Genomic DNA, 72,089 nt, shown 5'->3' with positions numbered 1-72,089 from the left:
TTTTTCAAACATTCTAGTGTTTAAAAACTCACTTAGGTGTATCAAACTTTTGTTTCGTTTCAAATTTCAGTCCATTAAGATTTAACAGTAAATCATAACGGAAGAATGTGAAATTCTTAAAATACCCTAATTTTCTATTAAAAGATAATTTTTGTTGTTTTTTTTTAAAAAAACTCTTAATCCGTGGGTTCACTGATGGATCCAACCCACTCGTCTTATGGCCCACAGGTCATATTATTATTATTTTTTAAAAAAAAAAACCATCATGGGGACCCTCCATTGGTCACAAGGTGACCCACGGGGTTAGTGTGTTTGTTAAAGGGTTTTAGTTCGATATTATAGCAAAAATTGATTTATGTGAAAAAAAAAAAAAAAAAAAAGTAAGAACGTTAAAAAAGTAAGAATGTTTGGTATGGAATAATGAAATTTTTTTTGTTTTGTAGTGATTTTTTTATTTGAATAGTGATAAACGGAGTAGAGATTTTCGACTGCCAAGAGTCAGCCAAGTGAGATTTTTTTATTTTTTAGTTTTTAATTGAAGAGAAAAGAGGTTACAATGGAGATTATGGATGACTGAATTTGAGGCATTAGCATCAAATTTAAGGTATTAGCACCAAATTTAGGATGATCAAATCCCTTTAAAGTGATACTATCCCTAAAGAGTTAACATTCCACCTCTAAGTTTTAGTTTTGAATCCAAAAATGAGTTTTGAGGCATAAGAATTCAAATATTAGCTCATAGAAATTTTGCTAACAAAAAAAAAAAAAAAAAAAAAACAACAGAATTTTCATTTCATTTTTTTATTTTATTATTATTTTAGTTTTTAGAGGCAGCCACGTGTTGGACGACGCTTGGCTGCTTCAATTTGGCCACCGCATAAACAGACCCAATAAAAAGTGATTACTTTGAAACGCCTCCAAATTTAAAATCCTCATTTAAAAGAGATTACTTTAAATCATCATATCTCTTAGTAGAGAGAATTAGCAGACGTACGATTGATTGCTTAGAATTAATATCCTTGTACCACTCCTTATTTGCTTAAAAAAAAATAAATGTAGACGATTGATTATTTTAAGAGAATTATATGGATTATTTCACTTTTCTTCCCTTCCCATTTCTACAACACCTTGCCGACACCACCTTCTGATTCATTTTATTATTTTTATTTTATATTATTTTTTCCCTTTCCACCCCTCAAACAACGCACCTTTGTCATCTTTATATTTCTTTTACTCTCTTCTTATTATTTATTCTTTATCTCTTCATTTATTTCTCTACACTCTCTCTCTCTTCTCTCATTCTCCCTCCTCTCTTTGCACGGCAGCTCCCTTTAGAGGAAGAAGAGAAAAAAAAAAAGGTGAAGAGAAAAAGAAGAAGCAGCAGATTGAAGAAAAGCAGAAGAAGAAAAAGAAAAGGAGAAGAGAAGAAGAAGAGAAGCAAAAAAAAAAAAAAAAAGAGAAGAAGAAGAAGAGAAGATAAGAAGATTTTTTGGGTTTTTGAAGATTAATTTGTTGGGTTTAACCGTTTAAGTTTGGGTTTTTTATTTTTCAGGTTGATTTTTTTATTTGGGTTTTTGATTTTTTGAAGATTTTTTCGGTTTGAGTTTGAGTTTTTGAAGATGGAAAAAAGAAGAGAGAGGGAGTGAGAAAATGGAGAAAAGAGAGAGCAAGAGAAAAGAAGAGAGAGAGAGAGATTGAGTGAGAAAATGGAGAAAAGAAGAGAGGGAGAGCTAGAGCTAGAAACGAAAATGGAGAAAAGAAGAGAGAGTGAGAAAATGGAGAAAAGAAGAGAGGGAGCTACACAGCTCCCTCACGGCATGCCGTGCAGAGAAATTACAAAAAAAAAAAATTTAATTGAAAAATAATTTAAATTAATAAATTTTTTAATTGAAAAAAAAAAATTCAGAAATTTTTTTTTTTTTAAAAAAGAAAAATTATTATTTTTTTTTTAAAAAAGAAAAATTATTTTTTTTAATAATTTTTTAAAATTTGCTGACGTGTCAATTTTGACACGTCAGTAAATTTCTGACGTGTTATATTTTAACATGTCAAAATTGACACGTCAGTAAATTTTGACGTGTTAAACAGTAACACATCAATAAAAAAATTTTACTGACTCCTATGTTTATGACATTTAACACATGTCAGAAAACGCTACATCAAAAAAGTTTTCTAACGTATTAGACACCATGGCATGTCAGAAAACTCTAGTAAGAAAAAAAATGATTTTTTTTGTAGTGAAACATAAATATTTTTCGTTTAAGAATGGGTTAAGAGTGTTGGATGGAAGTTTCACACCGTCAATTCACTTTTATTTAAATTAAATATTTTACGTGTTGAGAATTACCTATTAAAAGAGAATTTAAGCCTATGTGTGAGGGGAAGTGTTAGTAATAATTGAGTGATTAATTTTACATTTTCTTATCAGTTTAAGCTTTTAGAATAACTGATAATTTAACAAGGTACTTTCCGTTTGGTTTGGGCTTTGAGGTGGTGGAGACAACATGAGTCGCTCACAAAAAAAAAAAAAAAAAAAAAAAGTCAAATTAAGCCATCGCATAACTACGCGTTCTTTCCACTACTGATCATAAAGGAGATGGTGATTTTGACGTATGTGCCCAACTACGTGGTTCCGAGATCGTTGAAGATCTGGAGAGTTGACCCATGGCATGGCATGGTGGGTAATTGATGTTTGAGTGTTAAGTTCATGTCATGGTCATGTCAAAATATGATAAACTTTAATTTAATTTATTTAATTAAATGAGATAGATTTTTAATTTCAATTCGTTAATTTCACATGGAATTTACAGCTCGTATAAAAAATTAACAACCTAAAAATTGCATGTAGAGTTTAAGCTTTATCGAGATTTAGGTACTAACTCACTAAATTCATGTTAAATTCAAGTTAATTCACGGGTCAAATCAAAAATCTAGTCCGCTGCTTTGCTGGGTTACTAGCTCAACATGAGTCATTAAGAAGATAAGCTAAGGCTTTACTAAATTCGATATCTAGGGGTGCTATCAAATTCTCATTTGTTTATAGATTTTGAATTGTGATCTTAATTTTGGGTTTTGGTGACTGTTCTAATGGAAGTCATGATTGTCCTTTGACATGTGAATTGTGAGTAGTATTGGTACTTTTTATCAGCATTTAATGCTTTTGTGTAAATAAAGTTGAAGAATTGCACAAAATTTTTATTGTCACGGCTGGAGAAGGAAAATCTTGCAAGGGATACAACGAAAAATTTCAAAATACTTGAAATTAAAATGAACTAAGAACATATGAAGAGCTTACTTGTAAAGTACTTCAACAGGTATAGCATGAAACCCTATAGAATTATAACAATGAAAATTGCAATTGTCTCCTAGTTCATGAATTAAGCGAAAAATGGATTTTGTATAACCTCAGTCATTCTGTTGTTGCTACCATAAACTAAAGCTCCGTTTGTTTTAATTTCAAATCAAAGCACTAATAAGAATAATCGAAAACGAAATAAGGAAAACTTTTATACATTACTACATTAGATTGAATTTCAAGCTCAATTTTCAGTAAGGCAAAAATATTCTTATAAATTCGAAAATAATAATAATAATTAAAAAAAAAAAAAAAGGCACGCCACCCCTTGGTTTTTCATTTTTCCTTTTTTTTTTTAATTCTTTTTAAAAAAAATTAGAAAAGATTTATTATATCATTATTTTATGATAATACTCCAACAAGGTAATATTGTGGCATACAAGTCACAGTATCTTATACTTTCTAAACTATGCCATAAACATTATACTTAATAATGTGGATAATTTTATCATTACATAAAAAAAATAAAGAAAAATATAGTATTGTGGCTTAGAGGTGCATGCCTTGTCCATCACAGAAATTGCATGGAAGTTTGATCCTCCAAGACTTACCCTTGCAAACGCTCCAACAACTCTAAGTCACCGAGCTTGTATTTTTGATATCGTTCTCCTTTAATCCTATAACTGAAACAGATAGTAGTTACTTTCTTGACTTTTCAATAATCCTTTCCTCCATTTGGCTGCATACCGCAGCATACGTAACACAAATTCTCCCTGCATTTCATAGAAGTTGAGAATCTTTAGGCTTTTCAGGTATTGGATTCTAAAGGGTACCTCCTCCATCTGTGGGCATGGACCAATCTCTAGTTGCTCAAGACTAGGTAGTGATCCCTTATCTATTTCTACCATCTTTAATTTTCTCATCTCTCTGAGTGTAAGCCTCTAGAGTTTTCAAAAATTGCCTTCATTAAAGTGCAGTTGCTCCCCATCATATGCATGATTGAGGGAAAGGGTAACTAGATTAGGCAAACCCTAGACACGCGATAGAGACTTGATGAAAGTTGAGAGAGAGAGAGAGAGAGAGATCACCTGGAGACGAGGTTATAGATGAAAGAATTAGGGTCACTAGATCTTAAAGACTTGATGAAAGACAACGTGTTCCCAAGAAAAACCCATGCATCCACTCAAAAAATTAAGCTACAACTATCAACCACACAAAATTCAATTCCATCTTCATCAATTTCCTCTCTTTCTCTCTCTCTCTCTCTCTTTTAATGAATAAGTGACTTTATTAAGAAACAAACCAATCAACAAAGTACAACAATTACAAGCCTTTTAAACAGGCTGAAAACATGACCTCACAAAGGCCTAATCAAACCAATTAAAAAAAACCGGAAAGAAGACCAAACTGCAGAATAGCATGGAGACAGCAAAAAACTACAAGCAAACCCAAACTACATCACCATCATTCCTCCCCAAAGGTCTAGAAACCCTCACATAGGACTAAACTCTATCCACAAACCAAACCAGGCACCACAAACTGCAGAACAGCTTACAATAGCAAATCTGCAGGTAAATTTCACAAAGAAGCTAAGGCCAAATTCTCTCTAGTCCTAGGAAATTTCTCCTTCCCAATTATTCTAGTTCTCACTTCCCAAAGAACTTTCTTCAAAATCTGCTCCTCAAAGCTAGGCTGACCAGAGTGCTTGATTTCATTCCTTTTAGGCCATAAATTGTAGATTACAGAACCTAAAACAAGGCGGTAGAGGAGACCTTTGAGAGCCTTATTTCCCCATTCGCTGATTCCTAGCTACAAGACCTCATCCCAGATAACAGGAGAATTGGTTACTTGACAACGATGCATACAAAATTTCCAAATTGGAAGTTTGATTATGACAAAAAAGGCACTTAACCTCAACTTTATATCCCTACTACTCAAACAATGCCCTGTGAGAAGCCTATCCTGCATAGCAAGCCACAAAATGAAAGCATGCTTGGGAATAGCATGTGGAAACCACACCAATTTCCACCAAACAGCCTCATCCTTCTTTTCTCTAAGAAAATCCCAAGTTTCTGAGCTAACATAGGTGCCTTTCCTAGAGACAATCCATAAAGGTTTATCATGAGGACCAAAACTTATCTCATGAACCCTAGCTTGAATCTCAACTAGAGCCTCAGACCTATCTGGTCTCCAAAACCAGTCTCCATCAAGAATGATAGAAAAGAGCTTAGCCCCCACACTACTATAGGCATCATAGACAGCCCTATGCCCAAAAACCTCAAACAAAATTCCAGAAGGATGCCAAGAATCCAGTCGAAGAAAAATATTCTCCTCATTACCAACCTCAAACTTCAAGATTCTTTTAGCAATATCCCTCAACTTTAGGATCTTCCTCCAACTCCAGCAACAATTTTGAGGAATACTCACACTCCAGAAACTCCTCCTTTTCAACAGATTTTCTTTCACCTAGTCTACCCATAAAGAGCCAGATCTAGCAAAAAGACTCCAAACATGTCTGAGCATAGAAGTTTGGTTCCAAACTTCCAATCTTTTCAGCCCCAAACCTCCTTCCTTCTTAGGAAGAATAAAAATGCCAGTCCAATAAACTTCCAGACTATATAGGACATATGACAACAATTGGAGCCTACCTGCATAGGAGAGATTCCTAGAAAGCCAAAAGTCAATGCGTCCAGTAATTCTATCCAACAAAGCTCCAGAATTTGCTGCTAAAAGTCTAGCAGATATAAGGCGAACCCCAAGATACCTAACTAGAAGATGACCTTCATTCATCTTTAATTCACCCATCAGTAAGTGTTTCATTCATTCTAAAATACCATAACAAAAGAAAGAACTCTTTGATGGATTAGCTTTTAGACCAGATAACTCTTCAAATTCAAGCAAAGCATCTTGCATGGTGTTTATAAACCTCAAACTGGCTTCAGAAAACATAAGGAGGTCATCTGCAAAACATAGATGAGTAAGTTTTTGTTTCAAACATTTAGGATGAAACTTGAAACCTGAACCACCGCCAGTACGATCAGCCATAATCCTAGAGAAAACCTCGGTGGCTAGAACAAACAAATAAGGAGATAAGGGATCCTATTGCCTCAGCCCCTTCTTTCCTTCAAAATAGCCAACCAAAGTACCATTTAGGCATATAGAAAACCTAGGAGATGTAATACGCTCCTTGATCTAGCTGAGGAACTTCACTGGGAAACCAAAGCAATGGAGGCATTGAATTATGAAATCTCAATTAACAGAATTATATACCTTCATAAGATCAATTTTTAATGTGCAACGAGGAACCCCTTTATCTTTGTGATAATTTCTAACAAGTTCCTGGGCTAGCAGAACATTTTCAGTGATACTTCTTAACAGAATAAAGGTTGACTGATTCAATCTAACTAGATCACTCAAAAGGGGGAGCATCCTATTAGAAATGATCTTAGTAATACACTTATAAATCATTTTACAGCAAGCTATAGGTTTGAAGTCCACCGTAGTAGATGGATTCACCTTCTTAGGAACCAAAGTGAGAATGGTAGCATTAACTTCTATGAGAAGCATACCAGAAGCAAAAAAACCCCTTAATAGCTGCCACCACCCCCTCTCCAACAATAGATCAAGAGGCCTTAAAAAACTCTGCAGAATAACCATCAAGACCAGGGGCCTTGTTGGCTGGCAATTTCCTCTCTTCCTCACTCACAATATGTAATCGTAATAGCTCCTCCCTATCTATCTGGCTAGGTTAATTGTACTTAGTCATTACAGGAATGGATTTATTAATGAAATCCAAAGCATGTTGGGGGTGGAAAACACGAATCGGGATTGCAGGGATCGTTCCAGAAAACGACACCATTTTTCGTTTATTAAAAGAATATAACTTGGTGTAGATAATCATGATTCATTCCTTATAGAAGTTAAACACGAGAAGAATTAACAATAATTAATGTGACGTTTCAACTAATTGTTTAAATTTGAAGAGAAAGAAAGAAGTCACCACCTCTCAATAATAAAACAAAAATTTGCAACAAATAGAACATAAAACCTCAATGGCCTCTTATTCCAGCCGCTTTGCTAGGTCACTAGCTTAGAATCCAACCCACATAACCCATTTATTTTCGAAGAACAAGTGAATAAGCAAGACTGAATAAAAATGTTGGTCTGAATCATTAAGAAGACTATCAAAGGCTTTATTGAATTCAGTATCTAGGTGCCATCAAATTCCCATTTCAAGCACCCAGCTCTTATTTTAATTCATTTGGTTAATTTTTTTTTTTTTTTTTTTTCCTTCGGATCTTGAATTGTTGTTATCTTAATTTCGGGTTTGATGACTATTCCAATGGAAGCCATGATTGTGCTTTGACATGTGAATTGTAAATATTGGTGCTTCTTATTAGCAGCATTTAATCACTCATTCTTTTGGGTTTTGGCTCAAAATTGCACAAAGTTTTTACAGTCCTTGTTAGAGAAGGAAAATCTTGCTAGGGATTCAAACAAAAAATTCAAAATGCTTAAAATGAACTAATTTACATATGAAGTGTTTACTTGTAAAGTACTTCAACAGGTATAGCATGAAACAACATAGAATTATAAAGTAAATTGCAATTGTTTATGGGTTCTTGAAATTAGCGAAACTGATTTTCTACAACACCATTGATTTGTTGTCAAAGCCAAGCCATGAACTGAAAGATTTGCTGTTGAAACAAAGCGCCAAGAAGAACAACTGCAAAAGACACAAGGAAAAACTATTGTACATGAGAATGCATTTCAAGCTCCTCACCTTGATTAAACATTGTCCACTCAAGATGACAATTTAGCCAAATATGCAACCCTTTTTTTTAAAAAGCATTTCAGTGTTGTTTTAACATTTTAGTCTTTGTAGTTATACTATAATGCAATGTTATTTTAAGGCAATTTTGTTCTATTATAATTAATGGTGCGAGTTAGAAGGTCTTGAATATTTCCAATTTATGGGAAAATACATCCAAAATATAACTCTTTTATGAAAATACTCCAACGTGGCATACAAGTAACAGTTTCTTATAAACTATCCATTATAACACATTGGTTTTGAAGCCCTTAAAACTGTTACATATGAGAATAAAAATAAAAAATAAATAAAAATTCATGGAAATCTTGTTGCTAATTAGAGGTGCATACCTTGTTTATCACTGAAACTACATGGCAGTTTGATCCTCCAAGGCTGACCCTTGCAGATGCTCCAATAAGTCTGAGTTACCAAGCTTGTATATTTGATATCGTTCTCCTTTAATCCTATACCTGAGATGGATAGTAGTTACCTTCTTGACTTTCCAATAATCTTCGCCTCCATTAGTCTACATACGTAGCACAAATTCTCTCTGCATTTCATAGAAGTCCATAATCTTTAGGCTTTCAAGGTGCTGGATTCCAGAGGGTACCTCCTTCATTTGCGGGCATGGCCCAATCTCTAGTTCCTCAAGACTGGGCAATGATCCCCTGTCTATTTCCATCATCTTTAATTTTTTTCATCTCTTTGAGGGTGAACCTCTTGAGTCTTCAAAAATCGCCTTTCTCAAAATACAGTTGCTCCCCATTATATGCATGATTGAGGGAAAGGGTAATTAGGTTTGACAAAGCCTGGACACATGGTAGTGGATCTTTCTGTAATGATGACATAAATAAGATTATTGTGACAAGATTTTGAAGCTCTGGAATCCATTCGAGCAGCTTCTCCAATCACCCCCTTAGAGAGAGATGCTCTATAAATAGAGGTGGTGATGAAATTGATTGCAAGTCTATAACTTTATCTTCTATGATTGAGCTTACAATCAAAATTTTAAGGTGGACCATGTTTTGTATGGCGGTACATAGGGCCCTCCCACGTTCTGCGATCATATTTGAAATGCCAGAATTAAGGTCAGACTTACCTAGGGTTGAATTGGGCACAAGTGACATACTTACCAAACGACCCACAATGTTGAAATACTTGTGTGTATATATATATATATAGGGTTTAGGTAATTTGAGGGAGTCTCAAATAGATCGCGCTACTTGGGATTAGGTAATTTGGCAGATTATTGAATATCTACTTGCTTTAGCCTTTACCTAATTACATGCTATTGACTTTCAGTGCGCAGCCAATGACTAAATAAACTATCCATTATAACACATTGGTTTCAAAGTCCTCAAAACTGTTACATATGAGAATAAGTCCCCCCAAAGAATTAATCTTTTAATTATAAAAGGTCATCTGTGTTGGCCCAAGTCTAATCACAACTGCTAGATCCTTGTCGTAACATAGATTAGTATCAAACTATTTTTAATGAGGACAAATTAAAATATCAAATTAGTAGAAGAACAAAAAACAAGGAACACAATTTAGAGAGCAAAAAGAGTTGGTAGCATTTCAAAATGTAGCTTAGGTGGGAATTCATCGTGCGACCAATGTAAGACTTTCTTAGTCAGCCACATACTATTAAGAATTTTATCATTATATATATATATGAAAAAAAAAAAAAATCATGAAAATCTTGTGGCTAATTAGAGGTGTATACCTTGTTCATCACTGAAATTCTACATGGCAGTTTGATTATCCAAGACTCACCCTTGCAGACGCTCCAATAAGTCCATGTCAACGAGGTAGTATATTTGATATCGTTCTCCTTTAATCCTATACCTGAGACAGATAGTAGTTACATTATGGACTTTCCAATAATCTTCGCCTCCATCAGGCTGCATACGTAGCACAAATTCTCTCTGCATTTCGTAGAAGTCGATAAGCTTTAGGCTTTCAAGGTGCTGGATTCCAGAAGGTACCTCCTTCAATAGCGGGCATGGCCCAATCTCTAGTTGCTCAAGACTGGGCAGTGATCCTCTGTCCATTTCCACCATGTTTAATTTTTTCATATCTCTAAGGGTGAGCCTCTTGAGCCTTTGAAAACTGCCTTTCTCAAAATGCAATTGCTCCCCATCATACGCATGATTGAGGGAAAGGGTAATTAGATTTGGCAAAGTTTGGACACGATAGTGGATATTTGTCTAATGATGAGGAAAATAAGATTAATGTGACCAGATTTTGAAGCTCTGGAATCCAATTCGACAACTTCTTCAATTGCCCTATTAGATAGATATGCTTTAAAAATGGAGGTGGGGAAGAAATTGATTCTAAGTCTACAATCTCATCGTCACTTATTGAGCCTACAATCAAAATTTTAAGGTGGACCCTGTTTTTTATGGTGGCACATAAGGCCCTGTCATGTTCTGCCGTCATATTTCAAATGCCCAATAGCCTTAATTGACTCAACTTTTCGAGCTCTTTAAATAGACTGACCCCATGATGGTTTGCCTTAATCAATGATAGCATCTGCAAGTCCTTTAAACATCCAACACCTTCATGTAATTTTACTCCTTTTAATGAATAAAGGCTACTTTTAATTTCGAACTCATGAGAATGAGCCAAGATATGTCTCAGCTTATAAAGCCTAAATATCTCAGTTGGTATCTCACACACTGCGGTTTCCACAACATTTAGTGTCTGATGGTTTTGTAGCCTACTCACCGACTTTGGAAGTATCTTCACTTTTGTTCTCTTGAAACTTAAGTGCTTCAAGTGGAATAAATTACCCACTTCTTGAGGAAGATAATCAATAGGAGCGTCTTCAAAATCCAATACTTTCAAAAGCTTGAACTTTTTAAACAATTTAACTATGAAAGACTTGAGCAATTTAGTAATGTTGAAGAGAAAAATAAAACGAACCCGTGAGTACTCACTTGACTCAAAAACATTTTCTGTAGCATCATGGATTGATAGGCATCGACTTTTTCATGAGAAGTTGTGTCATCTGCATCAAGAACTTGACACAAATTCAACTCTTGAGCCTTTGAAAGGATGATTTCATGTAAGAGATCTTGGATTCTGTATTTTTTGTGTATCTCATAATCAAGCTCCCCAAATGAAAGTTGAACCAAGTTTCTATGGATGAGCTCCAATAAAAATTCTTCCGCTACATCTTCCAATGGTTTTTCCTTCTTTCTTGTAATAAATCCCTCAGCAAAACTTGCCCCCAACATTCTTAATTTTTTTCATGCCAAACTTGCCCCTAAAGAAAAGAAACTTTTAATAAATGCTTTGCATTTCCATCGTATTCCAAATTATTCATTGGCAAGTGGCAAACCTATTCATTCAGCCAATGACAAGTTTTCTATTTCTTTTTACGAAAATTACACAAGTTCATTTTAGACATATCAACCAATGCCTTTTCAATCTCCTCAAATTAAAGCACATATAAGAAGAATTGGAAAAAAAGAAAAAGATCGAAAGATTGAAAACTTTTCTACCATAGAATGCATTTCAATCTCCTCAACTTAGTTAAACATTGTCCACTCAGAATGCTAACTAGCCAATGCATTTAATCCTTTCTCCAAAACATTTCAATATAGTTTTAATGTTTTAGTCTCTGCAGTTATATTATAATGTAATGTTGTTTTACGGTATATAATTATGTTCTAATATAATATAATTGGATGGTGGATGGTGCGAGTTCCGAATTCTAGATCAATATATCCAATTTATGGAGAAATATTAGTAATATTACTCTCTTATGAAAATACTCCAACAATGTTATACTGCAATAACAACACAGTTTCAAAGCCCTCAAAATTGTTATATATGAGAACAAAATGGCTGAAAGAATTAAGCTTTTAATTATAAAATTAAGATCCAATATCTGGCCGAAGTCTAATTACAATAGCTATATCCATGTTGCAACATCGATTAGTAACAAACTATTTACAGTGATGAAAATATTAAAATATCAAATAAACAGAAGTACAAGAAAAAATAGCACAGTTAAAAGTGTAAAGAGGTTGTGTTAACAATTCAACTTGTAGCTTAGGTTGGAATTCACAGGCCAATGCAAGTCTTATTAACCCTGAAAAATTTGATTATAAGTCAGACACAATGTGAAGAATTTTATCATTACATATAACAAAAGAAGAAAACTTTCATGGAAGTCTTATGGCTTAGAGGTGCATACCTTGTCCATCATTGAAACATGAAAGTTTGATCTTTTAAGACACACCTTGCAGACGCTCCAACAAGTCTGAGTCACCGAGCTTATAGTTTTGATATTGCTCTCCTTTAATCCTATACCTGAAACAGATAGTAGTTACTTTCTTATTAACCCTGAAAAATTTTGTTATAAGTCAACCACAATGTGAAGAATTTTATCATTACATATAACAAAACTACAAAACTTACATAGAAATCTTGTGGCTAATTAGAGGTGCATACCATGTTCATCACTGAAATTACATGGCAATTTGATCCTTCAAGAGTCACCCTTGCAAGCACTCCAAAAAGTCCAAGTTACTAAGCTTGTATATTTGATATCTTTCTCCTTTAATCCTATACCTGGGACGGATAGTAGTTACCTTCTTGACTTTCCAATAATCTTCGCCTCCATCAGGCTGCATATGTAGCACAAATTCTCTCTGCATTTCATAGAAGTCGATCGGTAATTGATAAGCGCCGAATGTTGCACATTCAAGCTCTCTAATTTGCATATGTTAATTCCTTAGCGTTGTTATTTGTTTGATTTTGTTTTGTTTTTATTGTTTTCAGGTTATAAATAAAGATGCACTTAATTCTATTGATTTTGGGCTTAAAAGCACACTTTGGGAAGGCCTAGAAGATATGATTAAGTTTAGCCAATCATAACAGAGGACCTAAGGGTGTAAATGAGCTGAGCTTGGGCAAGCTTTGGCTGTCCAGGCTCGGCTCGTTTATTTTCGGCTCAGGCTCGAGCCTAAGCATGTTGCTCGAGCTTAGCTCGATAGGGTTGGAACGCTGTTCGAGCTTGAGCTCGAGCTCGACTATTTTTTTGTAATTAAAAAAAAAAAAAAGCAACAACAAATCTAGAATCCAGAATGTCTTAAGAGTCACAAATCCAAAAATCCAATCTTTGCATGTAAAATTAAAATTAGAAAATCCTATCATGGCATGTAAAATCCAAACATTAATTTTTGGATTGCTGTAAAATTAAACTAAAAAAATCCAACCAGCAAGGAGAGACAGAGACCGGCCACAGAGACAGAGAGACAAATATCGGCGACGATCCAGACAGTGACAATCCAGATAGGACGAGTGCGAGCACAGCGACAAAAACATTAAACAGAGACAAAGACATCGAGCGCGAGGAGAGACGGTGAAGGAGACCGAGGACCAGTAAGGAAGGCGACAGAGACATACGGGCAACTTGTGAGGACTGGAAGGCGGCATAGACAATGAGACACGAGCGTTTGTGTTAGGTTTAGGGTTATATGAAAATGAAATGAAAGTGATGAATTTATACCCTTAGGGTCTTAACAAAACTATGTCGTTTTTGTTGTTTGTGTAAATAAAAATTGGTAAAAACAAATAGTTTTAAAAATGACTAAGAAATCAAAGGAAAAGTTTTTTTTTTTTAAAAAAAAAGAATTAAAAAATTGTATTATATATGTATAATTATAATTTATATGAAGTTATAATTTTATAACATAAATTTGTATTGTTAATCCAATGTCAATTATTTAATTTAATATTATACAAATCCCATTATCATTATATATGAATAATATTATTAAGTATTTAAATTGTCATTGAATCATATGATTAAGTATTGCTCTCATACATTTAATTATATTATTTAATCTGCATATATGTATAATTATAATTTATAACATATATAGACTTATAAGTTATAAGTGTTTAACATACATTGGAACTAACTCTCTATGTACTTAATTATTGTATTAGTATGAACTTGTATACTTATGAGTCTGTATCATTATCTAATTTATATGGGTAATGAGTCAATTTTAATTGTTATAACTTATATACTTATATTCTATGTTTTCATTATCACAATTCATGATATATGATTTAAATTCAAATTGTTAAGTTTTTACTTAAAGTAAATTGTAATTATAATGTATAAATTATAAGAAACACATTAGTTACTTAATTATTAATCATTTAATCTAATAGTAATACTCAAACTCTAAGTAATAAATTCATAATGATCTAATGGTCATACACTCATACTTAAATTTTATGATCATATTATCTCACAATTAATATTGATATTATCTTAGATCTAAAATCATGTGATATATCATATATGTAAAATATATAATTATAATGTATTGATTAAATAACACAATAACTTATGCAGATATACCATATGATTATATAATGATTAATGATTATGTGATATACCGTATACGATTCCAATTTTCAAAGTATAAACTATCTAATTATAATATTTATATTAAATGACACAATAACTTGTACGGTTGTACTATATGATTATATCATATGATAAAATGATTAATGATAATATCATATATTTCTTATTATTATTATATATATATATATATATATATATATATATATTTCTTATATGTGTTATATATATATATATATATATTTCTTATATGTGTTTGTATTAATATATACATATATATAATATATATACACACATGTGCATAAATAACAAAAAACAAAGGTATATTTTCCCTTCCCCAATTTCCCTTATTTGAATAGAAAAAAAAAAAAAAAAAAAAAAGGGTATATAATACATTTGTTATTATTGAGTAAATGAGTAATGTTGACTATATATTGTTATTTGTTACTTAATAAAAAATATATGAGCCGAGCCCTAGAATTTGTGTTTATGAAACGCTTCATTTAATATTCGAGTCGAGCACGAGCCAAGCTTATGCGAGTCAAGCCCGAGCTTGCTCACGAGACGCTTCTCTCACTTAACAGCCCTAAGAGGACCAATATATTGTGGTTAAGTTTAATCAAATAAAGAAAAGAATTAATTCGAAATTTCTCAAATTGGAGTCAAAATCGGATTTGATTCAAATTTGGATTATGCATATGTCTCGGTATTTTGGCCATAACTTTCAGCTCAAATATCCAATTGAGGTGGTTCAAGTGGCATTGGAAATATAACTCAAATTTCTACAAATCATTGTGAAATATCATTTTCCTAATTCAGAGTGACGCAATGCCAAAATCGCCACGCAATATAGGAACGCAATTTTGGGCGAATCCTATTCCGATTTGGACTTGGGTTTTCTTTATCCTAATTGGACTTGGACTTAAATCTCTGAAATTTCTAGGATTACTAGGGTGACTCTCCTAAGCCCTATAAATAGGCCTCTAAGCATTGAGAAAAAGGACACACCGCTTCCTAGTGCTAGAAATCATAAATTTATTTTTGGAGCTTAGAAGATCATGAACGGCTAAACCCCTTCGTGGGGTGTTGATGTAACCCTATCCAAACACAATGATTTGATTGTATTTAATTTTTAGATTTTAAATTTGTGCATGTTGATTGTATAACTATGAGAATTGCTACCTTTTGATTATGTTTTTAATTATTAAATGCAATTGTTCTTAAAATCCAAAATCAATATTTGCAAAATTCTTCTCTTGTCTTAGAAAGTATTTTACTTTTATTGATCTCAAATTATTCTTGTTTTCTGTGATTATGAGGATGATGGTTATACAATGGGTTTAATTGACATATGATCAATAGGATTTGATAGACAATGCCTAGGGAAGACGGATTGTACTACACCCTAGTTTAGTGTAATTTATGTGGACAGTCTGTGCCAACCGAAGATGTGTTACACTTATTCATTGATTCTATGTATCCTGTTAAAGAATTTGATAATTTATATTTAGGGAAGACGGGTCGTACCACATCTTAGTAGTTAGGTGGACGATCTGTACCAACCGAAGATATATTATGCTTATTCTTTAATAAGGTAGTTTCTTGTTTATTTATAACATGCATAGAATGAATTTCTAAGACTAATTATGATTAATCATTGTTGTGGGGATAAAGGTGAAGTCAATACCCTATACTCTCTCTTATTTCAAATCTCTTTTATTTTTATGTACTTTAGTTTTAAAGAAAATCAAATTAATTCTCTTTTTAATTAATTTAATTTTAATCTTTCGAATTTTGATAATAAAACTCCTGCAGTCCTTAAGGTTCGACACCCTCTCTATAGCCGTATCCTACAAAGATTCGTCCTATTGCGAGTGGTTATTTTTATAATTGATATTTTTTGTCACAAAAATACCACATCAGTAATCTTTAGGCTTTCAAGGTGCTGGATTCCAGACGGTACCTCTTTCATTTGTGGGCATGGCCTAATCTATATTTGCTCAAGACTGGGCAGTGATCCTAGTCTATTTCCACCATCTTTAATTGGTTCATCTCTCTGAGTTTGAGGCTCTTGAGTTTTCGAAAACCACCTTCAAAATGCAATTGCTCCCCATCATATGTATGATTGAGGGAAAGGGTAATTAGATTTGGCAAAGCTTGGACAGACGACAGTGGATATTCCTCTAATGATGAGAAAAATGAGATTAGTGTGACCAGATTTTGAAGCTTGAGAATCCAGTTCGGCAACTTGTTCAATCTCCCTCTTAAATAGATATGCTTTAGAAATGGAGGTGGGGAAGAAATTGATTCTTAGTCTATAATCTCATCTTCACTAATTAAGCCTACAACCAAAATGTTAAGGTGGACCATTTTTTGTATGGAGGTACATATGGCCCTCCCACATTCTACAGTCATATTTGAAATGCCCAATAGCCTCAATTGACTCAACTTTCCGAGCTCTTCAAATAAACCAACCCCATGATGATTTACCTTAAACATTGATAGTTCTTGCAATTCATTTAAACATCCAACCCCTTCATGTACTTTTACTCCTCACTCCGAATAAAGGCTACTTTAAATTTCAAAGTCATGAGAATGAGCAAAAATCTGTCTTAGCTTATAAAGCCTAAATATATCTCAACTGGAAGCTCTCGCACTAAGGTTTCTAGGACATTTAGTGTCTACAGATTATGTAGCCTACCCACTGACTTTGGAAGTATCTTCAATTCTGTTTTGCTCAAACTTAAGTGCTTCAAGTGGAATAAATTACCCACTTCTTGAGGAAGATAATCAATTGGAGCATCTTCAAAATCCAATACTTTCAAAAGCTTGAACTTTTTAAACAATTTAACTATGAAAGACTTGGGCAATTCAGTAATGTTGAAGAGAAAAATCGAGCGAACCCGAGAGTACTCACTTGACTCGAAAACATCTTCTGTAGCATCGTGGATTGAAAGGCATCGACTTTTTCCATGAGAAGTTGTGTCATCTGCATCAAGAACTTGACACAAATTCAACTCATGAACCTTTGATAGGATGATTTCATGTAGCAGATCATGGATTATGTACCTTTTGTATATCTCATAATCAAGCTCCCCAAACGAAACTTGAACGAAGTTTCTATGGATGAGCTCCATTAAAAATTCTTCCGCTACATCTTCCAATGGTTTTCCCTTCTTTCTTGTAATAAATCCTTCAGCAACCCATAGCCAAACTAATCTTGCACCACTATTTGAGTTGTCATCTGGAAAAATACCGAAGTACAAGTAGCAAAACTTTAGATAGCATGGAAGATCATGATAACTCAGAGCGATAATTTTTGTGACACTTGTAAGGTAGGGATTGCACTCTAGCTCATAACTGAGGCTATCAAGCAACTTTTTGCATTCTAATGGCACCTTCTCCTTTGTTGACAGAAGACCACCTATGGCAACAATTGCAAGTGGCAAGCCTTCAAATTTTTTGACAATTTCCATTGATAGTCTCATCAACTCACTGGGACAAAATCTCTGAAACTCGGTTTGGAATGCCTTTCTGCAAAACAATTCCCAAGCCTTTTCTTGAGGCAAAGGTTGTAGCTTGTGTACCATATCAATTAAAGATTCTTTACATGAAACACAGATGAGATCACTGCGTGTTGTGATGATAATCCTATAGCCTTTGTCATTGCATGGTAAAGAATGTTTCACAATTTTCTAGAACTCTTGCTTCCATACATCGTCAAAAATCTCAACATACCTCTTTTGTTGTAAACATTTCTTCAACTGGCTAATTAGTGTAATCTCATCCGTCATGTCTATTTGTCCTAGAACTATTATTTCTTCGTGGTAGATTTGATTTGCCATGGACATGAGTATCTTTTGGACATTGTATGACAGAGATACTGTGATCCAAACACGGTAGTCAAAATGTCTTTTCACTGATTCATTCTCATATACTTTCCTAACAAGAGTTGTCTTATCAATTTCGCCCATGCCTACCACTGAAATCACGGAGCGTTTAAATGCTCCCCCTCCAACCAGCTTATGAGTTCATCCCTTGTAGACTCAATGCCCACAACTTCACCTTCCTCAATGAAAAGTGAACCCATTCGAGGGTCATGCCATGTAACATTTGTTGCACTGCTACTTAATCCTTGCTCTAAGGAACTGAAACCATATCTTTCACTTCTTTCCTTGATTTCACGAACTGATAATTTGATATCTTGAATCTTGGTAGCTATGTCGTGTTGTGGTTTTATTTTCTTCAATAAACGGCCAATTTTATGGAGGAAAGCAATAAAACTTTGTTGATGATGACGACGTTGTGCCACATGAAGAACGTATTCATCTATTACATCTTCTATATGGTAGGCTACTTATCTCATTTGTTTCACCGACATTTTGACGCCATCTTGGAGGACTCCTTTATCTACATCTTTGAGTAAACACTGGATGCTTTCCAATTCATCTCTAATGTCTACAACTTCCCGATGGACACCCTTTAGCAGTTTTGATTCATGGATGATCAATTTAACCAGCTCATTGATGACAAGGGCCACAACGGTTTCTATCATGGTTTCTTTTATATATGATCTTCACCTAGTGAATGATACTGCCACAATTAGAATTGAATTTGGGTTAATTGTCACGTCCTAAGCCCAAAGCAAGACCCGAGGCTTGCTTAGAACTAATATATATATATATATATATATATATTTTATAAGAAATCAAAATATCATTAAAAAACGAAAACGCAACTCAGGTAAACATAAATTATACAAGAGAAACATCAAGCTAGAAGAAAACAAAAAAAAAAACAAAAAATCTTGAAAAACTAAGTAGATTAGGAAAGAGAAAGACAAGTGTCCAAAAGTAAAGAGTAATGAAAAACAAAGAATATTTATACTAAGGACTAACATTAAACCTAATTGAAACATTTCCTTAGAATTCTATTTTATCCAATAACCAACTATTTATACTACCAAATTGCTTATAAACCATCAATTAGAGATCTCTATATACATAATCCAACAAAACTTAAAAACAGAATACATTATCTCGTTGAAGTTCTCCTAACGGCCAAACACAATAAATCAAAAATCGCAAATCGTCTCTAATTAAGGCATACTCTCCCAGCAGCATAATATATATGGGCCCAATTTTGAAATTTTAAAAAACATAAAAACATGGAGACCTGGTATCATTGGAGGATTTTGACGGTACAATCCCGTCATCTCAGATGGAGTTTGAAAGAGTAGCCTTTTGGGTGCGCATGTTCAACTTACCTTTGGCATGCATGAGCAAGGAGATGGGAGAGCGTATAGGGGCGTCGGTCGATACAGTGGAAGATGTAGAAGTGGATGAAAATGGCGTCGGGTGGGGAGAATACCTTTGAGTTCGCATCATTCTGGATTTGTCAAAACCACTGTCAAGGGGAAGGTTTTTGAAGTTACGTGACAAATCTATATGGATACCGTTCCAATATGAAAAGATCCCGCGGTTCTGCTTTAACTGCGTAACCATTCGTCATGGTGTCAAAGGGTGCCAAAAACCAGGAGGAAGAAGAACAAAGGAGAATGGATCGGAACCAGAGTTTGGGCTATGTCTCCGGGTGCCTCCTCCAAGCAGCAGGATTGGAGGTGGTGGTGGACGTGGATGGGGGAGGTTTCATGGAGAAAGGACAGGCCACGCCAATTCCTCTAGTGCCTTTAATACGGCGCATTAAACCAAAGAGGAGAACGAGCAAGGGGACGGCAGTGCAGAGGAGGATACCGGAGATAGATTTACTGGTACTTCGCCGGCGCCGGTAAAGGGTCAGGACGGACCAACAGATCAGGGTAGCAGTCCGTCACTTTCCAAACAGAGCATCGCCATTCATGGGAGTCAAAAGGGGAAAGAATGGGAAGATTCTGCTAGGGGAGCCCAAAGGGTGAAAATCAGGGGAATGCCAATTATGGGGAGTAAGAATGAGGGAGATGGATCATTTAATACACGGATTATGGAGGAGGTCGTGCACAAAAATAGTAACGATAAGATCTTGGCCAACAAGGGAAAAAGCATTTATGTGGGTCAATGGGACACAATTAAGGAGAACATGATCTGGCAGGTCATGGGCAAGGAGGTTGACGTGGAGGATTTGAAAAAAAAAAAAGGGAAGTGGAGATCAATTCTCGGTGGGCCGCGCTCTAGGGGATGACCAAAATGTGGGTAGTGGTAGTAAAGGGGCCAGTAGTTAAAAAAAGAAGACCCAAGTGAAAAATAAAGGCTTGCCCGAAAATAAGGTTTGGAAAGAACTTACGGGGGGAGGAGAATTAACGGGCAAAAGGAAAGCTAACAGTGTCTCCTTTGATAACGCCCGCGAAGAAGGAAAACGAAACAAATATGGAGATGAGGTGCAGGAGTATTGGAGTGACGATTCGGCGGAGGCTATTCAACAACCCCACCATCACCAATGAGCTTTTTAAGTTGGAACTGCCGAGGGCTTGGGAACCCTCGGGCAGTTAGACATCTCCACCAGCTGGTGCGAGAAAAGAGACCCGACTTGGTCTTCCTTATGGAAACCAAGATACATAATAAGAATTTAGATTTTCTGCGAATAAAGTTGAGGTATGATAACATGTTTGTGGTGGACAGTGTTGGAAAAAGCAGAGGTCTTTTACTACTGTGGAGAGAAGATGTTCGGGTAGTTATTCAAAATTATAGTCGTCACCACATTAATGTTCTAATCAGTGTTGGAAGGGAAGGGGCGGACTGGAAATTCTCTGGCTTTTATGGACATCCAGAGATAGCCAAAAGAAAAGAATCCGGGGCTTACTTCGCCATTTGGCTGCTATGGCACCAACCCCAGGGTTGTGCTTGGGAGATTTTAATGAGATACTTACTTTACCCGAAAAGTGGGGAGTTGCTACGCGGGCGAATGGTCAAATGAAGGCTTTTAGAAGAACCCTAGAAGGCTGCCAGTTATGTGACTTGGGGTTTAAAGGACCCAAGTTTACTTGGAACAATAAGCGAGATGGTAGGGCTTTTACCAAGGAGCGGCTGGATAGAGCCTGTGCTAATACAAAATGGAGATCCCTCTTCGTAAATATGGAGGTTCAAGTTTTGGCAAGCCGCAGCTCTGACCACAATCCCATTCTTGTAGTGCTTAATGATAGGAGGATTGGCAGAAGGAGAGATGTAAGGCTGTTTTGTATAGAGGACAGTTGGTCGGTTAAAGCAGATTTCAAAGAAGCGGTGCACAAGGTATGGAAAGAAAAAACGAGAAGGGGAAATCACTAGGAAACGATCCAAGGTAAACTGAAGTCATGTAAAAAAGTGATTCAGATATGGGTGAAAAAGAATACAAAAGTAACCCATAGGCTCATCAATGCAAAGACCAAGGAGCTGGAGGCTATTCAAAGGGAACAAGGATCCGGCGGAAGTGCACAAGAGAAAGTCCTTAAAGAGGATATTGCTGAATTGTTGGAACAAGAAGAATTATCTTGGAAACAAAGGGCGAAAGCAGAATGGTTACGGCATGGGGACAGAAATACCAGGTATTTTCACGCATGTGCCACACAACGAAGGAAACAAAATTCTATTGATCAAATTCAAGATGCCGAGGGGAAGATGTGCACCATGGTCACTGAAATTGAAGAAGCTTTTGTGGGGTATTATAAGACGCTGTTCACAACGGCTGGTCCAATTAATATTGAGGCATGTACTGCAGCCCTTGGCAGGAAGGTGAATGCGGATATGAATGCACTTTTGTTGGCTGATTTCACTTCGGAAGAGGTCAAACAAGCTTTGGATCAAATGGCTCCTTCCAAAGCTCCCGAACCGGATGGGTTTACGGCGGGGTTTTATCAAAAATATTGGGACACGGTGGGTCCCGAGGTATGTGATGCCGCTTTATATTTTTTTAATTCTGCATGTATGAATGGTATGATTAATGCTACCAATATTGCTTTGATTCCTAAGAGTAATAATCCGATCACTGTGGCCGACTTTAGGCCTATTAGCCTCTGTAATGTGTTGTACAAGATTATTTCTAAAGTGTTGGCAAACAGGCTTAAAGTTGTAATGCCTATGATTATTTCCCCAAACCAGAGCGCTTTCCTTTCAGGGAGGCTAATTACTGACAACATCCTAGCAGCCTACGAAACCATGCATTCCATGCAAACAAGAATGTGGAGCAAGGTGGGGTTCATGGGGATCAAGCTGGATATGAGTAAGGCATACGATAGGGTGGAGTGGCGGTTTTTGGAAGAGGCAATGAAGAAAATGGGCTTTGACGTTGGATGGATTAAACTGATCATGGCCTGCATTAGCTCAGTCACCTACTCCATTGTAGTGAATGGGCAACCGGTGGGCAATATTATCCCGACAAGAGGATTGCGACAGGGAGACCCCCTCTCTCCCTATTTATTCCTCCTATGTGCCGAGGGATTGAGTGCTATGCTCACCCACGTGGAGACCACATGAGTTATCACAGGGGTTCCAACGTCGAAGAAAGGGCCATGATTGAGCCATCTCTTTTTTGCCGACGATAGCCTGCTCTTTTGCAAGGCTAACTCGGTGGAATGGAGACGCCTCACCAAGATCTTGGATAAATATGAGACAGCTTTCGGCCAGAAATTAAACAAGGATAAGACTCGATCTTTTTCTCCTACAACACTGACAGGGCCAAAAGAGAGGAGATTACTCGGTTGTCTGGATTACAAGCAACAGATAAATATGAAAAGTACCTGGGACTCCCAACTCTAATTGGGAGGTCGAGGAACAAAGCTTTCCATGGTATTAAGGAAAAAGTGTGGAAACGACTCAATGATTGGAAGGTTAATTTCCTATCACAAGCCGGAAAGGAAATTCTGATCAAGGCGGTGGTCCAAGCGATTCCGGCATACTGTATGAGTGTGTTCTTACTCCCCAAATCTTTGTGCAAAGAATTAAATAGTCTTATGCAACGTTTTTGGTGGGGAAACAAGGACAACACCTCCAGTAACCATTGGATGAGCTGGGAAAAAATGGGGGTCTCGAAAGCAAAGGGTGGCATGGGGTTTAGAGATTTGACAATGTTTAATCAAGCACTTTTGGCGAAACAGCTATGGCGCATAATGCAAAATCCGGACTCCTTGGTGGCCCGAATTATAAAAGCCAAGTATTTCCCACAGACTAAGATTTTCGATGCAAAGTTTGGAACGCGGCCCTCATATGCATGGAGGAGTCTCCTCTCTTCGAAGGTGATTTTACAGCGAGGTGCTATATGGAGGGTTGGGGATGGGAAGGATATAAGCATCTGGGGGGATTGTTGGTTGCCTACACCAACGAATTACAGGGTTCAATCACCGAAAACTCCCCTGCTGGAAAATATGCGGGTCTGTGATCTCATAGATCAAGAGCTGAAATCGTGGCGGAGACACATATTAGAGGACCATTTTCTCAGCACAGAAGTTTCAACAATTCTTAATATACCAATTAGTCCTCTACTCCCTCGTGATAAGCTGATCTGGAGGTGCACCAAAAATGGAGATTTCTCTGTTAAGAGTGCATATCACTTGGGGCTAGAAATGAAGGAGAGTCAATTACCGAGCAGCTCAGTGAAGGAAAAAGAGGATGAAGTATGGAAGATGTGTTGGGGTATGATGGTTCCTCCAGCAGTCAAGATGCATATCTAGAGAGCTTGCCACAATCTCCTTCCTACGAAGGAAAATCTATTTCGCAGAGGAGTGTGTGCTGACCAGATTTGCCCGTTATGTTTGCAGGATACTGAAACAGTGATGCATATCACTTGGGAATGCCCTTCTGCGAATGACGTGCGGGGCGGTAGTATTGTTAAGTTGCAAAAATGCAGCACAAGCGTAGGGTCTTTCAGGCAACTTTTCTCGGAAGTCATTAGACGGTGTGAGAAGAGGGAGGTTGAATTGTTTTCTGTTATTGCGAGAAAGATTTGGATGCGCAGGAACACAGTAGTGCACGGGGGTTCATTCCAACACCCCAACCAAGTTTTGAAAGAAGCGGAGATCGGGCTTGAGGATTTTCGGAGACTTAATGTTCCCACCAGTCATCAAGAAGACCACTCTGCTGAGGCAGACGAAGCGAGATGGCAGCCACCGCCTCTTAACACAGTTAAAATCAACTGGGATGCTGCGGTGGACCCTTATAATAAGAGTAAAGGTTTAGGTGTTATTGCAAGGGACAAGAGGGGAAAATTCCTAGTAGCTTACAGCAAACACCAGCGGATTGACGTAGAACCAATGATAGCGGAAGCACTTGCTGCTCTACATGCAATTATTCTATGTCAGGAGGAGAATTTCCAGAATGTGGTTTTCGAAGGCGACTCATTGCAGGTAGTGCAAGCAATTAATTCGGACTCCCAGTGTAATAACAAGTACGGGCACCTGATAGAAGACATTAAAAAAGGCACCAGGAGTTTAGCTTCTTCGATCTTCACCCACGTCAAAAGATCGGCCAACGAGGCTGCGAATGCTCTAGCTGCTATGGCTAGGACCCATGTCACGGATACTGTTAGATGGGATTTTATCCCACACAGTATTGGTGGTATTGTAAGCAAGGAGGAACTTAGTTCCACCTCTTGATTGTTGCTCAATTGAGCTTTAACGAAGATTTCTGAATACATTCCTCAAAAATAATTGTTCTTATTCCTTAGTTTAATGACGACACACATGTTTTAAGTGAAATTGAATCAAAATTACTAAAAGATCATCACTATTCCTTTTTTTTTTCTTTTTTTTTACTTTTTCAACTTAATTAAAAATATATATAAAATTAAATGGGTAGCCGACCACCCACTCATCAGCGGGTGGTCGCACCACCCCTAGCCTCTTTAATTTGTCCACACCAATTTTTTTTTTATTTTTCTTTTGTAAGTTTGAAATAAAAAGAAAAAAAATAGGGGTATTATTTTGAAAAATGGAGCCTATTCTTCGGCGTAAGTGATTAGTTATTCTCACGGAAATAACTATTTCTAAGAATAGGTCCTTACTAAATAAAAGAATGATAATTTCATAAAAATAGACATTCAATTCCAAAAATTTATTCTGCAAACCAAACTCCAAAGAAACGTCAGAAGCTCTTACTCAAATCCCAGAGAAGCATACGTCGATCGCTTTGACCATTTTATTCAACTATTTTTCGCTATTTCACGAATATTACTATTATGCCACTCATATTTCCTTCTTCCAACTACTTCTCATAAACGTAAACACCCACAATCTAAATCTTCCCCTCTGAAGCAAACCCAATGAAAACAAGAACACCCACAAACCAAAACCAGAAAAACCCACATAAAAATCCAACCTTTAAAGCAAAAGAGAAGAACATCCAAAACAGAAGAGTCACGTTCAGAAAGAACATTGCAGAAACTAGCTAGGGGAATTTGAAGCTTTTACTTTGAAATATTGAGTATGGCTGCATTGAGCTTGACAAAAATGTTGCCAGAGGAAGGTAGCTTACGGGTGGCGAGATGGCTGGCTGCTGGCTGTTGTTTTTAACTTGTGTTGTAAGGTAGCCCAAACGATGGAGAAATTAGCTTCGATCAGTTTCAGTGTTTTATTTTTGTTTTCCTGAGCAGTTTCAGTTTTTGGGTTAAAAGAATGGAAAAGTTAGAGGCATATTGGCTTCTGATTTGCTTCTGATTTATAACTATATGGTGGTGAGTAGTTATGCTTCTGATTTACCTTCTACTGGCTCAACTATAGTTTTATTTTTCCATATTTTCATATGATTCTTTGGAGGAATTTCTGTCCAAAAAGTATTTCTCCTTGGAAAGTCCATTTGACCATTCCTAAGTACGTCACTACAAAAATTATGCAAAATAGTGACACATGCATCATTTGTGAAACGACTCATCTTCCTAAGTAGAGTAATTTGAAAGGAATCGTTTTACTGTTCAAACGACTCCTCCTTCTAAAAATAGTCGTTTTACTATTAAAAAGACGTATGATAAAGATAGTTTTGTTAAAACAACCCTATACCAAGCCGCCCTAACACGTGTGTTTTTGTAGAATGTAGGAGAAGTTAGTCAGCACACAAGTAAATTGAAAAAGGATACACGCAATTAATGTACACCACAAAAAAAACAAGGTTTAGCAACATGGTTATTTGGGGCATTTTTTGCCAAAAAACCGTCCCTATTGATTTCGCAACGCTTGATTAGAGACACTTGAGACACGTCGGTTTTTATGGCGACTAGAATTTAAGTTTGAGACGTTTTTTTACTAAAAAGCGCCTTAAAAAGGGGACATTTGGAATAAAGCGCCCCCTTTTTTAAAAGGGGGCGCTTAGTGGTGAAAAACGCCCCCTTTTAAAAAAGGGGGCACTTTGTTGAAAAATGCCCCCATTTAAAAAAGGTGACGCTTCCTAGGCAAGCGCCCCCTTTTTTAAATGGGGGCACTTCCTAGGCAAGTGCCCCCTTTTTTAAATGGGGGCACTTCCTAAAAAAGGGGGCGCTTGCCAGGTAAGCACCCCCATTTAAAAAAGGGGGCACTTCCTAATCAAGCACCCCCTTTTGAAAATGAGGGCGCTTCCTAGGCAAGCGTCCCCTTTTTTAAAAGGGATCGATTGCCTAGGAAGCGCCCCCTTTTTTAAAAGGGGGCGCTTGCCTAGGAAGCGCCCTCATTCTAAAAAGGGGGCGCTCAGGTGGGCAAGTGCCCCCTTTCATAAAAAGGGGCGCTTGCGTGTAAAGCGCCCCTGTTTCTATATGGGAGCGCTTGCATGGTGCGAAACGCATCCAATAATTAATATATAGAAAAAATATTTTTCCCATGCAATCCATATATATTTTTTATTTTCTCCTGATATACAATACGCAATACAATATTGTATTGCGTATTTTCTCCATAAATATTGGATTAATCCATAAATATTTTCTCCATTCATCAATCTCATACAATCTTATATATATATATATATATACATCTCACAATACATATCTATTCCATATATACAATCTCGTATCTCATAAGACATTTTTAAATTCAAAATGACGATATCATAAACACAAAGTGTACCACATCTTAAAGAGTTAACAAAAATTGTACCATACATATGAAATAAAATATCCAAAACGATATCATAAACATAAAGTGTACCACCTCTTAAAAGAGTGTACAAAAATTGTATATTGCATATGAAATAAAATAGATCAACGAGTTCGCTTAGCATTTGGCGTCAAATACATACCCAACCAAAAAGGTCAAGTATACATACGTCACTTAACGATTACCTGCAAATGATAAAACCAAAAAAAAAAAATTAAATTACAAACCTATATCTAACTATTTTAAAAGTGCAAACCTATATATAATTAGATTATATTACAAGTGACTAAGATATGAAGATCTACTACACATACTTTGTGATGATCCACAATGGTCGCCTTCTGCATCAGCTGCATGCTCATCTTCATTTGTTAATTCATTCTCACCTATATATAAATAAATGCAAATGTATATTATGCAATCATATATATGTTCTTTAGTAACATTTTTAATCATGAAAATGTAAATATAACTAATATAATGTAATTAAGGTTAATTAATTACCCGATCGATTACCAACTGATGATCCTGCTCTCACAACACCGGGACACTCGGTGTCATGTGGAGTACACATGTTTATGTTGCTCGTTCTTTGGCTCGCAAAACAATTTTCCATAAATTTCTTGACGTCGACATAGGCAGATGTTAACATGGCAATTTGTTCGTTTTGTTTGGAAATCTGTTGCTTTTGTTCATTTATGCGCTCAAGTAGTGCGGGGACTTATACAGCTGAGATCGATGATTTATTTGCATGTGTGCTGCTTTTGACTGGTAGATGCCCAGGTCCCATTCCTCGTAAACGACCAGTATATTCTGCATTCTCCATGACCTTGGCATAAGCGTCGTCAGTTGCCCAATTTATTGATCCCTATGTCAAGCTTGAGCTTACTGCAGTGTCCTGTGAACTTAGAGCCCTCATCTTCTCCTATATTTATATAGAATATGGAAAAATGTTACGCACCAACTAATCGACTCATAAAGACTTACCATATTACAGTGTTTTTGAAAAAATAAACACAATGGTACACAAATTAAATATACAAGTTAATCACATACAACTTTGTCCTCAATGTCTGCATTGAGGAAACTACCATCCTTTCTCGTGTGGGTTACATCGTAAACGACCGCCCTCGTAGGAGTTTTCCCTTTTTTCCTCTTAAAAAAATAAAAAAAATAAAAAAATACATAAAATTTATTAGTGTTGCTGATATATACACTAATACAATTATATATATTGAAAATAACATACAATCTCGTGTGCAATATAGGCAAAGCTCCTCGAGCCAGCCGAGTGTGGCATATTGTACTTGTCTCGTATTTCCTTGTTCTTTTTAGCCATATCCTACATAAATTACATTATGATTATGTTAGTCTTCATACGATTGCATCAGTATGATAAGTGACTCAAACATGACATACCTGATTCTTCTGAGTCATCCATATGCTGACGGCGCTTTCCAATTCCGCTGGGTTGACTTGTCCAAAGTGTTGCGTCGACTGTAGAACGCTTTCCTTCGTATCGTCGTCTTTGAGTTTAAGAGATTTCTTCACCACATGCTTGTAATTTCTCAACTTTTTTCCGAAGTCCATGAATGCGCACCGTTTAATATCATCCATTTGTAGATGAGGCGGTACATATAATTTCATCTACAACAAGCAGAGACGCAACAGGTAGAAACATGCAAAAAATAAATAAAAAACAACACAAAACAACAATAAATTACATCAAAGACATACCATCAACATGTTCCAAATTTCTTCCTTTCTGTCATTTGGAACCTGCTTCCAAGTAGGTGCACCTATGCCCACAATACCACCGTTACGAACATAATATCCAGCGCACCTACGTAATTTCTGACCGCTAACACCTACGGGCTGACCCACACTATTAAATTCAACGACAATCCTCTCCCCCTTTGAGATACTCCACATATTAAGCGGACCACTTAGAATCCGCACATGAAATTTTCCTTCTTCATCTGTATTTGTGTAACATATGAATCACGTTTAAGATTATATATAATGTATATAACATATGAACGACATCATTAGAAGATTTTATAACATAAATAAATACGAAACATATACATACCTACTGTTCGGACCTCATTATGGGCTAACAGAGGATCATCTGGCTCCTGTGTGTCATCTGTATCATGATCTTGCCCATCCGGCTCCTGTGTGGCATTGCACTCATGATCCCACCCATGTGTGGAGTGAGGCCTATTCTCATCATCACCATCGAACGGATTGAATTGTGGATCGATTAACCTTTCTATGTTAGTATGTACATGATGATCACTAGCCCATTCACCATCATCATGAACCTGATCCTGAGGTGGTATAGGTCGGTATAGTCCGGCTTGCAAGCCCTGTGTATCATTGTCGGCGTACAAAGCCGATTGTTGTGACGGCGGTATTATTGCCGAAATTTGATCTCGTACTGGTAACTTTGACCATGCTCTTTTTCTTGACATGTTTTTCACCTACAAGATAAATAAGGAAGGTGATATCACATTCAAATATATATATATATATATTGTAATTATAAACAATTATAATAATCTTGAAGAGAAAGAGTTTTTGGAGTGTAGGCATTTCTCAGAACTGTTCTTGGAGTTGGAGGAAAATCTTGAAGCTGAGAGATATTGCCAAAAGATTCTTAAAGTTTGAAGTTGGGAATGGGGATAATATTCATATGTGGCTGGATTTGTGGCATCCTGCAGGGATATTAATTGAGCAATATGGCTTTAGGGTTGTTTATGATGCTCAAAGTAATATTGAAGCTAAACTGTCTTCTGTCATTTGCAATGGAGATTGGTTTTGGAGACCTGCGAGATCAGAAGCTTTAGTTGACATTCAAGCTAGACTTTCTGAAGTTTGCTTGGGCCAGTTTGATAAGCCTATTTGGCTTGGTTCTAAGAAGGGTGTCTATGTTAGTGCAGAAACTTGGGAAGCTCTTAGAGAGAAGAATGCAGAGGTTATTTGGTGGAAATTGATTTGGTTCCCCCTTGCTATCCCTAAACAGGCCTTTATCTTGTGGCTTGCAATGAAAAATAGGCTTCTTACAGGTGAAAGGTTACTTAAATGGGGTTATAAGGGTGATATTCAATGCTGTTTTTGTCATAGTCAAATTGAAACTCGTGATCACATCTTCTTTGAATGTAGTTTTAGTTCTAGAATATGGAAATATTGCATGGTTCGTTGCAGGGTGGATAGGCCTCCTATTATTTGGGATCATCTTGTGCAGTTAGGATGTAATTGCTGGGGCAATAAATCTCTTAATTGCTTGTTATGTCGGGTGGTTTTTGGTTCTGTGGTTTATAACCTTTGGCGTACCAGAAATGAGATTAAACATGATGGTGTTCCCAAAACTGAAGAGCAATTGTTGAAGCAAGTTTTTTGGGAAGTCAGGTCAAGGATTGCTGTGAAAAGAGGTTTTCCTAGATCTAAGGAAAACCTTTTGTTGTGCTCTTTGTGGAATCTACCTGCTACTATTCTTTGTAATTTTGATTTGTAGGTTGTTTCCCCTGTTTTTTGCTTTGTGAGAGGTTGTTTCCTTTGTTTTCTTTGTAAGGGGTTGTGTCCCTTGTCTTTGGAAGAAGTTGTATATGTGCTATGGAGTTGCTCTATTTTGAGCTTTGGTTTAATGAAATACTTATTCATCTAAAAAAAAAAAAAAACAATTATAATAATCTGAAGAAAAAAAAACGCATACCCATGTCGTTTGGAGGTAGGTCGTTTGGAAGTAGGTCGTTTGGAGGGTATGGGTAGGTCGGCTGGAGGTAGGTCGTTTCGGCAACATTCAACGACAATGTTCGGATCATGAGTAATGTTCAAGTTTAACGGCTCACTCTCATGGTAGTTGGTATATGAATCATCATTGCCTTCGCCCTCACCAATGTCGTACACGTTTCGAGGTTTAGTCCTTATAATGCAAGACCAATCTGGGTGCCTTTCATCAGTGACGTAAAATACTTGTGATACTTGCGAAGATAACACATACGGCTCATCAGTAATTTGTTCTCCCATGTGTATCAGGTTTTTAAAATTCACAAGCGTGAACCCATATTGGTCCTCCTTGTAGCCCCTACCCCTTCTTATGTCAGCCCAATCACACTTCAACAACACATATCTAGTGGTGTCGTAGTACTCTACCTCGATTATTCTAGTCAACTTCCCATAATATGTATAGCCATCAATGGTTGGCACGCACACGCTACTGTTTTGAGTCTTTTTACCTTCATCGTGGGCCAAAGTACGAAACAATGAACCGTTAACTACGTAGCGGTTATATTCTAGAGCATTTTGAATAGGCTCTTTAGAATGGCATACAAGCTTCACTCCCAGTTCAGTGCGACATGTTGCATCCATTCGATTAACCTGCGATTTAGTATTAATAATAAAAATATTTAATATATTATTGAAACTTTTAATTTAAGTTATTATTTGGACCAAAAGTCTAGTCAATTATTTTTTCTTCAAAAGCAAAATAAGCATAAAACCTCTTCTTTTCCTTGGACCAACCAAAAGTCTAGTCAATTATTCAGTAGACCGCCAAACAAGGAAAAACAATATTGTCAGCTAAATAAGGTAAGTTTCCATTTCAGCTTTGATGCGATCGAGTCAAGAACATAACAAGAGTCGTCAAAAAGTCAACGCATTAACGACGCGTTCTTTACCCAGAAATCCGAAGCACACACGTCAAGATACAGTAACGTAGAAAAACCTATAAACTATTGGGATTGAAAAAAATGCACTAGATTTTTGCAATTTGAGTGAACCTAGTTGTATAGCAGCAATATATATATATATAGAAAGCCCGACCATCCGAGAGTTTTCCAATCCATCTCAAAACTGCTTGGAAATGTACATGTTTATATTGGTTTTCATAGGTTGTCTTTTAAAAGTTTGTTAAAGCACTTAGAGTAGCTTTCTTTAGCTTTTCTTTAAATTTATGAAATTAGGATAGTTTTGTTTCTCTATTCAAATAAACTAGATAAGAGCTTCTCTTATCATTTGCCTATATCATTTAAATATTCATTCAAATCTATGTTATAAGAAAGAGATCTCTAGAGATAAAAAAAGATGAAAGAGAAAGCAGATGTTCTTTCAAATCTTTTTTTTTTTTTTTTAAAGTGCTACCGAAGATCGCTTCAAGAACACCAAAAGAGTTGGTTGCAAGTGAGTTTTACGAGTTTTCTTTACATTTAGGAAATATATTAAAATTTAAATAGTCTATTGCTAGTGCTCTAGCAATTTTACCATTGGACATGTATATGAAGAGGCGCAATTCAATGATAGTTTTTCAAGAAGAGCTAATTTATAAAGTGATGGTTGTAAGAAATTCTGACAACTCAACTTCTAAAAGTGACGTTTTTTTTAACATGTATAAGAAACACATTTTTTTAATAGTATATAACTCTCATATGTTTTTTAATAGCATTAATAAGAGATTATGTGCTTCTTACATGTTTAAAGACACATGCTAATTTTTTAGAAGTGGAGTAAAAAAAAAAAAGTTTGTAAGAATTTTTTGTCCTTTTTCTAAATTAGGTGGCACTATGTACACAATGTTCTGGGAATGTAGAGTAGGTAGGGAAAAAAAAATCTGAGATTAGGTGAATTAATAGCAAAGATGTGATGTATTACAAACATTTGCCATTTGAGGTTGCATTATCAAAGCTTGGGTGCAACGGTGTTCAACTAGCTTGAATTGCCCACAAGTCACAATCTTACCAATTAAACCACCCACATTGTTGAAATACTTGTATATATAGTAGAAAAGATATTAGAAAGCCAGCTTTTATACATATATATAAGGAGAAAGGGAAAAAGGGGTTAGCTTTTTTATATTATTATAGGGCCACTTGCGTGGATATTTAGGCTCTGTTTGATAATCAATATAATTTTATTTTTTTTCTAAAAATTAACTTCAAAGCATTCTTACTTTTTATATTATACCAATAACTTTTTACTATTATTTAAACAAAAAATTAACTACAAAATATAATTTTTTTGCTTTTCCTGAAAAAAAATCAAAACTTCTCTTTACACTATATCACATCAATTATTTCTTATTACCATTCAAACAAAAAAATTACTACACAATCATTTACCAAATCGAGCTTATGTTTGCGAATAGGGAATTTGGCTGATCATTTAATGTCTATTTGCTTTACCTAACCTGCTATTGACTTCCGTTGCACAGCCAATGACTAAATGGCCTGGTACTATTCTTCGAAAAAGACCAAAAGACCTAGGTTTTGCTTTGGAAGAACCCATGGTCTGTTTGGCAAAAGACCAAATGGCCCAGTACTATTCTTAAAAAAAATTCAACTTCTAAATATTATTATTTTTTATATTACATAAATTACTTTTTACTATTATTTAAATAAAAAAATCTATACAAAACAGATTTCTTTTTCATTTTTTCATACAAAACATTCTTACCTTTTTTTTTCCTTTTTTTTTTTTTTTCACATAAAACGTTTTGAGAACCTACGAGAATCCTAATCCTTCTTTCCTGTGGTCGTAAAGGAGCCATGGATCTTGATTTGTGTACCCGAGTACGTGGTGTAAGAATAAAATTGAAGTAACATTCTATAACTTCCAAGATCTTAATTATCATGAATTTTATAATAAATTATTAAAAGAAACATACTCAAATCCATTGCTTCTTTGAAGGCCTAAACATTAGAAATCGGTTTTCTCTTACTTGACCTACTTAAGATACACAAAGCTTACGAAAATTGCATATACTTATAGGGTAAAGAGATGACCGGTTTCCTTAATTTTGGAATGTAAATGAGCCGAGCTTGGATGAACTTTCATTGTCAAGGCTTGGCTTATTTAAGATTGTGTCAAGCTCAAGCTCAAGCTCGACAAGATCCTAAAAAGAGTGTTCGAGCTCAACTCGTTTAATTATATGTCGAGCTCGAGTAGTTTGGCCCAGATCAACCACTCAATAACAAAACCCATTGATACCCATTGAACACCCATAAAGGGAAATCCAAACCAAAACTCAACCTTAAACAAAATCTTGCAATTGACATAACAGGACTTATAACATTACTTGTTTAAGTCACCTAATCATTTTGAACTTCAATATATATTCAACATTCTTCTTTTCTAACCACAAATATATATATATATATATATATATATATATATATATATATATATATATAGTCCCACCAATTAGAATATTGAGATTGTGAAGGGGACGTACGTGTAGGTTTAAATAAAATAAAATAAAATAATGAAAGTAAAGGATCAATAAGGCTCATGATGCATGCAAATGAATAAAGGTCAGAAACCCACGTGTTTTTTGTGTTTGTTTTTTTTTTTTTCTTTCTAAATAAGCTTTCCAAGGCTTGGGTTCAAATAGGTTGAATTGGGCACAAGTGACATACTTTCCAAACCACCCACAATGTTGAAATAGAGGGAGTCTCAAATAGATCAAGATGTCTGGGATTAGGTACTTAGTTTGGCCGATTATATATTGAATATCTATTTGCTTTAGCCTTTACCTAATTACATGCTATTGACTTCCAGTGTGCAGCCAATGACTATTTTTGGTTTGGTAGATATATGCATTTCATTATCTTCATTCCTCCATTCTGATTTGCTAATCCTTTCACTTTCAAATCTCAGCAATTTTCACGACAAACATAGTAGTATTTAACTAATTAGCAAATTTTCAAATATTTGCTTTATTTTGTTGAAGATTAATTAGGAGACTAGTGTCGGTGTTGCTTTGTCCATGCTCACTCCTTGTAGTCAATAATATCGAGCGAGTCCTTGGTGTGGCAACACACATTAACATGTTGAGATAGTACTTTTAGAGCTTTTTTATGATTGCATTTGAAAAATAAAGCTTTTTAAGTCAAAAATAAAATAACTTCTATACGGGTGTGGCACTAACTGACCCCTTTGTGCCCACCAATGATAAGTTGATGCCTCAGCATGTAGCATATTAGAAAGAGTGCTGATGCTATATGGTCAAGGAAAAAAACTCAAGTTTTCTGCCTTCCACTCAAATGTTGCCACCTCATATTATTTCAACATACAAAATAAGCTTGGTTTCACAGGATAATAACCCAAACAACAAACTTCACCTGATAATATTCCTAACAAAAGCTTACCAAATTGTCTGAACCTAAAAAATTTCTCAAACTCCACTGCCCAGACCACATCGCCCCCTCCCCGCTGACATTTTTGGCAATTATGATGCCCATCATGGCAATATTTTTCAAATTACATACAAATTCATCCATTGCAAAGCCAACATCAATGCAAATTCATCCACTGAACAAATCGACCCGCTGCAAAGCCAACATCAATCCACTGCAACTATACTAATTCATCGCATTTTTGCACCACAAATGATGTAAAAGCAACAAAATAACCTAAAGAAAGAGACTAAAAATATGAGAAATCTATGTGGATTTGCTACCTATAATCACTGAACAAATCAATCCACAACATCAATTCACTGCAATTATACAAATTCCATCACATGCACTACAAGTTGATGTAAAAGCAACTAAATAACCAGAAGAAAAAAAAAATCAAAAATCATCGAAGCGATTTCAAGTAAGAACCTTCCAACATAGGATCAAACAAGCGATTTCAGGCTGGGCGGTGGGCTGGGCAGCCTGCTGGTGCTGGGCAGTGGGTAGCCGGATCGAAGGGGGGATCAGCCTGCTGGGCAGTGTTGGATTTTCGAAGTCGATATTAGGCAATTTTCGAAGCCTATTGCAAGTGATTTTAGGCGATTTCGAACAAGCGATTTCTACTTCAGGCGATTTTGATTTCAGGCGATTTCGACTTCCAACAGTGGGTTAGGCAACCTGCTGGGCGGTGGGCAGCTGGCTGGACGTGGGGATCGGCCTGGGCGTGGGTGCCGGCCTGTTTCGTCTGGCTGGTCGAGGGCGGTGGGAGCGACGTGCTGGGCGATGGGCAGCCAGTGGGCAAGGGTTTTTTGTAAGAGAGCTAGTGTGTTTTTGGGTTACATTTTGTAAAGATGATTTTCATTTTAAGAGCAGGTGGGGTGGTATATTATGGTGTGGGTAAGTACATTTTGTAAGTTAAAATAAGCTGATTTGTCATCTTCTGGTTGGTGGGCGTAAATTGGGTCATTTACGCTAGGACCAAACGGAAGATATTTCCTATTGGAAATATAGACCCAAAACAACTGATTATATACTACAAAAAAAAAAATAATAATAATAATAAAGTTTACTAACGCTTGGAATGAGGCGCTTTAATAAAACATCCTCATATAAGGACGTTTTATTGTGTAAACGACACAAAATAAAATTAGCAACGCCTGCACAGAAAAATGTCCCTTTAATTTAGGGCATTCCAATATGGCATGCCCCAATTTAGTTAATTAAGTGCGCCTAGCTGGTAAGCACCCTTAATTCAGGACGCCTGCTATCCAGGCACCCTTAGTTAGGAGCGCCTACCAGCCAAGCACCCTTAATTAGGGGCACCTACCAGGCGCACTTAATTAAGGGCGCCTAGCTAGCAAGCGCCCTTAATTAAGGGCACCCGGCTGGCAAGCGTCCCTAATTAAGGGCATCTGGCTGGCAAGCACCCTTAATTAGGGGCGCCTGTCAGCTAGGCACCCTTAAATAAGGGCCCCTGGATAGTAGGCGCACTGAAATTATTTTTGTTAGCGCGAATTAAGCTCGCCTATGATTCCTTAGCTCTCGCCTAGTACTTTCCCCCTCAATATTTTCCCTCTCCCCATACAGTATCTTTAATTCAACTAAATCTTATGAAATTTTTCGTTAATTCTAACCCAACGTCCACCCACTGACCACCGAATCCCTACCTATGAACTAGTCGCACGTACGTGATGGCCGGTTGATCCTGTTCGACTAAACCTTGACTGACAGAATGTGAGATTTGGTAACGAAATGGTAGTTTAATTTGATGGGGTCATAATGTAAAGTTAGTAGTTGATGGGGGTATATGATAATCGAGTGGTCGTAGTTCATTGATGGGAAATGATAATTACCCCTAAAATTTACAATTTTTATTTTTTTATTTATTTTTTATTTTTTTAAATTTGGTTTGGTTGCCAGTTGTAGGGCTGGCAATTTTGACACGACCCGACAACTCGACACGAACACGACACGAAATTAGCAGGTTTGGGTTTATATTAAACGGGTTTGGGTCATAAACGGGTCGACCCGTTTATGAGTGCCTGGCGGGTCGTGTCACGGGTCGACCCGCGGGTGTCCCGCCAGACCCGTTTGTTTGTTTGTTTGTTTGTTTTTGTTTTTAACCTAAAAGAATTAAAGAAAAAATGAAAAAGTAAAACACCACAGAGCGTCAAAGCCACAGATCGTGAAGCCTCCAGTCCAAATCTAGAATTATAAACAAAAACCCATTCGGCCATTCCTCCCTCTCGGCCTCACCGAACCTCACGCCACGCCACTGCCCATGCCACGGCCACGCCACCACCGCTCCTCCACTGCCGGTCTCTCTCTCTCGCCGCTCCTCCACTCGTCAACCCTCACGCAGCCACGTCCCACGCCACGCCACGCCACCGCCGCTCCTCGCCTCCTCTACTACCGCTCTCTCTCTTCCGCCGATGTCGCTTCCGGTATGTATCCCTCTCTTCAGTCTCTTACTCTCTCAAGTCTGATGCTCTGATTTTGTGGGATTTGCTTGGTAGATGGTTGTTGTTTGCACATGATTTTGTGGGATTTTCTTGGTATTTGATTGTTGATGTTCACTTGTTTGTAGAGTGTGTTATTGTTAACGTATGGGTTAAGGTTAACGACTTGTGTCATGAACATAAATTGTTTTCCCCCTCTATTCTGAGTATTATGAAGTAATGACAGATGTACTTCTTGTATTTTGCATTAAATGAAAGCTTCTAATTCAACTGAGGGGCAAAAAAAAAATGTTGAAATCTGTGCTGATTGTGATTTTGGCCGGGAACCAAAAAAAAAAAAAAAATGAAAGCTTCTAATTCAACTGAGGGAAGAAGTATGTGATTTTGCCCCTCCCACAGTCCCACTCATACTTCTTCACCTTTGTCACAGCTCTCTCTCTCTCTCTCTCTCTCTTTCTCTCGCTCGCTATTTCTCTGCTTTAGTTGCCGGATCTCCCAATGGCTTTTTCAGGTTCTGATCGAATCTGGGTTTTCTTCTTTCTAATTGTGTTATTCAAATTGGTAAAATTTCATCCATTCATGTGTCTCTTTTTAAAACGTATCAATATCGTAGAAATTGGATTTTTTCTCGATATAAATTAATATTTCATTCTTTCCCTTCTTTTCGGTTGCTAAGATAATTGATGGAAACGTGGAATGAAAAGGGTTTTAGTTAACGCAATTAGTCTTGTAGGTTGGTTGGTTGGCTTCTTTCTCGTGCAGGTTCTTTTTTTCTTTTTTCTTTTTTTAATTTATTTTAAGCTATCAAGTTATCAACAAGGGAATTGAGGCATTACTAAATCTTACTTAATTTTAGTGAGCAGTTTATGTATTTATTTTACTTCTGCAGATTCACATCAAAAGCTTTGAAAAATTTACATTTCTTCTATCCGAACTTGGCCACTAGGTTTCAGACATAAGGTTTTTTGTTTTTTGCTTTTGTTTCTGAAAATCAAAGAGAATATTACTGGTTCCCCCAAAATGAAAACTCAATCATGTTACTGAACATAATCTGGTTCCCCCATATTACTGCACCTCCAATATATATATATATATATATATATATATATATATATATATATATATATATATATATATATATATATATTAATTGCTAAACACAATTTGATAACAAACAATGTGTTTGATGAATGACAAAGAATTAATGCTTACTTAATTCTAGTTTTGTGATAGCATTACTAAATCTGGTTTGATTCTTACTTTTGGAACTTATCTTTAACTAACTTACTAACGATTATGTGTGTAGGTGATTAACAAAGATTCTGTTGTATTCGATGATGATGTGGTTGAAATAAATACAATAGGAGATGAAGATCCTTCTGTTCATACGAATCCGATGACGAACAAAAGCGTCCAGAAGAAGCGTAAGAAGACCTCAGCAGTTTGGACCCATTTTGATGAAGTTCGTTCTAAAGATCCAAATGACTCAAGGATATGGGCAAAATGCAAGCTTTGTGATCATAAATATATAGCTAACAGTTCACATGAAACTGAAAATCTAAAGAAGCATATGAACGTTTGTGGGGGGAAAAATGATCATGATATTCAGCAATTGCTCCTATCTAGAGATCAAGGAACCCTGTCAGTAAGTACCTCAAAATTTGATCTTAAAAGATATAGAGAATTGTTGGTTGCTACGATTATTAAGCATGACTTGCCATTTTCATATGTTGAATATGATGGTGTAAGAGAGATGCATAGATACTTGCGTAGTGATGTACCATTAATCTCTAGAAATACTGCTAAGGCAGAATTGGTTAAGATGCATATGTTAGAGAAACAAAAGGTTAAGTCTTTGTTGACTGTTTGTCCTTGGAGGATTAGTTTTACATTTGATTTGTAGACTTCTTTGAAAACTGATGGATATATTTGCCTCACTACTCATTTTATTGACAAAAGTTGGGTATTATCTAAAAGGGTGATAAGTTTTTCATTTATTCCCCCACCACATAATGGTGATTCTTTGGCTGATAAGATAGATAGTTTGCTACAAGAGTGGGGGATTGATAAAAAGATTTTCTCTATAACATTAGATAATGCTTCTGCAAATGATGGTTGTGTTGAGGAACTGAAACAAAAATTAAACATGAGGAAAGCTCTTCTTTGTGAAGGTGAGTTGTTTCATATGCGTTGTTGTGCCCATATTCTTAATTTGATTGTGCAAGATGGATTGAAAGAGATCACTGATGCTATCCAAAATATTTGAGATAGTGTTAAGTATTTTAGAGGATCACAAGTGAGAAAACAAAGTTTTCTTCATGCTGTCAATCAAATGTCATTGGACAGTAACAAGGGGTTAAGACAAGATGTGCCAACTAGATGGAATTCGACATATCTTATGCTTGAGAGTGCTATTCACTATAGGCGTGCTTTTGCTTATTTGGAGATGACTGATAAAAATTATAAATTTTGTCCTAGTTCACTTGAGTAGGAAAGGGTGATTGATATCAATACTTTTTTGGGCTGCTTTTATCATGCTACATGTGCTTTTTCTGGTACCAAATATCCCACAACCAATTTATAATTTCCTGTAGTTGCATTGATTTATGTGAACTTGAGGCAAGAAGTGGGTGAAGATGGGTATAAGAGATTAATGGCAAATCAAATGCTCGCCAAATTTGAGAAATATTGGTCAGAATTTAATGTAGCATTGGCCATTGCAGTTGTCTTGGATTCTCGTTACAAGCTTCGCTTTGTAAAGTACTACTATACGAAGATTTATGAAGCTGATTCTGAAGAGTATAATAATGTTTATAACAAGTTAATCAAACTTTTTATGGAGTATAGTACTCCTACAACTTCAAGCTCCATAGCCGTTCAGCCACAAGAAGACCCAGATTGGGAAAAGGTGAATAATATTATAAGTTTCTTAGCTCGTTAGTAACTTACTAACTTAGTATATTATATATATATACTCATAACCACTTACTAATTTTATGTTTATATTCTCTTTGTTCATGTAGGAATTTCTAGCATTTGATGGAGTCGATTCTGATGCAAACAAGACTCAATTAGAGCTTTATTTGGATGCGCCCAAGTATGTGGAAAAGAATGCGACATTTGATATCCTTTCATTTTGGAAAGGAAATGAATTTCGTTATCCTGAAGTAGCTGCTATGGCTCGTGATATTTTGAGTATTCCTATTTTGACTGTTGCTTCAGAATCCACTTTTAGTGTTGGTGGACGTGTGATTGATCAGTATAGGAGTTCACTTAAACCTGATATTGTTGAGGCATTAATTTGTACTAAAGATTGGTTATATGGAGAGCAAGGTAATATTAGTTATTTGCATATTTAATTTTTTTTTTCATTTACTTGTATTTTTTGTATCTTACTTTAATAACATTAATTTCTCTTATCTTTTGATATAGAACAAGCTTTAGTGACGGTGGATAACGAAGAAGAGGATGTTCTGACATTGGATAGTATCACTTCCTGTGAGATTTCAAGTTCATCTGGAGCATGTTAAAATGAGCATATTTGTGGATCATTCAACTATTCAAGAGTGGACAACAAGTGGCAAAAATGAGAACCCATTTTGTATTTGTAAATTTGTAATGATATAGTTTTTTTTTTTTTTTTTTTATTTGATTAGACAATTAAGCATATTAACTTATAACTATTAAGTGATTTGGTGTGGCTAGCCTTCTAGGAGTTTAATTTCAAGAGATAATTGCTAAAAATATTATTATTTTATTAAAAAAAAAAATCATTTTTAAGTTAAACGGGTAAACGGGTCGTGTCGACCCGGCATGACCCGTTATTTTAAACGGTCTCACGGGTCGTGTCGGGTGACCCTTGAAATACCCGGGTTTGTGTCGTGTCGAAGGGTCCGACCCGTTTAATAAACGGGTCACGGATCGTAAACGGGTCGACCCACGGACCCGTTTTACCTACCCTAGCCGGTTGGTAGCCACCCCCTTTGGGGAAGGGGGTGGCCAAAGAGCCACCCTGGTGGCTCGCCGCCATCCTTGACCCATTGGGGTGGCGCACGGCCACCCCTGGGGTGGCTTGCGTGCCACCTTGCAGGTGGGTTGGCCGCCAGGCCACTCCCAAATTTGGCTAGGGGAGGCCCGTGAGTCACCCCTACGCCATGGGGGTGGCCGTGCACCAGCCCCAGCCCCCAACCAAATCAATAATGGCCCGAAGGCCACCCCCACCTAAGGGGTAGCTCGTGGGCCAACCCATGGTGGCTAGGGGTGGCCACACGCGCGCCACCCCCAGCCATTTCTAGAGCCACCCCCTCCCCTACCCTCATTTTTTTATTAATATTAAAAATAATTTACATATTTAATATATTTATTTACTTTTAAATAAGAATAACATGTATTATCATTTTATTGGTGATAACATGATACACTAATAGAATCCGTTAACTATTTTGACGAAATTTGATTACAGGAATTAAATTATTATTATGGCCTATCTCGATAATTTGTGAATTAGTATTATTTTTGTTTTTATATCACATAGATGAATTTTTAATCTAGACAACCACATTCATTGATTTTGCATTTATATTTTTTTTTAGTTTAAGTCTCTTTTAAATGTTTTTTAATTTTTAGTATTTACTTTTTATTTTTATAAATAAATTTATAAGTGGTTTTTTAATTTTAATATATTTATATTTTTTGTTTTTGCGAGCGGAAACTTAATTTTCCCTCTGATTCTTCAACTTTCGCCCTGGTACTTAATTTCTCTCTCAATGTATATTTTCCCAAACCTCTCCCCGCGCGGCCCGCTTGTCCCCCCTCTCTACATCAGGATATACCGATATATCCTGATATATATTTTCGATCCCTATCCTCTCCCCTCTCCCTCAATATATATATATATATATATATATCTCGATCCTTATCTCTCTCTACGCCAGTTCCCCCTCTCTCAATCTCAATTTTCCTATCTCTCTCTCCGGTGCCCAGTGACCCGCACGGTTGGCGAACCCACCGGCCATCTTCTCCAGTCGAAACCGGCCTGCCCCTCTCTACGGCGCCAATCCCCCCTCTCTCAATCTCCAAATTCCTATCTCCCCGGCGCCCAAAGTCGCTGATAAGCTCGACAGAGACTATTTTCAAGAGGTATGTGAGGTTCTGTGAAATGGGTTTTTTTTTTTTTTGGAGTTTTGTGTATTTGATTGGTTGTGAATGCTTCTGGGTTATGTGGGTTTGAAGGTTTCGGGTGAATGATATGAAATTTTGTGTCCGCATATTTAGTATTTGATGAAATTCCGCAATTGGGTTAAACTAAACGTGCTTAGTCAAACACCCAACAGCAATTTATCTAACACAGAAATGAATTGTGGGAATTGGAGAGGAAACTTGTATGTTGAAATTTGTATTTGTTCAAGAAAAAAAAGCATGGATTTTTATTGTACTTTTTGGTCGCTTCTTAATTCTTGTTTCTTACAACGGAAGGGAAGGGGGATGATTTCGATGTGTGCCATAGAATAATTTGGATATCAAAAAATGAGGTGGTTTCATTTGTTCTATAATCAAGTTTGCCGCAAGGTAACATATTTAGGGTGCAAATATATTAATTTGCATGGAAATTCATAGTCTTGAAGGGAAATGGGGAGGTTTTTGTTTGGGGGCCGGGTGACTGATAGCTTTTTGCACACAAATATGACGGTTAAACTTGAAATGGGGTTCTTAAAAATGTGGCTTATGACAAATTCTGGCAGTTTATATCCTGTGCAACATTGGTGGGGCTAATTTCAGTGAAAATATCTATCTTTACTCACAATGGATATATGCTTTAAAATACAATTTGAAATTCATATTTTTTGTTTTGTTTTTAAAATTTTTAAATTTGTGGCTTCTATCAAATAGTAATGTGGCCATCATCTCAGAAAGAGGTTAGATGCCTTATGTCCTATCTTTTTGTTGCATCTCCAAATTGATATTATTATGAACAACTAACAAATGAAGACTAGTTGTGTATGATTGCAGTTCCTATTACCCTTCTCTAGCCCCACCCTATTGTGAAACTAAATTTGTGAATGCAAATGTTAGTTTATTGAGTCTGAATCTAGGACAGAGGTTAAACTTCAACAATGCTTTAAGCTCAATAAAGAAAATAGTAGTCACTTTTTGAGAGAAAAAAAAAAAAACAAAAAGCAAAAAGTTACACCAATAACAACAATAAAAAAAATCCCGTAGCATCTGTTGTATTTTCTTCTATGTACCAATATGAAAAACCTTAGCAACATTGCTTTAGTGGAGGTTTCTGTTTTCTATGCTCCAATTTAAAGTTTTAAAGAATTGTTTTCCATTTTCTACTCTTATCACTAACCGAAAAATAGCACCATCTAAAATGCATTTCCAAGAGTTAACCGTACATAATACTAATAAGTAAAATACTTGGGCAATAATAATAATTAGTAAAATAACTCATCATCTAATTTCAAACTCACTTTTTCTTTCACAGACTCCTCTCTTTCAGATATGTAGTGCTGTTTATGGGACCTGGGCATCTACCAGTCAAAGGCAGCACACATGCAAATAAATCATCGGCCTCAACTGCACAAGTCCCTGCACTACTTGAGCGTATAAATGAACAAGAACAACAGATTTCCAAACAAAACGAACAGATTGCCGTGTTAACATCTGCCTATGTCGACGTCCAGAAATTTATGAAAAATTATTTTGCGAGCCAAGGAACGAGCAACGTAAACATGTGTACTCCACATGACACCAAGTGTCCCGGTGTTGTGAGAGCAAGATCATCAGTTGCTTGTCGACCGGGTAATTAACCTTAATTACATTATATTAGTTATAATTACATTATATTAGCCATAAAAACTGACATGTCCCAAGTGCCCCAAATTAAGCGTTGCGAAATCAATAAGAACGTTTTTTTGGCCAAAAATGCCCCAAATAACCATGTCACTAAACCTTGTTTTTTTTTTTTTGTGGTGGTTACATATGAGAATAAACCCCCCCAAAGAATTAATCTTTTAATTATAAAAGTCATTTGTATTGCCCCAAGTCTAATACCTCTGCTAGATCCTTGTTGTAACATAGATTAGAATCAAACTCTTTTTAGTGGTGACAGATTAAAATATCAAATAAATAGAAGTACAAAAAACAACGAACACAATTTAGTGAGCAAAAGGAGTTAGTAGCATTTCAAACTATAGCTTAGGTGGAAACTCATCGCGCAGCTAATGTAAGACTTTCTTAGAGCTTGTTTGGAATTGCGTTTGAAAAATAGAGTTTTTAAGTCAAATAAAATATATATATATATATATATATATATATATATATATATATATATATTTTGGCAAAAATTTCATTTTTAAGATTTTGTCAAAAGTGCATTTTGGACATTCTTTAAGCTTTTTGGATCCTTGAAAGTGTTTTTAATTTTTTTACCAAATGAGTACTTTTTTCTTCAAACTGACTTTTTTAGTGTTAAAAGCATTTTAAGGCCCCTCAAACGCAATCTCATACATGCATTTAGTCAGCCACATAATGTGAAGAATTTTATCATTACATATAAAAAATATATATAAAAAGAAAAATTCATGGAAATCTTGTGGCTAATTAGACTACATACCTTGTTCATCACTGAAATTCTACATGGCAGTTTGATCCCCCAAGATTGACCCTTGTAGACGCTCCAATAAGTCCAAGTCACCGAGCTTGTATATTTGATATCGTTCTCCTTTAATCCTATACCTGAGATGAATAGTAGTTACCTTCTTGACTTTCCAATAATCTTCGCCTCCATTAGGCTGCATAGGTAGCACAAATTCTTTCTGCATTTCATAGAAGTCAATAAGCTTTAGGCTTTCAAGGTGTTGGATTCCAGAGGGTACCTCCTTCATTTGCGGGCATGGTCCAATCTCTAGTTGCTCAAGACTGGGCAGTGATCCTTTGTCTATTTCCACCATCTTCAATTTTTCCATCTCTCTGAGGGTGAGCTTCTTGAGTTTTCTAAAACCTCCTTCCTCAAAATGTAGTTGCTCCCCATCATACGCATGATTGAGGGAAAGGGTAATTAGATTTGGCAAAGCTTGGACACACGACAGTGGATATTCCTCTAATGATGAGAAAAATAAGACTAGTGTGACCAGATTTTGAAGCTCTAGAATCCAGTTCGGCAACTTCTTCAATCGCCCTCTTAGATAGATATGCTTTAGAAATGGAGGGGGCGAAGAAATTGATTCTAAGTCTATAATCTCATCTTCACTAATTGAGCTTACAAACAAACTGTTAAGGTGGACCATTTTTTGTATGGAGGTACATAGGGCCCTTCCACGTTTTGCAGTCATATTTGAAATGCCGAACAACCTCAACTGACTCAACTTTCCGAGCTCTTCAAATAAACTAACCCCATGATGATTTGCCTCAATCAATGATAGGTCCTGCAATTCGTTTAAACATCCAACCCCTTCATGTACTTTTACTCCTTGCATCGAATAAAGGCTACTTTTAATTTCGAAGTCATGAGAATGAGCAATAATATGTCGTAGCTTATAAAGCCTAAATATCTCAATTGGTAGCTCACGCACTGGGGTTTCCGCAACAGTTAGTGTCTGAAGGTTTTGTAGCATACCCACTGAATTTGGAAGTATCTTCACTTTTGTTCTCCTCAAATTTAAGTACTTCAAATGGAATAAAGTACCCACTTCTTGAGCAAGATAATCAATAGGAGCATCTTCAAAATCTAACACTTTCAAAAGCTTGAACTTTTTGAACAATTTAACCATGAAAGACCTGGGCATTTCATTAATGTTGAAAAGAAAAATAAAACGGACACGAGAGTACTCACTTGTCTCAAAAACATTTTCTCTAGCATTGTGGATTGATAGGCTCCGACTTTTACCATGGAAAGTAGTATCACCTGCTTCCAGAACTTGAGAGAAATTCAACTCTCCAACCTTCGATAGGATGGTTTCATGCAGCAGATCATGGATTCTATACTTTATGAGCATCTCATAATCAAGCTCCCCAAATGAAACTTGAACCAAGTTTCTGTCGATGAGCTCCATTAAGTATTCTTCAGCTACGTCTACCAATGATTTTCCCTTCTTTCCTTTTATGAAGCCCCCAGCTTCCCATAGCCAAAGTAATCTTACACTTGTGATTGAGTAGTCCTCTGGAAAAATGCCGAAGAACAAGTAGCAAGACTTTAGGGAGCACGGAAGATCATGATAACTAAGAGAGAGAATTTTTGTTACACTTGTAAGGTGTGGATTACATTCTAGCTCAGAACTGAGGCTATCATGCAACTTTTTCCATTCTAATGGCACCTTTTCCTTTGTTGACAAAAGACCACCTATAGCAACAATTGCAAGTGGCAGGCCTTCACATTTTTTGACAATGTCCATCGACAATTTCACCAACTCTTTGGGACAACACCTTTGAAACTCGGACTGGAATGCCTTTCTACAAAACAATTCCCAAGCCTTGTCTTGAGACAGAGGTTGTAGCTTGTGGACCTGATCAAATAAAGATTCTTTACAAGATACACCAATGAGATCACTGCGGGTAGTGATAATAATCCTGCTTCCTCTGCCATTGCATGGTAAAGCATGTTTCACAATTTCCCAAAACTCTAACTTCCAAACATCGTCAAAAACCACAACATACCTCTTTTGCTGTAAATATTTCCTCAGTTGGCTGATTAATGTGATCTCGTCCATCATGTCTATTTGCCCTAGAGCCGTTTCATTTTCACAGTAGACTTTCTTTGTCATAGACATGAGTATCTTCTGGACGTTGTATGACTGAGACACTGTGATCCAAACACGGCAGTCAAAATGTCCTTTCACTAATTCATTCTCATATACTTTCTTAGCAAGAGTTGTCTTACCAATTCCGCCCATGCCTACAACTGAAATAACAGATCGTTTAGATACTCCCCCCACCAACCAGCTTACGAGCTCATCCCTTGTAGACTCAATGCCCACAACTTCATCTTCCTCAATGAAAAGTGCACCCACTCTAGGGTCATGCCATGTACCACTAGATTCACTACTACTTGATCCTTGCTCTAAGGAACTAAAACCATATCTTTCACTTCTTTCCTTGATTTCACGGATTGATATTTTGATATCTTGAATCTTTGTAGCTATGTCATGACGTGGTTTTAATTTTTTGAATAAGTGGCCAATTTTTTGGAGGAAAGCAATAAAACTTTGCTGATGGCGATGTTGTGCCACGTGAAGAACGTATTCATCAATTACATCTTCTATATGATAGGCTACTTCTCTCACTTGTTTCACCCATGTTTTGACGCCATCTTGGAGATCTCCTCTATCTGCATCTTTGAGGAAACACTGGATGCTCTCAAGTTCATCTCTAATGTCCACAACATCTCGGTGGGCACCCCTTAGCAATTTTGATTCATGAGCGATCAACTGAACTAGCTCATTGATGACAAGGGTCACAACGGTTTCTGTCATGGTTTCCTCTCTAATACTGTCACAATTAGAAATGAATTTGGGTTAATTGTCACACCCCAAGCCCAAAGCAAGACATGACACCTACTTAGAACTTGTATTGTGTTTCTTTTAGAAGTAATAGAAATATCATTAAAAAAAGAAAACGCAATGCAAGAACACATGAACTATACATGAGAAACACATAACTAGGAGAAAAAAGAACAAGAAATCCCGAAAACTAAGCAAACTAGTAAAGACAAACGTTTTTGTCCAAAGATAAAGAGTAATAAAAAGCAAATACAATTTATACTAAGCACTGATATTAAATCGAATTGAAACATTTTCTTACAGTTATATTTTACCCAATAAGCAACTACTTATACTACCAAATTACTTATAAAACATCAATTAGAGATCTATAAATAATCCAAACACAATAAATCAAAAATCTCATTTCGTCTCTAAGATATATTCTCCCACTAGCATAATATGGGTCTATTATAGTTAGAAAGTACAAACTCCAAGTCTCATCTTCCAATAGTGCAATAACTAATACAAAGACATACTTAGGGCGGTAAACGAGCCAATACACTCGACAATCTGCTCGGTTAAGGTCGACCCAAACTCGAGCTCGATATTGTACAAACTCACTTGTTACTGTAAAAATCCACTCGATTAGCAAGTGATACATACTCCACTCATTCGATTGAACTCAATGGGGGTTCGTGAACTCAACTCGTTTAAAGCTCAACTGGATTGCTAGCATGGCTCGTTAGTCCAACTCATTAGCTCGTTCATATTTCTTTTGTGTGTGTGTGTATTACAAAAAATTAGTTATATAAATTTAATAAGTATGTATATTAGTAATAAGTAGTATATGTTACATAGATTATTTAATATTTATATGTGTATGTATTAGTTAATATACTATAGGTTACTCAATATTTCTATGTATATTACTTATATTATTATATGTGTGTGTTATATATTAGTATTAACATACTACTTAGTTAATTAATAAACTACCATATTAACTAAGTTAATATATATTAAGTTACTAAGTAAGTATAATTAAGTATAGGTTACTTTGATAAATAAATTATAGGCTACTTAATGTGTGTGTGTGTATATATATATCATGTTTATATATATATATGTGTGTGTGTGTGTGTGCGCGCGCGCGCGCGCCTTGGGAAGGCTAGCAGGCCCATCGCCCATGCTTTTTTTTTTTTTTTTTTTATCAAGTTTATATATATAAAAAATATATATTATATATTGCTGACGTGCTAAATTAGCACGTCAATATTTCTTTTTTTTTTTCTTTTTTAATATCAGGTTCATATATATGTTTCTGGCGTGCTAAAACTAGCACGTCAAAAAAAAAAAAAAAAAAAAATAGCGGGACATTCAACTTAATTTTCTCTCTTCTTTTCCTCTTTTATTATTTATTCTTTCCCTAGATCTACTTTTCTTATTTAATTCCAAATCTTCTTTCCGTCTCTCTGAATCTCCCTCTTCTCTCTCAATCTCTCTGCATGGCAGCAGAGCTAGAAGAAAAGCAGATCAAGAAAAAGAAAAACAAAAGAAGAAGAGAAGATCGAAGAAGAGAAGCAAAAGAATAAGAAGAAGAAAAAAAAAAAAAGGCGAAGAGAAGAAGATCGAAGAAGAGAGATTTTTGATTTGAAGAAGCTTTGATTTGGTTTATTTTGATATGATTTGAGAGATTTTTGAATTTTGATTTGAAGAGAAGAAGATCGAAGAAGGAAGAATATATTTTTTGATTTGGGTTTGGGTTTGGGTTTTTGAAAATGGAGGAAAGAAGAGAGAGAGTGAAAATGGAGGAAAGAAGTGAGAGAGAGAGAGAGAGTGAAAATGGAGGAAGGAAGAGATTAGGGAGAGAGCTAGGGGGAGAAGAAACACGGTTGTATTCGAAAATTAAAAAAATATTTTTAATTGAAAAAAATTGACAAGTCAGTAATTTAAAAATTATTAAAAAATAATAATTTTTCTTTTTTGAAATTTTTTTTGGATTTTTTTTTTTAATTAAAAACATGTAATTACGTGTCAAAATTTGACACGTCAGAAAATTTTTTTGACATGCCAATTTTGACACGTCAAAAATTTTTCGTTTCTAATACCCATAATTTTAACGCCTGAGACACGTCAAAACCGACCCATCAGGAGGATTTTCTGACATGTCAGACCATTTGACACATCACAAAATGTAAGGCAGCAAAATTTTTGTTTTTTGTAGTGTCATATTTCCTTCTTCCAACTACTTCTCATAATTAATGTAAACACCCACAATCTAAATCTTCCTCTTTGAAGCAAACCCAATGAAAACAAGAACACCCACAAACCAAAAACAGAAAACCCACATAAAAATCCAATCTTTAAAGCAAAAGAGAAGAACACCCAAAAAAGAAGAGTCACGTTCAGAAAGAACATTGCAGAAACTAGCTAGGGGAATTTGAAGCTTTTACCTTGAATTACGTTGCGTATGGCTGCTGTTTTTAACTTGCATGTGTTGTTGGCCCAAACAATGGAGAAATTAGCTTCAGTTTCAGTGTTTTATATTTTTTCCTGAGTAGTTTCAGTTTTTGAGTTAAAAGAATGAAAAAGTTAGAGACATGTATATGGGCTTCTGATTTGCTTCTGATTTATAACTATATGGTGGTGAGTAGTTATGCTTCTGATTTACCTTCTATTGGCTCAACTAGTTTTCTTTTTCCATACTCGTATGATGCTTCGGAGGAATTTCTGTCCAAAAAGTAAATAATTCTCCTTGGGAAGTCATTCCCCTTGACCATTTCTTAATATGTATGAGAAGTCTAGCCGCAGTCAGCACACAAGTAATTAAATTGAACCAGGATACAACCTCTTCTTTTCCTTGGACCAACCAAAAGTTCAGTCCATTATTCAGTAGACCGCCAAACAAGGAAAAACAATATTGTCAGCTAAATAAGGTAAGTTTCCATTTCAGCTTTGACGCGAGTCAAGAACATAACAAGAGTCGTCAAAAAGTCAACGCATTAACGACGCGTTCTTTACCCAGAAATCCGAAGCACACACGTCAAGATACAGTAACGTAGAAAAACCTATAAACTATTGGGATTGAAAAAAATGCACTAGATTTTTGCAATTTGAGTGAACCTAGTTGAATAGCAGCAATATATATATAGAAAGCCCGACCATCCGAGAGTTTTCCAATCCATCTCAAAACTGCTTCGAAATGTACATGTTTATATTGGTTTTCATAGGTTGTCTTTTAAAAGTTTGTTAAAGCACTTGGAGTAGCTTCCTTTAGCTTTTCTTTAAATTTATGAAATTAGGATAGTTTTGTTTCTCTATTCAAATAAACTAGACAATAGCTTCTCTTATCATTTGCCTATATCATTTAAATATTCATTCAAATCTATGTTATAAGAATGAGATCTCTAGAGATAAAAAAGATGATCCAACTACTTATACTACCAAACTACTTATAAAACATCAATTAGAAATCTATAATAATCCAAACACAATAAATCAAAAATCTCATTTCATCTCTGAGATATATTCTCCCACCAGCATAATATGGGTCCATTATAGTTAGAAAGTACAAACTCCAAGTCTCATCTTCCAATAGTGCAATAACTAATACAAAGACATACTTAGGGCGGTAAACGAGCCAATACACTCAACAATCTGCTCGGTTAAGGTCGACCCAAACTCGAGCTTAATATTATACGAACTCACTCGTTACTGTAAAAATTCACTCGATTAGCAAGTGATACTTACTCCGCTCATTCGATTGAACTCAACTCTTTTAAAGCTCAACTGGATTGCTAGCACGGCTCGTTAGTCCAACTCATTAGCTCGTTCATATTTCTTTTGTGTGTGTGTGTATATATTACAAAAAATTAGTTATATAAATTTAAAAAGTATGTATATTAGTAATAAGTAGTATATGTTATATAGATTATTTAATATTTATATGTGTATGCATGTTACGATCCTTTCTCTCTTTAAAAGATCTCTACCTACTATTAGTCTTTTTATTTGCAAGAGTTATAGTTTCTTTCCATAGTAATAGCCCTACGTATCTTTATTTGGGTTTTGTCTTTATGTCCTTATTTTATTCCAATTAATGATTGTTATTTCCATAGTAGGAGTCCAAGACTTATATGGAGTTGTAAGGTATTGCCTTATATGGCACCTCACGTTCCTTGTCTAAGTCAGAGTAGGGTTATGAGTCCTAACCCTAAGTGTCGAATGTAACATCTATTTAAGCATAGTTTTGCAATAAAGTTAGGAAGAGAATATTTTAGCAAAATCGACACTTTATGTTGTGAGGTTTGGGGTCTCTCTAACGATCTCAATTTATTTTCTATGTTGTGAGGTTTGGGGTCTCTCTAACGATCTCAATTTAATTTCTGCAATCATAGGTAGGAATTGTAGGAAACGTAGGATTCATCCTGTTTTCCTACGTACCCAAGGTCGAGTTACGAGGTCCCTTACTCAAGCTCGTAACAATGCATTAGTTAATATACTATAGGTTACTCAATATTTCTATGTATATTACTTATATTATTATATATGTAATCTAAAAAATATATATTATTATATGTGTGTGTTATATATTAGTATTAACATACTAGTTAGTTAATTAATAAACTACCATATTAACTAAGTTAATATATATTAAGTTACTAACTAAGTATAATTAAGTATAGGTTACTATGATAAATAAATTATAGGCTACTTAATGTGTGTGTGTATATATATATATATATACTTGTGTGTGTGTATATATATATACTAACTTAGTATATATATTAAGTTAACTATTTTTTTAAAAAAAATGTAAATTAAAATATTAGTTAATATGAAATATAGTTAAGAAGAGATTCGACGATGGTCACAAGCTTTATGGCAAAGCAACATTTGTAGTGATTTGATTTACGAATTATGATGTCATGCTGTTCATTTGGTCATTGAAAAAATAAGAATAAAAAAAATTGTAGTTGAAAAAAAAAAAATTGTAAGAAAGGACACACTATTTGTTATTATTAGGTGTAGAAGAAGTCATGTTCAGTAATTAATTAGGAGAAGGGAGAAAGAAGTGACACGGGTGTGAGATAAGAGATAAAATATTCAAAAATATATATTGGTCTAGTCAGAAAGTTGCATGTTGCAGTCATTTATTACGTGTCCAAATTTTGTTTATTTAGCCTGTTCTAATTATTCTTGTTGAGCATCTTAACTATCAAAATTTTTTTTGTAAAGAACAAAGAAAAAAGAAAAGAAAATAAATAAATAAATAAAAAATAAAAAAATAACAGCCTTTTAATCATATTTTAATTTGGATTTCGTTTCTCGTGCATTTCAATGTCATTCCAAGAAAAAAAGCCTTCTGAGTTTTGATCATGTCTCTTTTACTTTTTTTTTTTTTTTTTTTGTAAGTCTCTTTTACTTTTTTGAAGTTCCCTTTTCAACTCTTCTGTCAACTTTCCTATTTTCTTCACCCTTCTTCTTCCATTGTCATAAGCCTACAACTATATTCTCCACCTCCACCTCCATAAGACTGAAATGGCTTGAACTCGATCGGATCGTTTAAACGTCAATTAAAACGAGCTTCTTTGAGAATGTTGAAACAGCTCAAACTCGAATCGTTTAAAGGTCAATTAAAACGAGCTTGTCTGAAAATGTCAAAACTCGACAAGACAAGAGTACTAGTAGTAGACGCCTTCTATGCTATTCACCTCTTTATGCTTAAAATTTTTTTTAGAAAAACCACAAAAACATATTCACATCAGATTTCTTATATTTAACTAAAGGTTGCTACAGTATTTTCAAATGCGTATGAAATCAAAAATGATTTCTTATACATTATTTTATTAAAAATATTTCTCTTTTTTCTCTTCCCTTTCATCTTTTTGTTTTTAATTAAAGATTATATTGAAATTTTGTGAAAAATAAGCAAGAGTAGGTGAAGATCTTATATTTTGTAAAAAAATATATATATATTTTAATTGTATGAGAAAAGATAAGAGAAGCTATTGTGAAATACATGTTTATAAAAAAAAAAAAAAAAAAAATTGTTTTGTGATCTAAATTTCTAAAATTTAAAGAAAATCAAAGAGAAACTTGTGCTAATGTTCTTATTGAACTTTCTACTTCTAACTAAATTCCAACAATAAGCGAGTGAACGGACTATCTTAACTTGAAGTACCTCACATGCACATATTTCCTTCATCCAACTACTTCTCATATATTAAACCCAAACACCCACAATCTAAATCTTCCCCTACGAATTAGCAAACCCAATGAAAACAAGAACACCCACAAACCAAAAACAGAAAACCCACATAAAAATCCAATCTTTAAAGCAAAACAAAAAAAATACCCAAAAGGAAGAGTCATGTTCAACACCAAAATAAAAAAATAAAAATAAAAAATCTATGCTCACAAAGAATATTGCAGAAACTAGGGGAATTTGAAGCTTTTACCTTGAATTACGTTGGGTATGGGCCCAGGGCTGTAAACGAGCTGAGATCGGACGAGTTGGAGGTGTTCAAGATCAGTTCGTATACTGTTTACAAGCTCGAACTCGTGACAAGCCATAAATGGTGGACTTGGCTCGACTCACCAAGAAAAAAATCTTGTGCGAGATCGAGATCGTCTTCTAGGCGAGCTGAGCGTCTTATTGAGCACTCGGCTCGGCTCACCAACTTCTCACCTTTCCTGAGCCACTCCGTAGGCAAAGCCCCAAAATCGCCACCTTCTTAGAAAGAAGGGGAAGAAGAAAAGAAAGGGCTACGTGTATTAGTAGTTTTACTCCAAAAGCAAGGGCTTGTACCCTTTTTTTTGTTTTCTTTTGCTAAGGCTAAGGGGATTAGATATCCCCATATAGCCAATCAAAGCCACACACGTGGTAGTATGTAGATTTTCTTTTTAATTCAAACCTCTCACTTTTTAAACTACACTACTGCCCCCACCTTATTTTATTTCCATCATTTGTTAATTAATATTTAACCCCTTATTTAATTTAACTACAATTTACTATTACAAATAATTATTTATGACACTAATACTTATTATTACTATTTTATTATTCTATTCAAGATTAATTCCTGAATATCCCTTTAATTTAATTAATTCAAATTATTTTGGAGATATTCAACGTGAAAATTAAGTAGGAACTCTAGAAGAAACAACTGCAAGAATAATCTTCCAATTCGTCAATGACAAGTAGTAACATAATCTTGCAAAGCATTTAATACTATAAATTATAGTGATAATACATTAATACTTAAATATTATGAAACTTACACCATAAATCTTTAACTATGCTTACTAAGTTACTTAACTAGTAATTATATGTTCATATGGCAAAATATTAGACCATATGATAATTAATGTGACTAAATTCCAATGATAATTCATATGATATAAAATCTAAATTACAATGATAATACTTAATTTGTGATTGTAACAAACATTGTTTTTTTTTTTTATAAACATTGTAATCTTCATTCATCAAAAAATAGATATCTAGAGCATAACACTCCAAACATAACAAGAGCATATAGCTCTAAACAAACACATTGTTGATTATAATATTAATCACTTAATTTTTGATATATATGATCATATGATCTAACAATTCACATAATCTTTAGATCATATGATCTAACACTTAACTTAATTAATAGTAATACTAAGTTAGTATATATTAACTAACAAGCAAGTATATATATAAATATTAAGTAACATATAATTTTTTTGTTTGTCAAAATAACCTATAGTTAATTATACTAAGTTAGTAATTTAATATATATTAACTTAGTTAATATGTTAGTTTAATAATTAACTAGTTACTAGTTAGTATGTTAATACTAATATATAACACACATGTATAATAAAATAAGTAATATACATAGAAGAATTGAGTAACATGTACTTAATTATATATATATATATTAATTAACTAGAGAATATGTTAGTTTATGAACTAACTAGTTAGTATGTCAACTAATACGTACACATGAATATTAAATAATTCATATAACATATATTATTTAATTACTAATATACATATTTAAATATATATGTATAACTATTTTTTTGTAATATATTTTGTATATATATATATATATACAAGATATATGATTGAACTAACGAGTCATGCTAACGAGCCGGTTCGAGTCTTAAACGAGTTGACCTCACGAGTTCCCGTCGAGTTTGATCGAGCGAGCCGGGTAAGTATCACTAACTAATCGAGCGGGTTACAACAATAACGAGCTAGCTTATACAGTGTCGAGCTTGAGTTCGGGTCAAGCTTAACTGAGCGGGTATCGAGTGAGCTGTCGAGTTATATTAGCTCGTTTACACCTCTAAGTATTTGGAAGTGACAGAATCCCTCAGCTGCAGCAAATCATCTCTTTCATCTGGATGGTACTGCTGAACCTCAATGGATATAGTGATGCTGGGCAACTGAATCAATGAAATTATAGATACTAGAATTATGTGTAGAGCCAAATTCATGTTGATAGATGGAGTAAAGAAACGAGGCACTGGGTTTCTAGGATGAAAATTGCAGTGCATAAAGTCATATGTTGTCTCTATGATCATATATATATATATATATATATATATAAAAGCCAAGTTTTGACACAGAGAGTGCTTAGAATTGTGACACATGTCTATGTTTTTTAATATCTGAGAGTGCTTAGAATTGCGACACGTGTCCATGTTTTTAATATCTAAACCTCACTACAAGAATTTAGCTCTTTAGGGGCGACTCTAAGTCGACCCTAAAAGTCCTAAAGTGGACGCTGTTGCCAACAGCGTCGACTTTTGGACCCTAAAGGTGTCGACGCTAATAGTCCGACCCTAATGCTCATACGTGTGATCATCAGCGTCCACTTCAAGTCGACCCTAATGATAACTTTTAGCGTCCACTTTATCGACCCTAAAAGTCACATTTTTTGACCCTAAAAGTGATGTAAAAGAAAGTCATAGTCGACGCTAATGGTTAACCATTAGCGTCGACTTAAAGTGGACGCTAATAGTTAACTATTAGCGTCCACAAAGTGGACCCTAATGGTCCTAAAAAAATTAAAAAAAAAAAAAAAAAAAACTATCAGCGTCCAAATCAAAGTCGACGCTGATAGCTAACCATTAGAGTCCATAAAGTGGACCCTAATGGTCCTAAAAAATAAAAATAAAAAATTATCTATCAGCGTCCACTTAGGGTCGGACCCCTAATGATAACTTTTAGCGTCCACTTTATGGACCCTAAAAGTCACAATTTTTTGACCCTAGAGGTGATGTAAAAGGAAGGCATAGTCGATGCTAATGGTTAACCATTAGCGTCGACTTAAAGTGGACACTAATAGTTAACCATTAGGGTCCACTTTGTGGACGCTAATGGTCCTAAAATATTTTTTTTAAAAAATAATATGCGATCGGTCGCACACGATTGTGCGATCGATCGCAGTACCAGAAGGTGTTCGAGATTTTGCGATCGATCGCACAATCGTGTGCAATCGATCGCAGTACCAGAAGGTGTTCGAGATTTTGCGATCGATCGCACAATTGTGTGCGATCGATCGCAGTACCAGAAGGTGTTTGAGATGTTGCGATCGATCGCACAATCGTGTGCGATCGATCGCAGACCCAGACCCAGGGAACCAAATTACTTACATATGTAAACCAGTTTCATTTCTGAATTTAAGAACAAATTTCATACACATTTATTAACTTTAGTTATCAAAAATCTCACCATAACTAACTATTGAAACTAGAAGAAATTATTAACTGAATGACAAACCCGCTCCAAACTATCTAATAACTGGGATGCAAAAGAAACTATTTTCTGCCAAGAGGTTTAGTAGATTCAATCCTCCAACTTGCAATTAATAGAAGTAAATGAGCACTATGGCCCTCATTCAAATCTATAAGAATGCATTCAAGACAAAGCAGTGACAAGTATTAAGAAAAAAACAAAAGAAATATTAAACCAGGTCATACCCTGATCATTAGTTCATGCAAATCAATTACATTAAAATAAAGCGCAATAGATTATACAAGAAAGGTGAAAATAGTGCTTAATTTTAAAAATTAGCTTGCATGAAAAGAAGAATATTCACTGCTTATGCAAGGAAAGGAAAAAGGTAGTCACATACAGAACTATTGGTATAATTGCCATAATACTCCTAAATTACAGAAAGCTTTGTTTTTTACGAATTCTAGTTATAAATCAATCTAACAGTAATGAACGTTACCAACCCAGTTTGTAATGTAGAGAGCCTCCACCATCTCAACTGATCCGTTATGTACTATAGTAGCCACCTGGATATGCACAGAAGTCAATAATAGAAAAGAGACCAAAAACAAAACTGGAGCACATTATAAATTGTCTCATTAGAATAGAAAATTTTATTGTAAACAGTATTACAGGGAGAAAGCATGAAAAATGTTTGCATATGTATGCATAACCAAATTAGATATGAAGTTACACCACAAAAATTAGAAGCTGCTTATATAATGAAAGACAACCAATTATGGCTAATTAAGTAAATCCCAAAAGAGTAAATAAAACACAACGTCAAATAAAGGTATACCTTCTTCCAGTCTTTTCCATATTTCCGATAGGCTTCATAAAAATGCTCAAGCTCCTCCTTGCTCCATTGAGGTCCTAACTTATCAGAATATTTCCTTTTCTGTGCATAAAATACAGCAGCCAAAATATTTTTTTAAAAAAATATCCACACTTTGAAGCTTTAAAGTCAACTCAACTAAGCCTTAATCTCTGTATACTGGGTTGGTTTATGGACCTCAATAACAAATTATGTTTGCCCACATAAATACATTCCCATGCAAACAAGAGGCTCAATTGATGATCCTATATATTTTGTTGTTCTATCCTATCTGAAATTATCCTTTCTATTGCCACAAAGATTGACTGTGTCCAATACAAGCTAGAGGCAATCATTTTGAAGATCCTATCAGATACTTCAAAATTTCATAAAAGGCCCACACTACATTCTACCCTCCATAAAAACTGACCAACAAAGGTTTATTAAACTTGGTTAACAAGTGTAACCAAACCAAGACATAGAGAGTCAAAGCACAACAAAGAAGAATAATGGTTACAAATAAATGAACAAATAACGAGTCAGATAGGTATTAATTAAATTATAGGAAAAGTAGAGGAAAAAAAAACTTGTTTAGAATCCAAGAGAACATGTTTATTGATTTGGAATGTGCATCAATTCCTAGTCCTAAGTTGAATGTCAAAGCATATTTGATCACCTAATCCATATTGAAAAAGGATCTCTCTGCCCAAATTGTTTCCTTCTGCTGAAAAATAATGAAAGAAAAATGATTGTTTTGGATAACCAAAGCTAACATACCAGCTCAAATTGGCTTGAAATGCAATGCTCAAACTCCTCCACAACCTTACTTAGCACAGATTCAACCAGATTTCCCTCCCTGAAATTTAACAAATTTATTTTGAATTACTATACAAATTTCTATCCGTAAACCATATATGTTATATCCTCAACATCTGATGTATGTGAAAAATGGGCTAAAAGTAACAGAAATTTCTATTTTAATGAAAAACAGAGATACTAAAGACCCTAATTCTTTGAGAATCCTGACATACTTGTTCCAGATCAGACGCCTCAAACGTAGGAATTCCCATTTCCTGCACAGCCACCAGGAAATTCCTCACATTCTCAAAGTACTGAAATGCGGACAATGCGGCCCCATCAAGAACCAGAGCAAAATCACATGGACTTTCCACCACCTAAAAAGAAATCAAACTACTGCTTAAACATCCCAAATTGAAAAAACAAAAAAGACATAGAATTTAAATGAAGATAAGGATGAGGAAAAGGCTAACCTTGGGCACAGCTCCAGAGTAAACCTTGTTGAGCACATTGCAGAGAATGATCCCACTTCTCAATCCCAGCCTGAACTCCTGCTCCGACGGCTCCGCCGGCAAATCCTTCGCCCCCACTACTCCCACCATCTTCCTCAGCCACCCCGCCGCTTCGTTCCTTCTCGACGCTATCAATCTCCAAAACAAAACAAACCCATCAACCACTCTCTCCCATTCATTCACCACAACTAACACATCTTATACCTCTTTATCCTATAATTATGAAAATGATATAATATAAAGGGCAAACATATCATGAATAATGGCTTAAAACTACAAAACGACACCTATCATTGGAAACAGAAGCCGAAAACCACAAATATTGGCAAAGTTTAAAAGTTTAACACCTTTTAGAGAAGACTACTATGCATTAACACTACTTCACCACATCAGACAACAATCTTCAAACTAATGTAAATGCTCACAAGCAACGTAACTCAAAATGACTAACCTCATCAAAATCATCAAAAATATGTGAGAACTGCCCCATGAACCAAACCTGCCAACGGAGAAAACTATAAAATATATGTTTTACAATCTATGGCTAGGAAAATTCCAAAACCCAAAATAAAATACTTATCTGCATCCTCTTCCTTGCCAATTCATCCTTATAAGCAATTTGAGTAATCTACCACAATGAACCAATATATAATATCAAAGACAATAAGAATGAAACCCAACATGATAGAGAAAGAAATACTAAAAATGTGTTTGGTCATGAAACATATTAAAGTAAGAACCTGCTTGGGTGGTTTAACTTTCTTGTACTCTTATCATCCTGCATACACTTAAAAATAAAATTTAGAAAGATATTATTACTCCCTTGCATTGTTTACTCAAAGCTCTTTAACCTTGATAAACATGTCAAGGGAGATTTACTAACTCAAAAGTTCTTGAACCAACAATTTTGCGAATATCTTAACATAATATAAACCAAATAAAAAGTACCAACAAATATACATTACCAAACAGATCACGATCAACAAATACTCAAATACACAATAGCAAATAGAAAGTACCAACAACTATCCAAATACATAGTATCAAAAAAATATATCTCAAATGGATGGTATCAAAAAGTACATCCCAAATAAATGGTTATTTCAAAGCTACCTCAATTGTTGGCTTCACTTGATGCACCTCCAAGCAAGCTCCCTCCAGACCTAATAAAAATAGAATTTCATATAATGATCAATAACCTTTTTAACGATTACTTAGTATGTGTGTTTTTGTAAAATTAATGCATAGATATAGTTTCACTAACCCTCCAATACGTGACATTAAGAACTCAACAGTGGCTTTCAATTTGTTGGTTTCCTCAATGTTGGCTTGCAAATTCTCCCTATACTGATGAAGTTCGATTCTAGTCTGTTGAAGCTCGCTTTGAGTATCTTCTTGTCTTTTCCTACACTCGTCATGGTTGTCGAAGTGCATGAACGCTTGAGATGAAGTACTTAAAGGGGTGGGAATAAGACCGTATCCCATTCCTCTAACGTGACCAGATCGTCGGCCCCCTAGCACTTGTGTGACTATTTCTTGCATTCGGTCCTCGACACTTGTCCCCTCCACACTGCCTTCCTCTAAGGCCTCACTGGTTGTTAATTCTTGCATCTGAAGCTGCACAAGTCATAGTTGGCCTTAGTTTAATATATACTTCATGCAAGTTTACTATTCATGTACTTCACTAATCAACTTAATGATCGGAGCGTAAAGATTTACTTACATATAGACTTTTGCATTTGTCGTTCACAAACTCTTTATCCTTTTTTCTTGTATGGGTAGGCTTATATAGTTCAACAGGATTGGGCTTCACTTTTGTTTCTTGTTCCTACACATAATACATATAATCAAAGTTTACACTAAATAATGTTACTTTAATTAAATTATAAAAAAGAGATACTTACTTTTTTGTAAATGACGTTAACAAATGAACAAGTGCCAGCTGTGTGATTTGTTTCCAATTTGCTTCTGTTTTTTATATTTCGTGCAAACTTTTTCTATAAAATTTGGAGAAAGAAAAAACACAATTATTCATAAAATGTCCTCAAGTGCATGCAAATTATATCAATCTGAATTTTCTAATCAGTATAATAATATATATTTACCTTCCATTTATCGTCATCAAATGAGTCGCATATTAGGTTCAACTGTTCAGGACCATATCCTGCTGGCACGTTTTCCCTCCCAATAGCCTTAGCCTTGGCAATCCCCTCATCATCGTCTTTATCAATGCCTTTAAAATATTTTTTGTAGTGGTCTCTATACAAGTTCGAACGAATCCTAGCATATGCACGACCCAATTTATTTTCAACAGCTTTGACGTGCTCGTATCGTCCCATATTCAGTGCGAAATTTGACTGATACAGAATAGATAAGAAAACAATGGTAAAAAATGTGTCACATTATTTTTTCATACGAAACATATTCTTAAACATTACATTGATATTCATACCTGAACATGAAATAATAACTTGCTCTTTTCCTCAACTTGGACCTTTTTTCATTCACCGTGATGGAGTTCGCACATGTTACGAATAATCTCCCCAATCTTGCTTGCAAACCATGATGCATTATCGCCTACAGGTGCCCGGTGTCTATTTGGGATGTTTAGCACTAAGGGACCATTCTTAAGTACGTGCTCACTCAACTTCTTACACTTGGCCTTACCCCTTACACTTGGCCTTACCCCTTACACTTCTGACAGACGTGGTAGCTGTTACGCAAAACATGGTAACGTAGTAAGTTATATTGTCAAATGTCTATAACAAACCAAAATAATACAAAAATAACATTTCATAAACATATAATTCATAAACTTACAAGATGCAGTAAGGGCGCCTCCCTGTGAATCCAATCCTGCCACTGAGTGAATAGGATCATTAGACTCGTGCGAAGGATGCCTATCCACTGACTCGAGGAGGAGGGGGGGCGAGGGCGCCATTTGCATATATGTATCACCAAACCCAGAATTGGGAGTCGGACTCTCATGCTCGTCAATAAGGCCCCGACCTTGACCTTGGCCACGGCCTCGTGTTGCTGGAACACATTTATGTCCTGTTGTTGTCATTGTTATGATCAATCTGCAAACAACTCAAAAACCAAAAAATTATATTAGTCAAATTATAACCATATAGTATGTTCAATATTTTTGACAAACATACAATAATTATGCTAGTAAAAAAAAAAAAACAAACACCACAATACATGTATATATATATATATATATAGAGAGAGAGAGAGAGAGAGAGAGAGAGCATCAACTTCATTAAATATGCTAATACACTTTGTACTTACACCAAATGTGAGCTTATGTTCAACACATATCATCATCAGATTCATATTCAGAATCTGTATCACTGTTACTTGAAGATGATTGTTCGTGTTCAGAGTCCTCTTCGTGTTCAGAGTCTATATCGTTGTCGCTACATAACTCCTCTTCCTCATCAAAGTTTGTATCATAGTCCTCGTTCGGCAAGTTATCGTTGGCAAATATGCTTGCATCAAGTTGAATATATAATTCATCAATTGCTATTGTCGCATCATCTCTACGTAATTGAGTGGAGGCTTCAACATTTGCTTCATCAACAAAGACCATATTACCCCCAACACATTCACCTTGCTGGTATATGTCATCACTGAGTCTTTCGTCATCTTCTGTATTATCTCCCTTTTGTACTGTTGGAATATCATAGATGTCTCTATTGATCCACTTCTGCACCACTTTCCAATTACCACCCAATTTGGGATCATCCAAGTAAAACACTTGCGAAGCTTGACATGCTAAGATGAACGGGTCGAATTCACACCATGTACGAGAAGTATTCACAATCGTGAAGCCTTGGTCCATTTGTACTCATGTTGCACTCCTAGTGTCCCACCAATCGCACTCAAACAAGTACACGAGATTTTGGCCAGGGTAATGTAACTCTAGAATATTTTTTAACTCACCATAATACTCAGTTATTGAGGTTTCGTCCTCACCTGAAACAGAAACACCACTGTACTGGGTAGTACGAGTTTCTGCACATTCTTTCGTGTGGTACCTAACCCCATTCACGATGCAACCTCTATACGATCTAACATGACGATCAGGCTCGCATGCAAGATCATATAATTGTTTTGAGCCATTGTCTGCAGTACACCCACTATTGTATAAACGTTTATGGAACCAACGTTCAAAGTTAGCCTCATGCTTTTTATCAATGTCACGGCCGCCTTCTCTTTTGATCATATTATAATGTTCACTGCATGAAAAATAAACGTATTTGTAAATGATCATCAACGCTAAAATTATAACATGTCGTAACAGGTAAAACACAAAGACCATTACTAAACTTACTCCAAATATGAGGCCGTTTCGTTACAGTTGGTAAGCACATACCATCGTGCCCTACCAAAATCATTAGCATCCAGTGTTACTAATTTAGCTGCTCCTAACGGCCGAACTCGTTGGGAGAACACATCCAAGCACTGGCTCATTTCTACTTCCTCAACGTCATCATTTCTCCGTTCACGATTCTATCTTGTCTCAATCTCCCGAAGATACCTGGAACAGAAGGTCAAGCTCTCCTCAGCTAGGTAACACTCGGCAATAGACCCCTCTGGACGCGCTTTGTTACACATCCACTTCTTATATCTTTCAAGTTCTCTTTCGAACGGATACATCCAACGGTTTTGTACAGGACCGGCAAGCTCGGCCTCCCGAGGTAAATGAAGTGCTAGATGGATCATAACATCAAAAAAAGCTGGCGAAAATATCTTTTCCATTTTGCATAAAATTATTACAATGTCGACTTTCATTTGTTTCAGGATATCAACTTTCAACGTCCGTGCACATAACTGCGTAAAAAAGGTACTCAACTCGGTCAATGTTGTTCGTATTTTCGACGTGGAGAAATTTTAAATTACAACAGGAAGCAAGCGCTGTAAGAAGACATGACAATCGTGGCTTTTCATACCCGAAATTTTACCAGGAAGCTTGTTCACACATCGACCAATGTTAGATGCATACCCGTCAGGAAATTTAACACCTGACAACCACTCACATAAACTCTTCTTCTCATCTCTTGTCAATGTGTACTTCGCAAGTGGCATCTTATAAGTTTCACCATTTGGCTGCACATGCAATTCTTTACGTATACCCATCAACTGTAAATCTCTTCGTGCCTTGACTGTGTCCTTGGTCTTCCCATCAATATTCATCAACGTACCTAAGATACTTTCACATATGTTCTTCTCAATATGCATAACATCTAAATTGTGACGTACTTTCAAACTTGACCAGTAAGGCAACTCAAAGAAAATACTTCTCTTCTTCCAATTGAACACAACATCTGTGTACTTTCTCTTTCTCCCGCTTGTTTTTCGAAATTGTAAACCCTCAGCATCCCTTAGCTGTTTCAACAATTGACTTGCAGACAATTCTTCAGGTTCCAATCTATGCTCCTCTGTACCATCGAACAAATCTCCTCTTTTGCGCCATGGATGCTCTTGAGGAAGCCACCGACGATGACACATGAAGCACACCTTATGCCCATACTTCAAATACCTGAACGATGTATCCTTATTACATACTAGACATGCAAGATTTCCATTTGTAGACCACCCAGATAATTTTCCATATGCGGGAAAATCATTTATAGTCCATAGTAATGTCGCATGCAATTGAAATGTCTCTTTCTTTGATGCATCGTACACGTGTATGCCTTCATTCCATAAATCTTTCAAGTCATCAACCAATGGGCGCAAATATACATCAAGATTCTTTCCGGGATCTGAAGGCCCAGGGATAATAAGGGACAACATCAAATTTGGACTCTTCATACACATCCACGGAGGGAGATTGTGCACCGTTAGAATTACTGCCCATATGCTATATGTTGTACTCATATTACCATATGGGTTGAAACCATCACTTGCTAAACCAAGCCGCACATTGCGGGAATCACTTGCAAATCACTCATGTCTTTTATCAAACTCTTTCCATACAATAGAATCGGCAGGGTGTCTGAGAGTATTGCCATCATCTTCTCGACCTTCTTTGTGCCACCGCATTTCCTTAGCCATTTCTTTTGTCATAAACAACCGTTGTAACCTTGATTTTATTGGGAAATACCGTAAGACCTTTTGAAGAATATTACTTTTTTTGCCTTTGCCATCAATCCATCTTGAATTGTTGCACTTTGGGCATACCACTTTGTCTGCATGTTCTTTCCAAAAAAGCACACAACCATTCTTGCATGCATGTATCTTATCGTAACCGAATTCCACGTGTCGCCTAAACTGTATTGCTTCTCTATACGAGCGTGGCAATGTCTCTCCATCTGGGAGGGCCATCTTTATTAAGTCAATCATCATATCAAACGCCTTGTTACTCATGTTGCAGAACACCTTTATATGAAGCATCTTCAGTACAAAAGCAATTTGTGTAAATTTCTTGCAGCCTGGATAAAGTTCTCATAAACCATCTTCCCAAAATCGGTTGAAGGAGCTTGTTTGTTCGTGATCATCGGTTGTGGGGCCCTGTGAAGTAGAGGACTCTCCGATGTTAGCATCAACAAATGTCCCCATACATACATCGTCTAACAATTCTTCAACTGCATCAACCTCCTCCATCATTTCAGTTGTATGTGTGTGCATGTTTGTAGAAGTGCTTACCCTAAAATGATCTTCTTCCCCGTGAAATATTCATCGAGTGTATGCCGGAGTAAATCCATTCATATACAAGTGACCCTTCACCTCGCTAATATGAGAATAATATCGATTTGCACAATCACGGCATGGAAACTTTGTCATATCACGTGAATCAACTAATTTAACTGTCATTCCCATGAATTCTTCCACACCTTTTTGAAATCGCTCTGAACATCGAGTACTTTCCCTCATCCAACTCCTATCCATATTGATGTCCCTATTAGAGATTATTCGTTACGTACATGTACGCACACAAGGGAATTAGAAGATTAGATTCTTAAGAATTAATAAAATTAAATGGGAGGTCTGTTCTCAAATATTGATGCTAACTCAATGCCATGTTACCTAACAAAATATTCTAGAAGTGGGTTAGTAGTTTAGAACAAATTTCTATTTGTAATTTATTTACTTGTTTAGCTCAATGACAGTTTTACATTTTTTACCATTGACGTTAGCTTTGATATTTATTATAGAATGTTGTCTTGCTTCAAGTTTACTGTGCTGCTTTCTTATTGAACTTAAATGGAAAAGACAATACAATCATGTACTATACCAACTTTGATAACATAAGTTGATGTGAACTAGAAAATTAATAACATAATCCTAATATAAGAATAAGACTTAATACTAATAAACAAGTAATAATAAGAGAAGAAGCAAGAGAAGAAGGGAGAGATGCAGTGGGAATACAAGTTTTCAGACGATCACGTGTGCGATCGATTGCACCACCAGAGAGGTTTTACTTGTAGGTGGTGCGATCGATCGCACTATGGGCTTCAGCACGTAGTGCGATCAATCGCACTACCAGAGAGGTTTTACTTGTAGGTGGTGCGATCGATCGCACTATCAGGGGCTTCAGCACGTAGTGCGATCGATCGCACCACCAGAAAGGTTTTACTTGTAGTGAGTGCGATCGATCGCACTATCAGCTATCCCATAAACAAGTTAGTTTATTCTTTACTCCAATCAACACATATCTCTACAAACCCCACATTTATACAGGTAAACAATTAATGACATGGCTATACATGACCGTGTGTGCACCCGGGTACCCGTGCATATATTAACATACACATAAAAACATGTAAAAACCACTAATCAAACATTTACTTCTATACGTACATTTTTCTTTCTACCACTATCCAACAATCTGAAGCCAACACTTGTTGAGATTAAGGCCCTCTATATTTTCTACCCTAAAAGTGCTGCAAAGGGTAATATAGCTCTTACTACAAGTTCCTCACAAACTGATGTAGTAGTCCACATGACACTCTTATATGGACTACCACATTAGTTACTAAATAATTAAATTTAGTTGTCAAATTTTGTTGCTTAATTTTTTCAGTCATGTTGGTACCACGTGGCACTTTGGGTCTACCAAGTTGCTTTTTTTATACGTAATTCAATCTTATTAAAAGCGTAAAGGCTACAATTCTAGTACACAAAAAGTATACAAGAGAAACCCCCTACTATAGTAAAAAAAAAAAGAACAAAACTCCAAAAAATCAAGATAAGTAGAAAATGGCAGACTATTTAACGCCGCCATCCATGTGTAAAGTGATTTAAACATAGTATTTTTCAGCTCTAATACCTAAGTATCTTGATCTTCAAAACTCTTTACATTCCGCTCTCTCCAAATACAACATTAAACATAAATGAGCCAACCTCCAAACTTCCAAAACATTACGACTTTCCATTTGTCCCCTCCAACTCACCAACAATTCTCTCACGCTTTCAGTCAAGACCCAAACAATGCCAAACAAAACGAAAAGCGAACTCTATATTTCTCTTTCTATTTCAAAAATGGAGAAATAATATGATCAATAGATCCCTCACTCTTCTTGCACATACAACACCAATCCACCACCATGGTGTTCCTCTTTCTCAAATTATCCAAAGTCGAGATTTTCCCTAAATGCCGCCGTCCACACAAAGAATGTCACTTCTTTTTTTTTGATAAGTATAAAAATTAAAAAATTTTAAAAAAAATTTAAAAAGAAGTGACATTCTCCACACAAAGAATGTCACTTTTAAGGGACCCTCAACATACTCAAATTCTCTTCCAAGGAAAATGAGAACTTACAAGAATGGATAACACATGATAGAATGACTTCAGTTCAAACTTTCACCTTTTGGTGGTGATCCAACAAATTCCATCCTCTCCTCCTTGCTCACTCTATTAGAATACACCAGCTCAAAGAAAGAGTATTTGAGTTCCATATGTTATGGAAAAGTATATGTTCCAATGTACATTTCTTTTTCGGAATTGTATATAATCCACCACCCACGCATCCTTACAATGTGCAATACTAAACAAATCCGGATAGGAAATCTCCAAGGGTTGCTCCCCACACTAGAAGTCATGCCAAAACCTCACCTTGGACCCATCTTCCACCTCAAATCTAACAAATCTAGAGAAAAAAATATCATCTCCTCCTTATATATTTCCACACTCCCACTCCAAAGAGCCCCCACAACTTAAAAGCTATCCCAGCCAATAACCTGTTTTTATTCTCTTTTTCAGTTCTGATGATTTGCTAGAAAATAAAACCATAGCCACAAAGACTAAGGCCTCAACATGACTATAGTAAATCTTACTAGCTTCCCCTTTTGTTTGTCTAATTAAGTTATTAGGGTTTTCGTACGATTTCAATTTTGACAATTAAATCTTTAATTTTTTTATCTACTTTTAAATGTCTCTCTGTCAATATGTCATCCAATTAATTAACCATTTGTTACATTAAACTAATCAAATAATACAACATGGCTCTAGAATGTTAATTTACAGGTAATGTCATAAATTTTATTTTTCATATATCCTCCCCAATTTGTAGTACTATTAATTACCCTGGCCATGAATAGTTAGGAGTGGCAACTTCTTGTGTTTCGAGTTCGGGTTGTGTCAAGGTATGCGTATAAGACTATACGGATCAACCCTAATTTTACACATTTAATTAAACGAGTCAGACTTTTTAATTATAACTCGCTAAATCCATGTTGAGTTTGTGTCGGGTTTGCAGGTCGTGTCATAAATGAATGACCTTTATGAATGGGGATAATAAACAAAGTTTTAGATGTGTATTTTTCTTATTGCTTGTCTTGCATACTACACACTTTGTTCAAGAATGATCAATTTCTCTCTTCTCTTCCTACATTGTTAATGTTTTGGGTTTGAAGTTTAACAATCTCTAAGAAGGAAAAGAAAAACAAAAGTTTTGTAGTATATCTGTTTGTTCAATGAAATACATAGTTATATTAATGGTCCTCTATTTAATTGTTATCTTTTGGTTTAGAGTAAGTTCCATCTAGTACATGCTTAAATATACTTATGTTTCTCCTCTACCTTGTTTAGATTAGTTAATGTGTGATCCCTTGAACAAAAATCACTGATTTGCAACACATAAATAGCAACCATTACACTAGAAAAAAACGTTGGTGCCACATAATTTACTGCATGTTCACATTGTTTGTCCTTTAATATAGTGACTTAATTGTGATGCAAGTTCATTGATTCATGATTTTAAACTGATTTGTTTCAATTTGAACAAGTATGCTTAGGATTACTGCATTTCTGTCATGCATCATACCAGACATAATTTATCTTAGAACTCTCGAATTTCAAACATAGGTGAATGTTATACTACCTTTGGGCAATATATGAATCATTTCAATTGTAACTTTCATGTGGTTGACCACAAAATGTAAAACTCTCTTGTATAGATGGTATGTGAACTTGTAGCCATTTTAGAGAGATTAAAAAGGAAAAATTCTGTTTGGACCCTTTGATAGATTAGAATTGATGCCGAAAAGAATGATGGGATATATAAGTTGCACTAGATGGGTTGTTTTGGCATGGGGTTAGCACTTTTAGAAACAATTTAAAATCATATTGTTCTGTGTTTCACCTAGTACCTTATTCTCATTTCAGCTTTGGTTATGTGTAGTTTCTATCTTTTGATGGAATGGTTTGTGAAAAAGAAAAAAAAAAAACAAATTAATAAAAAAACTCTCCAATTTTTTTTGAGTTCTGTATATGCATGCTTGAGATAGTTTTTGCTAATTCTTATTCCTCTAAACTATTGATAGATATGAATAATTTTTTCTTTATTTTTCTGTATCTCTCATTTTAAGTTAGCCTTTTTACTCTTATTTGTACTCTGTACCAATAAAGGGCTATACTCTATATGTTAGTAAATTTGCCATCAAGAAATCAATTGGATTTTCTCAAGAGACAGTATTGACAACAAAATGAAGAGCAAAATTGAATAAATTTACACCCAACACAAGCTTGAAATGATCAAATATTAGCCTCCTACTATGTTTGAAAATATCCCAATACTAAAAATCACAGGAAACAATATAGAAACCACAAAAATCAACCATTTTAGATGCAAAACTGCAACCCATGAACAGCAAATGCAAAATAGAAAGAGAAGAAGAGAGGAGAAACTCATTTAAGGTTTTCAAGGGTTAGGAAAAACTCATACCGGAGAGAAAGCTACAGGAGAGCGTTAAGTGCGCCGGAGTGAGAGCTGGCAGACAGAGGTGCGCCAGAAAGAGAGCTGCTGGAGAGAGAACCTTGCGCCGGAGTATTGAGTGAGAGAGAGCGATCGAGAGAGAGAGAGAGAGTGAGAGTGATAGTGAGAGTACTGAATCCTGGATTCCTGATGTTAGCTGCAGCTCATCATCATGTACGTGTGGTATTTCCTCAGAAAATTTGACGAAAATTTGAGCACCCGCCAGTTTTTACCAGATGGCGGCAAATTATTTGGTGTAGCTCAATTAGTGGCTATTTGGGGCATTTTTCTTAAAAAAAAAAAAAATTGAGAAAAATATATAAAAAAAAAG

The 72,089-nt window shown here is 35.6% G+C and overlaps 3 protein-coding genes and 2 pseudogenes across 5 annotated transcripts; 1 reads left to right on the top strand and 4 right to left on the bottom strand.

Annotated features, from left to right (window-relative positions):
• Positions 1–12,349: 12,349 nt before the first annotated feature.
• On the bottom strand, positions 12,350–19,060 carry LOC148584597 (disease resistance protein RPM1-like; annotated as a pseudogene).
• A 954-nt stretch (positions 19,061–20,014) lies between these two features.
• On the top strand, positions 20,015–25,063 carry LOC148584596 (uncharacterized). The gene is made up of 6 exons (XM_088518527.1): positions 20,015–20,150; positions 20,219–20,607; positions 21,216–21,728; positions 21,810–22,825; positions 23,149–24,085; positions 24,230–25,063. The coding sequence occupies exons 1-6, from the start codon at positions 20,015–20,017 to the stop codon at positions 25,061–25,063; spliced, it is 3,825 nt and encodes a 1,274-aa protein (XP_088374653.1).
• Positions 25,064–45,659: 20,596 nt separating this feature from the next.
• LOC132183803 (disease resistance protein RPM1) lies at positions 45,660–55,223 on the bottom strand. 3 transcript variants are annotated; one of them, XM_059597234.2, is made up of 3 exons: positions 55,105–55,223; positions 46,043–48,650; positions 45,818–45,902 (listed from the first exon to the last, which is right to left on the bottom strand). In XM_059597234.2, exons 2-3 carry the CDS (start codon positions 48,632–48,634, stop codon positions 45,897–45,899), a joined length of 2,598 nt encoding a protein of 865 aa, XP_059453217.2. In that variant the 5' UTR covers positions 48,635–48,650; positions 55,105–55,223; the 3' UTR covers positions 45,818–45,896. The 3 variants fall into 3 exon arrangements, with proteins under 3 accessions (XP_059453215.2, XP_059453216.2, XP_059453217.2); XM_059597232.2 differs by having other exon boundaries at positions 45,660–48,650; positions 55,105–55,208; XM_059597233.2 differs by lacking the exon at positions 55,105–55,223 and adding an exon at positions 51,097–51,104 and having other exon boundaries at positions 45,660–48,650.
• A 1,760-nt stretch (positions 55,224–56,983) lies between these two features.
• On the bottom strand, positions 56,984–60,638 carry LOC148584595 (kinesin-like protein KIN-14I). The gene is made up of 5 exons (XM_088518526.1): positions 60,510–60,638; positions 60,270–60,413; positions 59,224–59,322; positions 58,889–58,951; positions 56,984–57,091 (listed from the first exon to the last, which is right to left on the bottom strand). The coding sequence occupies exons 1-5, from the start codon at positions 60,636–60,638 to the stop codon at positions 56,984–56,986; spliced, it is 543 nt and encodes a 180-aa protein (XP_088374652.1).
• Positions 60,639–64,883: 4,245 nt separating this feature from the next.
• On the bottom strand, positions 64,884–66,995 carry LOC148584594 (uncharacterized; annotated as a pseudogene).
• Between the last annotated feature and the right edge of the window lie 5,094 nt (positions 66,996–72,089).

The sequence above is a fragment of the Corylus avellana genome, chromosome 7 (genome assembly GCF_965113065.1).
Source record: "Corylus avellana chromosome 7, dhCorAvel1.hap1.2, whole genome shotgun sequence".
NCBI classification, from domain to species: domain Eukaryota; kingdom Viridiplantae; phylum Streptophyta; class Magnoliopsida; order Fagales; family Betulaceae; genus Corylus; species Corylus avellana.
This window is presented reverse-complemented; position numbering and strand designations above follow the sequence as displayed.

Excerpts from the sequence above, each read along its gene's own strand:
- LOC148584596 (XM_088518527.1), top strand. The coding sequence starts at position 20,015 with ATGGTGTCAAAGGGTGCCAAAAACCAGGAGGAAGAAGAACAAAGGAGA. Across the intron at positions 20,151-20,218 it reads GGTGGACGTGGATGGGGGAG|AGGAGAACGAGCAAGGGGAC; the intron begins GTTTCATGGAGA and ends ATTAAACCAAAG. Across the intron at positions 24,086-24,229 it reads TGAAGGAAAAAGAGGATGAA|GATACTGAAACAGTGATGCA; the intron begins GTATGGAAGATG and ends TTATGTTTGCAG.
- LOC132183803 (XM_059597232.2), bottom strand. The coding sequence starts at position 48,634 with ATGACAGAAACCGTTGTGACCCTTGTCATCAATGAGCTAGTTCAGTTG.
- LOC148584595 (XM_088518526.1), bottom strand. The coding sequence starts at position 60,638 with ATGGTGGGAGTAGTGGGGGCGAAGGATTTGCCGGCGGAGCCGTCGGAG. Across the intron at positions 59,323-60,269 it reads AGGCGTCTGATCTGGAACAA|AAAAGGAAATATTCTGATAA; the intron begins GTATGTCAGGAT and ends TTTTATGCACAG. Across the intron at positions 58,952-59,223 it reads ATGGAAAAGACTGGAAGAAG|GTGGCTACTATAGTACATAA; the intron begins GTATACCTTTAT and ends GTGCATATCCAG.